The sequence below is a fragment of the Eubalaena glacialis genome, chromosome 2 (genome assembly GCF_028564815.1).
Source record: "Eubalaena glacialis isolate mEubGla1 chromosome 2, mEubGla1.1.hap2.+ XY, whole genome shotgun sequence".
NCBI classification, from domain to species: domain Eukaryota; kingdom Metazoa; phylum Chordata; class Mammalia; order Artiodactyla; family Balaenidae; genus Eubalaena; species Eubalaena glacialis.
The window spans coordinates 184,025,962-184,098,050 of NC_083717.1; the positions used below are offsets into that span (position 1 = coordinate 184,025,962).

A 72,089-nucleotide genomic window follows, 5' to 3' on the forward strand; every position below is an offset into this window, starting at 1 on the left:
ATGCTGACTCTCAGGGAGTATACATGGGAATTCTTGAAACATTGGGGTAGCCTGCCCACTGCCATTATTTTTTTCATATGGGAGATCTGGCTCTGCTTCAACTTCTTTCATCCTCATCCCTTCACTGATTAACAATATTGTTTCTGGAGTCACACTGACGTAGGTTTGAATCCCAGATGTATTACCTACTTCCTGTGTGACCTTGGGAAAGTAACTAAACCTCTCTGAATCTCAGTGTCTCCATCTGTTAAATGGGGTATGTTTTAGACTTCATTAGGTAAGGCTGAATAAGAAACAATTTCAAATCTCTAAAAGCAAAGGTTTCTTTTGCACTCATGTGACTTGTCAGGCGTGGGTTGCTTCACATCTCTTTCCCTCCAGGACCCAGGCTGAGGGAGCAGCTCCATCTGGGACAGGCCATTCTCATGAGAGAGGGAAAAGATTAAGAGCGTTGGTAGGAATACATAATGGCTCTTAACACTATGGCTCAGATGTGGTGAAAGACACTTCTATTCACATTCTATTGGCCAAAGCAAGTCACGTGATCAAGACTGACATCAGTAAGGCTGGAAAGGACACTCTTCCTACAGGATGCGTTGCAGTCACAAGGCAACAGGTGATGATGTATAATCCTTTCTGACCTGAAACAACTAGGCTGCCAGGTATTTCTCCAGCAAAGATGGGTTTATTTGGAATCAGCAGAGAATTGCAATTTGGGGTCTATAACCATGGTGAGCCACATGTAAGTCCCCACACAGCAAGGGAAGGAAAATGCTGTAATAGAAAGGGAAAGGGGTTGGAAGGGCTATAGTAAACAAAGCGTCTACAGCTTTTCATTGGCTGATTTGTTGCTAGGAGAGAAAAGGGGTCTTTCTACTTCTTGGGTGAGAGAGCTCTCCCTTCTGGTCTCCTGACTCTATTTAATTTAGGTTTCTGTTTCTTAATTTTTTACATCCTTAACAGGAGGAGTCACTTAATAGCTGGGAACAACAATGCCACCTACCACAGGATAATAACAGTACCTTCCTTATGGCTGTTTCGAGAATCAAATGAGGTGAAGCACGTCCAGTGCTTAACACAGTATACTGCACTTAATAAGTACACAATAACTATTAGAGGCTATTATTATTATTATCATTATTACTATTATTACTTCCTGGTGCTGCTGAAAGTTCTTCTGCTCACTGGACTGGTCTAAACCTGACTTGAGAGGAAAAAAGAAGGAGCTGTAATTACTCCCAATATTTAATTTGGAGACAATAAAACGTTGAGTCTAACGGCTCAAGCTTTGGAGTAATATGGACTCCTTACTAGGGCACATGATCTTAGACAAGTTACTTAACCTCTAGGGTCCTTGGGATTATGTTGTAGGCTTGTCATTAGGGCCAAATTAAGTCAACCCTGTGCACAAAGTAGGTGCTGAGTATTTGTTGAGTTATTAAATGTGGATTTTAGACTTATTTCAAATATTCAGTGAACTGTATGCATAACATAACTACAATACAGCTGTATCGAAAGCCCTTTACTGGCCTTTTCCATCATTTGGGTCTCAGCTCAAATGTCACCTCCTCAGAGAGATACCTTCCTTGTCCACATCATTTAAAGTGCTTCCCTCACCTCCAGTCACTTCTCCCCATTATCTTGTATTTACAGCTCTGGTAAAGCTCTGAAAATGTCTTGTTCATTCAGTGGTTTATATAACATGTCTCTGCCACTAGTTCTTGTTTTCTGTACTCTCATCCCCCGTTGAGGATAGGCCTCAACATCCTCATTCGTAAAACTAGGCGAGCGGAGGAAGAATGGGGAAAGGTAAACGCCGGGCGCTGCACCTGTGTCTCGTGCCTCCAATTCCTTCCGGCGGGGCACCGCCCCTGCCACCCACGTGGGCCGCCGTGGGGCACGCCCCCAGATGGGCGTGGCCTCCAATGTTGTGTCGGCCGCGTGCGGGCCGCGGTCCTAGGGAGGCGAGCTACGTCACACGCACGCCGGCCCTGCCCCCGCCCTTGCTCGCCACAGGCGGAAAAAGGGAGTGGCCAGGCGCGAGGGCCCCGCAGCCGGCGGCGCTGCCGCCTGAGCCGCCTCCAGGTGGCTGCTCTAGGCTCCTGCCCGCTCAGGCAGCTCGGAAGCCACTCTGTTTTGGGGTCCTCGCCGCTCTTCCACGTCTCCCGGAAGAGTAACTGGGCCGTGGCTGATCGAGGGCCGGGTTTGCTCAACCTGGGCCCTCTCCCGGCCGGCTGCTGAGGACGGGCGGCCTGGGAGGGTGACCAGGCCGCGGTGCAGCCGCTCCAGAGTCCTCAGGTGAGGTGGCCGCGGGGGGCCGAGGGGTCCCCTTGGGGCATTAACGGCCTTAGAGGCGGGGGCGGCATCCCCTCAGCGGAGACCCTGATCTCTCCGCCCTGCCGGGGGCTCAGGAACAGGGCAGGGGAGCCCCCTTGGGTCTCCACGGACGTGGCTTAGTGCCCTCCCCTTTCCTCCCTCCCCCACCCCAGCCTGGTTTGGCCGCTCCTCCCCCTCCGGAGGCTCAGTGCAGTGGGTAGGGAGCGAAGTGGGGGTCTGTACTCGCCCACCTGGGATTGACAGCAGAGTCCCTGGGACTGACCAGCTGATCCCCAGCCTCCCTTCCTCTGTGTTGACACTTGGCCTTCGTGCAGGCCCTGCCACCGCCATCGGCCGACCCATCCCCATCCTCATCCCTTGCGCTCTCACCCTCTCTCTCTTCAGCTCGCCGTGGGCCGTTTACTGGGCGGAATTTCTTGACGGCTCTGTACCTCGGAAGTCTGCTAGAGTTGTTCTTTTGTCCGCGGGGCAAGTGCCTAGGGCCCATCTTAACATTTAATTGGGTACTCAATCTTAAGGCACAGGCTTTTGTTTTAAAGCCCTTTAAAACTTTACAATGAGAGGCAAGATATAAGTTAATAAGTATGTTTTGATTGCTTTATTAGGAGAGATCATTTGTTCCCTACTTAGCACCAGTGTTTACTCGGGAATGATACATACTCTGTAGGGAGTTTTATATGTTATGGAGCATGTCACTTCCATTTTCATTGGATTTCACATAAGCTCTGTGAAATACACGGGCATGTAATCATACCATTTTGTAAGAAACAGGTTTAGAGGGTGAGTTTCTTCTTGAGGTTGTTCAGCTACTGGGAGGCTAGATGGGGAACGCAGGGGTTAAAAAGTGGGTTTGGCTGACTTAGATTTGCCTGTCTGAGCTGCTGTCTAAACTCTGGGATCTTTCTAAACCTTTCCCCCCATTTTTTTGTGAAAAAGGGGTATTGCTACTTACCGCACAATGTGGTTGTGAAAATTATGTGTGCTAAAGATAATATTTGCAGGGCACCTAACATAAAAATTAATTCCATTCCGCAGTATTTATGGGTGCCTACTGTGTGCTGACATAAAAATTAATTTCATTCAGCAGTATTTATGGTGCCTACTGTGTGCTGACATAAAAATTAATTCCATTCCGCAGTATTTATGGGTGCCTACTGTGTGCTGAGAATTCATTGGTGAGCAAAACAGACATGGCGTTTATCCACCCACTCCCCGCCTCCCAAGAGGGAGAGACAGGGGAAAAAAATACATATAAAACATGAAGGGATGTGAGGGAAAAGAATAGTGTGTGAACAGAGAATGATAGGACCTAATTTAGATGGGACAAAAGAGCTATTTTGGGGGCAGATGACGTTCAGGTGAAGACCAAGAACAAAAAAAAAGTGAACTGTGAAAGAGCGCTCCAGGCAAAAGGAACAATGTGCACATTCAAGAAATGGTTGTTGACTTTTTTATATGCTACTCTTCTATGTCATGGAAACTAGTTATTTCATCGTCATCATTTTGATTTATTGTGGCACTGGATAAGTACCCAAATATATGCATCAAATGAATGTTTATGCAATCGTAATTGTTTTATTCTGAACTTAGCTTAATGTGCATATAGTAGGTACTGAGAATCTAAATTATTGAAGGTATATTTTAGACGTGTATATGCACACCTAAATTATCCGTGATAGTGCTGCAGTATTTACACTTTGTTGAAATAGGAATAACAGTAGTAGTGGTAGTTGTAATTATGGTAGCAACTACTCAAAGGAGTGCCTACTGTGTGCTAGGCATTTTTCAAAGTGTTTTTTAATGTAGTATTTCATCTTAAAACCATCCTGTAAAGTAAGTACACTTATTTTCCTCATTTTCTAGGTGAAGTTTCTCAGTTTCAGTCAAGTAGTTTGCTTGAAATTACATAGTAAGAGGCAGGGTCAGGCTTTCCAACCCAGGACTATCTGACTCTAGAGCCTGGTCTTAATTGCTGTGCTCTGCTGTTAAGCCACACTGATCATTTTATATCCTTTTTACAGGTTCACCAACAGGATTATTCTGCTGCCATCATGTCCTGGTTTGCTGATCTTGCTGGAAAGGCAGAAGATCTTTTAAACAGAGTTGATCAAGGGGCTGCAACAGCTCTCAGTAGAAAAGAGAACACCAGCAGCATTGTTTATAGCAAAAATACTGACTATCCTGAACTTCACCAGCAAAATACAGATTTGACTTATCAGACAGGACCTAAAGCGACTTACATTTCCTCAGCAGCTGATAATATTAGGAATCAAAAAGCCACCGTCTTAGCTGGGACTGCAAATGTGAAACTAGGATCTAGGACATCGGTGGAGGCCTCCCATCCTGTTGAAAATGCATCTGTTCCTAGGCCTTCATCCCAGTTTGTTCGAAGAAAAAAGTCAGAGCCTGATGATGAGCTGCTGTTTGATTTTCTTAATAGTTCACAGAAGGAGCCTACTGGGAAAGTGGAAATCAAAAAGGAAAGGGGCAAAACACCTGTCTTGCAGAGTTCTCGGACAATAAGCGACAGTTCTGTGAACACCAGTGTAACCGCCATCAAAACCATTGAAGAACATCCTTCTGGGAGCGAAAGCCACGGTAGTTAATCAGTCCTCTGTTTCTTTGAGAGTTAACCAAATTGGATGTCATCATAGCCTAAAATGTTCTGGTAGCATTTGTCATGCTCTGTTTTGTTACCTGTCCGTGCTGGCCCAAGGGCAGGCTCTCTGAAGTGTGTGGTGTAAATAAGGGGGACAACATAGAACACTATTAGCCAATGTACGGTTACAGTAGGGACCTTTGAATGTTGTCTGTTGGTAACTTTACCCAGCCCAGCATCTTTTTTTAAAATTAATTAATTTATTTATTATTTATTTTTGGCTGTGTTGGGTCTTGGTTGCCGCGCATGGGCTTTCCCTAGTTGCGGTGAGCGGGGGCTACTCTTTGTTGCAGTGCGTGTGCTTCTCATTGCGGTGGCTTCTCTTGTTGCGGAGCATGGGCTCTAGGCGCGTGGCCTTCAGTAGTTGCGGCACGCAGCCTCAGTAGTTGTGGCTCGCGGGCTCTAGAGCGCAGGCTCAGTAGTTGTGGCGCATGGGCTTAGTTGCTCCGCGGCATGTGGGATCTTCCCAGACCAGGGATCGAACCTGTCTCTCCTGCATTGGCAGGCGATTCTTAACCACTGCGCCACCAGGGAAGTCCTCAGCCCGGCATCTTAAGAAATTATATCCAAAATGATTCTCTAAGATGTTTTAAGATATAAAGAAGAAAATTTTGAAATCTGAAAGGAAACATATAGTTTTGGATTTGGAACTATCTCCAATTCATTTCTTTCTGTCATTGGTATTATAAAAATAACAGGCGGCTGTACTTCACTTATATTCTGGATTGTGAGCTTTTTGGTGTGTTTTTCCCCCTGCCTACCCTGAAAGTAAAGCGTGAGAAACTGAACTTTGATCTAAGTTCGAGGGTTAAAGGCATTGACTTAGTAGTGAAGTAAGAACTTAGAATTCTGGTTTTCAGTTGTTTAATTTGCTATGAAATTACCTCAACATGTACATCTTCTCACCTGCAAAAAATGTTTACATGATAATGTGGCTAATTTGAGTACCTAGGAAGCATTTTAAAGTAACAATAAACATGATAGGTCCTTGCAGGGATTCTTTATAGAGCTGATAACTCATGGGAGCTTGTTATGTTCTTAAACCATTTAGCTTCTTCCACAGTCTTGGCTCTTAGTGAATAAAATCTTTCTTGTATTTCAAGATAAAGTGGTAAAGAGACGGGTTTTGGGCTTTCAAGACAGGTGCATGCACTAGCAGTTAATTAACTAGGTATGAACAATCCTAAATTTCTTCTCAACTATCTTTTGATTAATTATACAAACATTTATTGAGACCCTATTGGGCCAGGATACAGAAGTGAATGGGTTATAGTTTATTGGATGAGATACACATGTACACAGATAATATGCATGTAATATAGTAAATGCAGCAGTTGAGGTATGGTCAGAGTGTTGTGGAAGCATGTCTTTTTCCTTATTGATTCATAGATACTCTTTATATGTTCTAGATGGCAATTCTTTCTCATCCTCCTCCAGTTTTACCTTGTTGTTTTTTTCCTTTTTCTATAATGTCTCAATAGAAGTTCTTGATATAATGATTTATCAATTTTTTCTTTATGGTTTGTGTCTTTTGTGTCTTAGAAAATCTTTTCCTATCCTCAGGTCATAAAGGTATTTTTCTGTATTATAGGAAAGGTTTTATACTTTTGCCTTTCATATTTAGATGTTTACCTAAAGTTGTTTTTTTATGTATGGTGTGAGGTAGGCATCTAGTTCCCTTTTTTTCCCAAATGGAAATCAGTTATCCCAGCACCATTTATTGAAAATATTTCCTTTCCCTATTAATCTGCAATACCACCTCTGTCATATATCAAATATCCATCTATATGTTGGTATGTTTCTGACACTTAATTCTGTTTCATTGGTTTATTTGTCTTTGTGTCAGTGCCACATTGTCTTAATTAATGTGGTTTTATAATATGTCTTTATATCTCAAAGAGCAGATTCTACCACCTTGTCCTTCTTAGCAGATTCTACCACCTTGTCCTTCTCCAAGAATGTTTTGGCTATTCTTGGGACTTTTGTACTTCCATATGCGTCTTAGAATTTGCTTGCCAAGTTCCACAAAAATTCTGTTGGTCTTTACTGGGAGTCCATTGCTTCTACTGACATACAGATAGTTTGGTGAGAATCAGCATCTTTACAACATAGAATCTTCTAACTTATTAACATGGTATAATTATTTTTTAGATGTCTTTCATTAAGATTTTATTGTTTCTTCCATAAGTGTCTTGCATACTTTTTGTTAGATTTATTCCTGGGTAGTTTATATTTTTTAAAGCTCTTATAAATGGTATGCTTTAAAATTTTTTACTTTGTTTGTTGCTGTCTATAGGTTTTTGTAAATACACCCACCCACCCACACACATACACGGCAACCTAAGATAGCTCTTAAGCTTCATATTTTTCTATACATTCATTTAAATTTTCAACAACACAATAATATATGTAGATAATGACTGTTTTCTGCTTAACCCTTTTATCTTTTTAAAAACTCTTTTTATTGCCTTACTACATTGGCTTGTACTTGAAAACCAATTTTGTGTCTTGTTCCTTGTCTTAAAGAGAATGCTTTGAGTGTTTCAGTTTGTGTTAGGTTTTTCATAGGTACTTTTTATCGGGTTAAGGAAGTTTCCGTGTATTTCTAATTTGAGTTTTTATGTTGAATTTTAGCAGTGTTTTTTTCATATATGTATTGAGATATCATAATTTTTCTTCTTAATATTAATATGGTATACAAATCAGTTGATTGACTTAAACCTAAAACCAAACTTAACTTTCAGTAAATGTTTGCTAGAACTCACTGGTGAAACCATCAGGGTCTGGGGTGTTCATAGTGGAAGATTTAACTATTGATTCAATTGGTTTTCCATTTCTTTTTAAATCTGTTTTTGGTAAGATATTTTTTTTCTAAGAATTTGTCTATTTCATATACTTTCGGGAGGATTATATTTATTTTACTTAATTTCAGGAAAATAATGTCACAGCTGAAATTTTAACACAGACACTAATCACTTATAGTAACCCTGCAGAAATCAAAGCTTGATCACAAATACTACCTGAAGAATACCAATATCTGGCACTCTGCTAAATGCTTGTTTTTTTAAAGCAGCATTAATGAAGTATAACTGACATGCAGTAAATTACACATTTTTAAACTATACAGTTTGATGCGTTTCATCATCATGTACATTTAAAAATTTATTGACATAACGTAGTTTACAGTGTCTCCCTCAGAAGACCATTTTTGGTTATGTTGATCCTCTAGTATGTTTCTTTGCTATTTTGTTAATTTCTGATCTTTATTATTCTGCTTTCTTTGGGTTGATTTTGCTGTTTTTGTAATCCTTATGATGGGTGCATAACTCATTAATTCCTTTCATTTTTTAAAAAATATATTTTATTTATTTATTTTTGGCTGCGTTGGGTCTTCGTTGCTGCGCGCGGGCTTTCTTTAGTTGGCGCTGAGCAGAGCCTACTCTTCGTTGCGGTGCGCTGCCTTCTCATTGCAGTGCCTTCTCGTTGCGGAGCACAGGCTCTAGGCGTGCAGGCTTCAGTAGTTGCGGCACACGGGCTTAGTTGCTCCGCGGCATGTGGGATCTTCCCGGACCAGTGATCGATCCCGTGTCCCCTGCATTGGCAGGCGGATTCTCAACCACTGTGCCACCAGGGAAGCCCCCTACCTTTCTTTTTTTATTTTCTTTCATAATTGAAATTTTATTGGTTGTTTTGAGGATCAGTACACAGACATTTCAATTTGTACACAATTCTCAACATACGTACCAAAAATCTAAAAAATCATGCAGTTGTGATTCTTTTCTGAAAAGTTATTCCAGTGACTTTCCAGCTTAAAATTAGGAGGCAAATTTTCCTTCACAGGATATCAAGTACCAATATCTTCAACTATTGATATGCTGTTACATCGTAAGTCCCACTAATTCACAGTTTAATATCATGTACACTACATACTCAAATTGTCAGTCGTTCACAGCACATTAACAGTGACTGGAAGAACTGGACTACCACGACCAAAGATGTTACAGAGTGCACAAAATTCTGCCCAGGTGAGCCAAGATCAAGGGGTGAGTGGTTTGCTTTAGGAAACAATTCTACCAAAAACAACATAGGAAGAGAAGTAATTTAAAGTGTTTAAGACATTAAATGCACAACTGACTCCAAACTGCCATTTAGTATGCTTTGTATTATAGGATAGAAAAGCTACCCCCCATCTGTGGAATGTTCAGCTGACACCCAAGACAATCAAAGCCTCCCATATCCAATATCCCACTATTTTCTGGTTGTAGCAAAAAATAAACAACCAGCAAATGATTTCACCTCTTAAAAAAAACATTTACACTTAAAAAATGGGATGAGGTGGGATTCCCTCCTTTTCAAAAATGTTTCTAGAGCTACTAAAAAAACTTGCATTTACAAAATAGTTGATAAAAATATTCCTCTGGATTGTACAAGAAGGGAGACAGGGACCACTGATAGGACCAGGTGTCTGATATTAATCAGACTTGGCTTCTTTCTCTCCTGCTTCATCAGAAGCTGGGCTCTCCTCGTTTTTAGTTTCTCCGTTTTCTGCAGGTTAAGTCTTCTTTAGTCTCTTGGTTAGCCACTTCAGCTTCTTTTCCCTTTGCTCCCCTTTTCCCTTTTGTTTGCACTTTTTTGTCTAAAGATTTATCCTTTCCTGCCGCCTTTTTTGGCTTCGTTTCCACTTTTGCAGGAGCCGGTTTAGCTGACAACCTCGCCGACCTCCTCTTGGGCTCCTCCTTCGCCGCCCCCTCGGCGGAGCCGACCTTCCTTTTGGGCATCGTGGCGGCGGGGCTGGCGCGTGCCGGGTGCCTGCGGGCTGCGCCGAGAGCCTGCGAAGCTGGGCTGCCTGGCCGCTGCCCCTCCTCCCGCCGCCCGAGCTTCTTCCTTTCATTTTTAATGTAAATATTCAAGGCTGTAAATGTCTTTCTAAATACTACTTTAGATATATCTTACAGGTTTGGATATATACTTTCTTTTTAAAATCTTATAAAATAAAAAATAATTTTTTAAATTCTCTCAATTTTTATTCATTAAGAAGAAATCTTTGTTTTGGAAATTTCAAATATACCAGAGTAGAGGTTGATGGTTCCCCTCCACCGCCATATTAACTTTTATCCAGTGATGATAATCAACAGCTCATAGCCATTCTTGTTTCATTTATAACATCAAATTTTCAATCTCTTTCTTTACCTCTACCCACCACAGAATTATTTTGGAGCAAATCACAGATCTCATATCATTTCTTCTATAAATATTTTATTAACTCTAAAAAATACAAGTTTTAAAAACAAACAATCATGCCATTATCACCATAAAATTAATAATTCCTTAGTATCATCTAATATCTAGTCAGTACTCAGATTTCCCTGTTTGTCTCATCATTTTTACACATTATTGAAATGCGAAAATCTTAGTTGTACAGACAAATGGCTACACCTGTGAAACCCACACCTTTATCATGATAAAGAATGTTTCCTTTGCCCCAGAGAGTACCTCATGTCCTTTTCTAGTTAATCTCCCCACCCATCCCCCAAGCACCCATTGTTCTGATTTTTTTCACCTTAGGTTATTTTTGTCTGTTCTAAAACTTCATGTTTGCCAGCAAAAAGTGAGATCATATAGTATGAATACTTTCTTACCTGACTTTTTTTTTTTTTTTTAAACTCGGTAATACTCTTCTTCCTTGTTTTTTTTTTTTTAATTTTTATTTATTTATTTATTTGTTTTTGGCTGTGTTGGGTCTTCGTTTCTGTGCGAGGGCTTTCTCTAGTTGCGGCAATCGGGGGCCACTCTTCATCGCGGTGTGCGTGCCTCTCACTATCGCGGCCTCTCTTGTTGCGGAGCACAGGCTCCAGATGCGCAGGCTCAGTAGTTGTGGCTCACGGGCCTAGTTGCTCCGCGGCACGTGGGATCTTCCCAGACCAGGGCTCGAACCCGTGTCCCCTGCATTGGCAGGCGGACTCTCAACCACTGCGGCACCAGGGAAGCCCTACCTGACTTCTTTTATTCAGCATGTTAGTGAGATTCACTCATGTTATTGAGTATATTAATAATTCTTTTTTATTGTGTAGTATTTTACTGTAGTATACCACAATTTACCCAGTCTCTTTTATGGACATTGGGGTTTTTCCAGTTTTTGTTTTTTGTGAATAAAGGTGCTATGAACATTTTTGTACTTGTCTTTTTGTGGGAAAATGTTTTTATTTCTCTTCAATAAATACCCAGGAATGGAATTACTAGGTCAAAAGGTAGGTACATGTTTAATTTCATAAGAAATTGTGACTACTTCCCCACAGTGTTTATATCATTTGTATTGCCACCAGCAATCTGTCTATAAGAGTTGCATATCTTCACCAACATTTTGTGTTGTCTTTTTAATTTTAGCCATCTAGCGGGTGTGTTTTGGTCCTTGTTGTGGTTTTAATTTGCATTTCCTTGATCACTAAAGATGTTGAGAACCTTTTCATTTAGATATAGTTCAGTTTTTAGCACACACTTAATTTTTTTGGAGTAAGTAAAAAGTGTATTTGCATCACATTTAGTAACAAAAACAAGATGAAACTGAATTAATGAGTGTCTGAATTAATGAGTATCTCTTTGGGTAAGGCAGTTTAGACTCCAGTTTGGTATATAACAAATTGCCCTGACCTGTTATTACTCTCCTTGCCTTGAAACCCACAGCTGTTCTTTTATGCCTTTCCAATATTTTCAATGTTGAAACTTCTCCCTTTTTTTCAAAAATGGTTCATAGACAGAAGGGAGACCAAAACCCTTGTTTACCTAAACCCAACCATGTAAATTTCTCTGTTTTTTTTTCCCCTTCCCAGAACTGTATTCTTGTATCTTTTCTTTATCACCATTTGTTCAGTGTATCCACACTTTGAGGGTCCTTACAGATCTATAGGCTGTATGTATGAGAATGAAATTTCATCAGAGGGAAGTCTATTAAAAATTTAAGTTTACCTTTTACGGTGTTTTAGCTATAGCAGTCGCAGTCAACTTGAGCCAAAAGGCATTCTACCACAGTAAGCTACTAGTGCGTATATAGTGAGCATTCCAATGTAACAAAGATGTATTTGCTTTTTTTACAGAAGCCTCTAATAATTCAGATTCCGGCCATGAAGGCCAAGAGATTTCTTCAAAGGAAAATGCATCATCAAGTGCTGCCTGTGCTGATCACAAGCCAGTGCCTAAAGATGACGGGCGATCGCATGAACTATCTAATCTTCGACTGGAGAATCAACTGCTGAGGAATGAAGTTCAGTCTTTAAATCAAGAAATGGCCTCATTACTTCAAAGATCCAAGGAAACTCAAGAGGGTAGATCCTTATTTAAATTACCCAGGGTTAGGAATTTAGCATTTCAAAAATAAACTAAAAACTTGATTATATCTAAACTATTAGAAAGATTTTAGATGGGACTTGTAAAATAGTGTTTTCACAGAAATATAAGGCCCAGATTTGGAAATGGGACCAATCATCCTCCCACCCACCTGAAACAGAACACTGGCCTATTTGGTCATTCTTTAGAAACCACAAATAGGAAGATAGTTTAAGCCTTGTTAGACTGACTTTAGAAGAAGCTTCACTTTAACCCAGACTAATTTAGACATAGAAATAGTTTTTCCAGAGACCCTGTACAGTTTGCTTCAATATTTAATTTTTTTTTTTTTGGTTGGCACTCTGCACTGCATTGCTCTTCACCAATTTTCTAGGTTAAAAGAACATCTTCTTGCCACAGTAATTGAAAGAAACATTTCTTTCCAGTGTTTATCTTCAGGTTTTATTTTTGTTTCTTTTGGTCTTACTGGGGTGTACATCGTCTGCCCTTGATTTGGATGTGCATTCTTTTCTATCTGTAGCAGAACTCCAAAAATCCACTGACCATTTTAATCTTGTGAACTCTCGGCTGTCTACTGGTGTTGGCTCCCAAATGCTTTATGACATATCTCCAGAAAAAAACATTTGTAGAAGAGCAGCTAGCTTCATGCCTGTTTCCAACCAATTAACTGTAATATAGATATGAATGTTGGCCTTGGAAAATGGAGGTCCCTCTTGGAGCAAAAAATTTGAAGATACTTGTAAGCTCCTAATTTTGGCAATAAGTACTAAAGGGATTCAAAGGAGACTCTTTGTGTGCTCTGAGAAAGATGTGTTTACTTGTATGGAGAAATTTCTTTCTTTTTCTTTTTTTTTTAAAGAATTAAACAAAGCAAGAGCAAGAGTTGAAAAGTGGAATGTTGACCATTCAAAGAGTGATCGAATAACTCGAGAACTTCGAGCACAAGTAGATGACCTGACTGAAGCGGTGGCTGCAAAGGATTCCCAGCTGGCTGTACTGAAAGTGAGACTCCAAGAAGCTGACCAGCTGCTGAATACTCGCACAGAAGCACTGGAAGCCTTACAGAGTGAAAAATCACGGTAGCTAATTCTATTAATAATGAGAAAATGAGCTAGAATGTTTATCAATGCAAGTAATGATAAACATGGTAGTAAATACTGTCTTATGAAAATTTAACTTCGTAAATTTACAAGAGAGAAAATGTAGCTTTTGGTAATGCTGGAAATGTGTGTGGTTAAAAATGGATTTATTATCTGAATCTTGAGATGCATTGTTAGCAAATTCTGAATTTAAAAATATTTGAAGAGCAGTGTCGTTGATCTTTTGACATACAGTGATGTGTGGCGTGTGCTTATATTTGGATGCCTAAAAATATAGGTCACAGTCCATTAAAAGGGAAAGAGATTTCTCTAAGAATGTTTCAGTCAAACCATCTTTTTTGTGCTAATATGCCAATGCTCTAAAAATTATTCTACCTTTTCACTTGTGTACTGTGGAAATGAGTTATTTCAAGTGATGTCTTTTCTTTTAGAATAATGCAGGATCACAGCGAAGGTAGTAGCCTGCAGAATCAAGCTCTACAAACTCTTCAGGAGAGATTGCACGAAGCAGATGCCACTCTGAAGAGAGAGCAGGAGGGCTATAAACAAATGCAGGTTAGAATGGGGACAGCAGGGCTCTTTTATTATTTGGATGAGGAGGAATCGCTTTACACTGTTCATAACATATTTACTGTAGCAAAATTCTGCAGTGCATTTCAGAAAATTCTGTTTCTGTGGCAAAAACTAAGTATTTGAAAATTTAGCTTGATCCTTGCTAAATTTAATTTTCTATGTTGAAAAACAATTAAAATACTTAATATTCATTAGATATATACATCTTTTCATTTAATTTGGCTGTGTAGCCAGCATTACCATTATTTGATTAAAAGCTGATTTGAGGCATCTCATTCTTTTTATTTAAGCTTTTTCTGATTCCAATTTAATCTGATTCTGTTATTTCAAGAGAAAGTTGTACATAATGTTTATTTAGAGTTTTACACTTAAGTGAATTTTTGCATCTAGTTTAGTGATTTTCAGCTCTGTCTACACATTAGAACCTCCTGTGTGGTTTTAACACTTTCTGATGCTGAGTCTTCATTCCCAGGGAGTCAGATCCCATTGTATGAGGTAGGGCATAGGTGTTGGTGATTTGGATTTATACGATTTGCAGGTGTAGCTAATGGGTAGTCAGGGTTGAGAACCGCTGGCTCAGACTGTCTTTTCAACAGGTGAAAATAGTTCAGCCCTAAAAGTAAATAACAGGTAATATAGACTTTTAAAATTTTTTATTAATATATTTTATTTACCACAGTAAAATATCCCAAAGTGCTATCATCTCATCATGTAGTTAATGTTAAGAATTATTCATGAGATATTTTACATTCTTTTTTGCATACTGATTCTTTTAAATATGGTGTGTTTTACACTTACAGCACATCTCAATTCATTCACTAAATTTTCTTCAGAAATACTTGATCTGTATTTAGATTTCATAAAATTTATAGGTGAAAAAGTTGTTCTAAACATAGTCAGAATAACAGTTCCTGAAAAAGTTAAGCATAGGGTCACCATATGCCGCAGCAATTCTGTGCCTAGGTATATACCCAAGAAAATTGGAAATACATGTCCACACAAAAACTTGTACGTGAATGTTCATAGCAGCATTATTCATAATAGCCCCAAACTGGAAACAATACGTCCATCAGTTGCTGAATGGATAAACAAAATGTTGTATATCCGCACAAGGAGATATCATTCAGCCATAAAGAGGAATGAATTATTGACTCATGCTATAACATGCATGAACCTTTAAAACATTATCCTAAGTGAAGAAAGGCAGACACAAAAGGCCACATATTGTTGATTCCATTTGTATGAAATGTCCAGAATAGGCAAATCTATAGAGAAAGAAAGTAGATAAATGGTTGCCAGGGGCTGGGAGGGAGGGGGACGTATGGGTAGAGGATTTCTATTTGGGGTGAAAATGTTCTGAAATTAGATAATGACAAATGGTTGCACAACTCTGAGAACACTACACTGAATTGTATTCAGGAATACACTGAACTGTACACCCTAAAAGGGTGAACTCTATGGAATGTGAATTATATCTCCATAAATCTGTTATTAATTGAATTGAGCTTCAGTATTTATGTTAAATTAATTAAAATGAATAAACTTAAAAATGCAATTCTCAGTTGCAGACACATTTCACATGCTCAGTGTGCCTCACTGAGTGGTTCTCTTGCTCCTTTTCTTCCAAACAGGAGTTGAAATTGGATCAAAGGTTTGTGGGCTTTAGTTATTGGCGTGTAACTATAAAAGCTTTCTGACTTCTGTCTCACCTTCTGAGTTTTTTTGGTGATGGGAGCTTTTGAAAATAAGGGTAAAATATAAATAACTCTCAGAACTAAATTTAGGCTAAGGGACAGACCATGTGTTTTTTAGAGTGTACTTTAAAAGTTTCTTAAGCTAAAAAAATTAAAGGGAATAGTTTATTAGAAAAACTGAATAAAGGAAAAACATTAGCCATGATATTAGAAAAGATGTAGCTGTGTACTTGTGTCTTCCATGTGTTTTCTAATAGACTTTCTAGTTTTCTGTAGACCTTTATTCATTGATCAGCTAGTGTCAGACCAGACCTAGTATCCAAGTGACCAGATTCACCTGGGAAACTTCTTAAAAAACAGATTCCCAAGCCCAGTCTTGGAAATTCCAATTCAGTTAAGCCCAAGGAAGGCCCTGGGCAGCTGTATTTTTAACAGACTCCCTCACTGATTTTGATGAATTGCCATGTTTGGGAACCACAACCTTAGAGTTCCTGTTCTTCAGTTCCTAACAAATGAAGAACTTTTTTTTACCTCCCTGTTATGTTGTTGGGCTGAGCTAATAAATCCCATAAGATATCTAAATGGATGGTTGTAAAGTATACCTCAAAGCAAAATGATATAATAAGTATAATATAAACTTTGTCACAGAGCGAGTTTTCTGCACGCCTTAATAAAATGGGAGCGGAGCGCCAGAATTTGGCAGAAGCAGTTACCCTGGTGGAAAGAAAATACTCAGATGAGAAGAAGAGAGCGGATGAGCTACAGCAGCAAATCAAAATGCTTAAGTCCAACTTGGAGTCCTCTAAGCAGGAATTAATTGACTACAAGCAAAAAGCTACTAGAATACTCCAGGTAAGCGTGAGATGCACATGTGTGAATGTTAAGATAGGCCAGATGACCGAGAGACATTCTGAGACTTTTTACAGATCTGTGAGATACTTTGTTCCTGTTTGACTGGGTTGGCTTGCTTCAGGTGCCTTGCTCTTCTTAGAAATATTATAAAAAAGATGAAATGTCTCCTGTTCCTACCACTTTTTTCCTTTTAAGAAAAAAATTCATTCTGCCACTACCTAGTTCAGGTCTTCAACCTGTCACCTTAATCACCGTGATAAATAATTTCAGTGTTTGTTTTTAACAGTTGTTATGTTCTTCCTTGTTGATCCTCTTTTGAATTTTTCAGAGTGACTGGTCTAGGCCTCCTCCAGCTCTCAGATCTCCTCTCCCAGCTTTTTCCCCCTCCCTTAGATCTAAGGCTGTAGTCATCTAATGTAGTTTTCAACTTCTGTTTCCTTTGCCTTTCATATCAGAGTGAAGACGTGTCCTTTCATTTTTTTTTTTCCTGGGATAATTCTTCCACCTGTGCATTGATTCCATCTCCTTTCACCTCATTTAAGCCCTTTCTCCATAAGTCTGTCCTCTTTCTTGCATCATTGATGTGCATTGATTCCATCTCCTTTCACCTCATTTAAGCCCTTTCTCCATAAGTCTGTCCTCTTTCTTGCATCATTGATGTGCATTGACTCCATCTCCTTTCACCTCATTTAAGCCCTTTCTCCATAAGTCTGTCCTCTTTCTTGCATCATTGATGTGCATTGATTCCATCTCCTTTCACCTCATTTAAGCCCTTTCTCCATAAGTCTGTCCTCTTTCTTGCATCATTGATGTGCATTGACTCCATCTCCTTTCACCTCATTTAAGCCCTTTCTCCATAAGTCTGTCCTCTTTCTTGCATCATTGATGTGCATTGATTCCATCTCCTTTCACCTCATTTAAGCCCTTTCTCCATAAGTCTGTCCTCTTTCTTGCATCATTGATGTGCATTGATTCCATCTCCTTTCACCTCATTTAAGCCCTTTCTCCATAAGTCTGTCCTCTTTCTTGCATCATTGATGTGCATTGACTCCATCTCCTTTCACCTCATTTAAGCCCTTTCTCCATAAGTCTGTCCTCTTTCTTGCATCATTGATGTGCATTGACTCCATCTCCTTTCACCTCATTTAAGCCCTTTCTCCATAAGTCTGTCCTCTTTCTTGCATCATTGATGTGCATTGATTCCATCTCCTTTCACCTCATTTAAGCCCTTTCTCCATAAGTCTGTCCTCTTTCTTGCATCATTGATGTGCATTGACTCCATCTCCTTTCACCTCATTTAAGCCCTTTCTCCATAAGTCTGTCCTCTTTCTTGCATCATTGATGTGCATTGATTCCATCTCCTTTCACCTCATTTAAGCCCTTTCTCCATAAGTCTGTCCTCTTTCTTGCATCATTGATGTGCATTGACTCCATCTCCTTTCACCTCATTTAAGCCCTTTCTCCATAAGTCTGTCCTCTTTCTTGCATCATTGATGTGCATTGACTCCATCTCCTTTCACCTCATTTAAGCCCTTTCTCCATAAGTCTGTCCTCTTTCTTGCATCATTGATGTGCATTGACTCCATCTCCTTTCACCTCATTTAAGCCCTTTCTCCATAAGTCTGTCCTCTTTCTTGCATCATTGATGTGCATTGACTCCATCTCCTTTCACCTCATTTAAGCCCTTTCTCCATAAGTCTGTCCTCTTTCTTGCATCATTGATGTGCATTGACTCCATCTCCTTTCACCTCATTTAAGCCCTTTCTCCATAAGTCTGTCCTCTTTCTTGCATCATTGATGTGCATTGACTCCATCTCCTTTCACCTCATTTAAGCCCTTTCTCCGTAAGTCAGTCCTCCTTCTTCCTCTGTGTCTTTCTCTCTGCTGCCTCCTTCTGGCTCAGCTTGCTCAACAGCACATGGTTACTTAGTGGAAGAACAAAGACCAGATCTTGAAACGCCTAACTGAGGAAAAAACATTGCTTTTGGCTCTTTTGACCACTTTGATCCATTTCCCTGTCCTTCTCCTTTCTTTTAGTGCCAGACGTGCGACATCTGCCAGACGTGTGATATCTGCTGTCTTCATTTTAGAACTGTTAACTTTAACTCTTTTATGTAATTTCAGTCCCCACTGCATTTCTGAAATTGTCTTCTCAAAAGTCTTTAGTGACCTAAATGCTTTCTGTCCTCTGACTAGTTTCCATCCACTTTGATTTTGGTAGAGCTTTTTGACCCTGTGAACCCTCCTACCTTCTTGAAAGTTGCCTTCTAATGTTGCTTGTACTGCCTTAGCTCTCTGTCTTCTCTTTACTGCTCTTTCTGTTGGGTCCTCTTCTTCTGTCCTTTTTTGTTATTCTTTTTTATTTTGCTTTGTCATATACTCTGCTTCTGTCACTTGATGTGACTTCAGCATGGCTCCAACTTCCCACCTGGTTTCTGAATGCCTGCCATGCTTCTCTATGTGGGATGTCCCAACCCCCAAATCAGCTTCCTCTCCATTCTCCTGTTTTCGTAAGTGATATTGCCACCTTCCTAGGCAGTGAAGCTTGAAACTGCAGTGTCATTTTGACTCCACCTTTTTCCTTTAGCACCTGCCTCCTATTGGCTATGAACACCTTTTTTATTCTACCTCCGTGAAATATCATATCCATCTCCTCTAAACTCTTCTTTCTAATTATTTGTGTTGTATCAGTGTAATTTGTTAATTCATCTAAGAGGTACTTAATTGAGCACCTAACTATTCACTAGGCACTTTGATAGGTGCTGAGGATACTGAGCTCAAAAGATGTGTCCTGTTTCTTAAGGGAGCATTCAGTTTAGTGGGACAACACTAAACTGAAGTGAGGCAATTGATAAAATGAAATTATTGACGCAGTACTATGGGAGCTTGAAAGAAGAAGTCCTTAAAACCTGCCTGGAGATGTCAGGGATCACTGGAGATGCTGTATGAAGAGGAACTTGAAGGATGAGTAGGAAGACTCATGATAGGGAGGAGATTTCAGATAGAACAGCCTGTGCCAGAGCAAAGCGGGCCTGAGGGAACATGGTGTATTTAGGAGACTGCAGCTAGTTCTCTGTTGCTAGAGCATCAAGTATTAGAGATTAAGAGATGAGAGAGAAAACTCAATGACAGCAGATGCCAGATTGTGGAAGGCCTTGCATACCATGCAGAGGAGTTTTGATTTTATCCTATAGGTGATGGTAGGGGGTGGGGAGGTTTCAGAGGATTTGAGCAGCATGATCAGATTTGGGTGTAAGAGCTGTGGCAGCCATGAAGAGGTCAGGGGAGTGTTGGATGTCTGTCTTGTTTATCGTTGAATCCCCAGCACAGTGCCTGGCCCTTAGTAGGTACTCAGTAAATTGTTGAATACATCAAAGGGATGAGGAGTGGGATGGTGAGATGTAGATGATAAAGAGGCTTTTATCAAAAATAATGGTAAGAAATTACGAGGACCTGATCTAAGTTTGTGGCAGTGAGGATGACAAACCAGGGACTGCTAGGAGAAATGTAGGAGGTAGAATATATGAGACTTGGAGATTTAGTTGGAAGAAGAGAGAAAAAGGTAAATGGAATCTAGGATGATTCCAGGTTTCTGGTTTGAGTGTACGAATGATGTTCCCGTGTACTACTGCAAAAGGGAAAAAAGGAAAGACAGCAGGTTAGGATTGAAGGAGATTATGATAAATTATGCTGAGTTTGCAAAATTGATGTGACATCGAGGTGAAAGTATCAGGAAGGCCATCAGAAATGTAGGCCTGAAGCTCAGTAGAGAGGTCTGCTCTTTAACCACATGGAGGTATGGATATATAAATATAGATGTAGATCTAATCATGTTTATTATAGAAAATTTGAAAAATACGTAAAAGCTTGAAGACATCATCCATAATTCTACCACATAAAAAGGAGAAACTATTTTTGATGGAAGAGAGTGACTTTCAAATATTTATGGTGAAGGAACCAATGGTCCTTTTTATTACTGGCCTAGGATTACAGCACTTTTTAAACTAGTCTTCCCATGTCAAATCTCTTCTTCCGACTTATCCTTTATACTAGGTGTCAGCAGACTTTTTCTGTAAGGGGCCAAATAATACCTGTTGTAGACTTTGAGGGCTGTATGTGATCTCCATCACATATTCTTTGTCTTTACTTTTTTTTTTTTTTTTTTTTTTTTTTGCGAGGACTTTCTCTAGTTGTGGCAAGTGGGGGCCACTCTTCATCACGGTGCGCGGGCCTCTCACCATCGCGGCCTCTCCCGTTGCGGAGCACAGGCTCCAGACGTGCAGGCTCAGTAGTTGTGGCTCACGGGCCTAGCCGCTCCGCGGCACGTGGGATCCTCCCAGACCAGGGCTCGAACCCGTGTCCCCTGCACCGGCAGGCAGACTCTCAACCACTGCGCCACCAGGGAAGCCCCTACTTCTTTATAATCCTTTGAAAATGTAAAAAACCATTCTTAGCTTAGTGAGCTATACAAACAAAGGCCAGAGGCCAGACCTGGCCCATCGACCATAGTTTGTGAGCTACCGCTTTAAACGTCTGCCAGAGTTACCCTCCTCAAACGCACCTCTGGTCATATCACTTCCTTATCCACTTCCTGGTAACTGGCTCTGGACTGCCCAGTACAATTCACACATTTTAGCCTGGTATCCGAAGCCCTCACACACTGGTCCTGACATTCTGTCTGAATGCATCCCAGGATACTCTTGGGCCCTTGTGCTTTTTCATTTTATGCTTTGTCCTCTGTTTTCTCTCCACCTTTTAAAATCTTAGCCATTTTCCAGGACCAGTATAAGAGCTATCCTTCAAGTAAAGCCTTCTGCTCCCCAGAAGTGTTTTTTTTTCTACTCAGAACTCTGCAGGTAATCTTACTATATAGCCTTCTCTCAGCTTGTGTTTATTGCCTTGTATCGGATATTTGTCACTTCCCTTTTAGTTTATAAGGCAGAGGGTACTATCTGGAGTGACATTGTCTTTATTACATAGGACGCTTAGAATAGTGCCAAACCCATTGTAGGTTCTCCATAAATATTTGTTGAGTGGAATGTGATCGTGGGGGGGGGTGGCGAAGTATAAGAAAGGATGAGAATAAAGTATGAGAAGAATCTTGTTAATAACAAGTTTTCAACAATAACATGGTCCTGGGGACTACAGTCCAAGAACACTGTACAGCAAAGCTCTGTTGCATTTTTATCCCTATGGATTTAACATTCTGTGGACTTTCTCTGGTGGAGAATATAATTGGAATATTCCCATAACAGTTTAATTGGTATATGGTAGATGATATTCAGTGTACAAGCTAATCTCTGCTTTGCTATTCTTTTTTTTATGATAGTCTAAAGAAAAATTGATTAACAGCTTAAAGGAAGGATCTGGTTTTGAAGGCCTAGATAGCAGTACTGCAAATAGCGTGGAACTAGAAGAACTTCGGCATGAGAAGGAGATGCAAAGGGAGGAAATACAGAAACTGATGGGTCAGGTACATCAGCTGAGATCTGAATTACAGGTAAGATACATTACCGTTCAGCTTCACAGACAGCCATTTACCCTCAGATATTAGTAGCTTGAGACATGATGGGTTCTGTATTTTGGGGGAAGGGTATTGGTGAAATAATGTGTGAAACTTTGGGAATATTAGTTACCATATAGAAGTGAATCTAAAGCAATAGGTTTCTTGTCCATTGATTGACTTAAAGTTACAGGAATAAGAAAGATAGGTAACCAGATTCATTCATTCAGCAGATACTTACCAGGTATTTGCCATGTGCCAGGCATCTTCTAGGCTTAGAGCTATAACAGAGAACCAGACAATCTTCATATTTATGGACCTAACATTCTAATTGTTAAAAACGAATTAGATTTGGGCTTGTTTCTAAAACTAGAGTGTTGTCGAATATTAGAATGGGCTTAGGGATGATCTTTTATAGTTTCATGCGTAATCTTATAATTTATAGTTTGTGTAATTAATATATTTAATCTAAAGGTAAAATTGGGCCACTTATTTATCTTAAACATGGGGTCTTTGACATAGGAGGGGTCTCTGAGGATGGGAAAGATAAAAGTGTGGGGTAATGAGCCTTCTGTTCTTAAAAAAGAAAAACAAAAACAAACCAACTTTCTGCCAAGAGTACTTATCCATGCATTGACTTAGGAAATTATTGATTTGTAAGATGTACATGAACAACAGTGGCAAGTGTGGAAGTTATGAGAATGGGCTGGCTTGTCTGGGGCATGGGTTTGACTGTCAGATCTAGATGCAGATCCTGTATCCTGGCTTTGGCACTTAGTAGATGTGTTACCTTACACCAGGTACCACATCTCACTGAGCCTTAGTTTTCTCATCTGTAGGTTGCAGATGAGAACAAGGTTCTCTTGAGAATAAGGTATACTATGTATAAAGGGCCTAGCATTGTTCCTGACACATAATAGTCTCAGTAAATAGTAGCTGCTATTATTTCTGGGGTTTTTTCTTACTGTCCGTTAAAGTGTAGGATCTTTTTTCTCTAAATAATTTTGAATTCCAAAGACTTCAGTCCCATGAATTTGAAATTGAATAAATGCTAAACTTTTTCATACCTATTCCATGTCTTTTGGGTGAGATTATGAAAAATATGATTTGTTTTACTTTAATATCTCATCCCTACCCCAGCATCATTGATGACATTGACACATTTTCCTATCCTTTCTCAAGAAGTTTATGAAATTGATAATAAGGACTGTAGGATTAGGGCTGGCAAAATGGAAGAATTGTTAATTATAGCAGCTGTCATTTGCTGAGCACTTCATGTGCCAAGCGCTGCACAAAGCCCTCGACATATGTCCTTTCATTTATTCCTTACCAGAACCCCGTGAGGGAGATGATGCATTCTCATTTTACAGTTTGAAGAAATTTAGGTGCAGAGAAGGAAAGTAACTTGCCATGACTCGTAAAGTAGCAGAGCCAGGATTAGAACCCAGTCTGTCTGATTCCAGGACATGTATCCTTAACCACTGCGCTTACTGCCTATCTCTTGAGAATTCATCGGATTTAGTCAAATTGATAACAAAGATTAGTCTACTTTCTACGCACCCTGAAAATGGTAGGGAAAAATAATTTAACTTATTGCTGTTTTCCACTAAGTCCACAAAGTCGTGTGAATTTAGGGTATTTTAATGTGATTATCTGGGAGTATCATTAATCTATCAGTTCTTTCAAACAATATGCGAAGTGCCAGAATTTGTGGAGATGAGTATATAACACAATGTACCAAAAGATAAAAAGCAAAGTTAAGATGCCAGTTTTTGTTTCATGTAGTACTGTATGAATGGACTTGTGCTTATTAACCCATAGAGGGAAAATATAGAAACCTAGAGCAATGTTCTTTGCCACTAGTGGATTTCACAGATATCTAGAAGCTGGTTTTTGAGTTTGAAGAAGTGAGAATAGTGACACCAAGTGAAGAAGTTAGAGTGAGAAATATGGGAAGATGTGAAAACAGATAATAGTAATAGAGCTAAAAAAGAAATATACTAACCTCAGGTGATAAGAGAGAAAAGTTATTTTTACTGTATGTTACTGTACGTTGATACCCACACATGTACAAAAACTAATTATAACCTGCAATTTCAGGGGACTAAGGCAGTGAAATCCTTTTTGATGTTACATTTCTATTCTTGAAATTGTTGCTTTTGAATAGAGAGATACGTCTCCCAGTGAGCCGCTGTCTGCTCGTCCGCATTAAACCAAATGGTTTCTGCTGCAGCATCCTGTTCATTTCTCTCACCATTTGCCGTGTTACGTAATGAAGTGCCAGTTTTTGTGCTCCTTTTAGTCTGCGTCTGTGTCTCATTCATCTTTATCCCTCCAGTGCCTGCTGAGCCCTGTTCACAGCACATGATGATCACTCAGTAAATATTGAACTGAACAGTTGATTATTGCTTTCACATGTACAGTTCATCTTTTTAGGATATGGAGGCTCAGCAGGTTAGTGAAGCGGAATCAGCAAGAGAACAATTACAGGATCTGCAAGACCAAATAGCTGCACAAAAAGCAGCTAAACAGGAACTAGAGGCCGAATTGGACCGACAGAAGCAGGTAAGGATTTTAGATTGATGATTACCTAGGAAGACTGTCCCCTAGCGGTCATATGAGGAGACTTCTAGTAAAGCAGCGTACTGAAATTCTTAGAGGATGAGCTCAGAGGTCCCTCCTACCTTATTACTAACCCACCCTCCTCGTTGTTTGTTTGTTTTAACAGGTGAAAAATCGCGACACAAAATGATTTTGAGACTTGCTTAATATCACATGGCTAATTAGAGAATAGAATAGAATCCAGGATTCCTGTCCCAGAGCCCAGAATTCTTTCTACTGCTCTGTCTGTATTTTGTTGTATCTCCTTGTCAGAGTATGTATGTTAGAACACTTGAAAACATCAGTTGATTTTTGTATTTTATCAGATTTTTACCTTCTAGAAACAGTAGTAACTTTTATTTAATAGAAATATAAATACAACATTAGTGCCATAATAGACTGCTTTTTCTGTTTTGAGAAAAAGTGCTTATAACAGACTTTACTTACAAATCATGTTTAAAATTATATTTCATTATTCAATTAGCAGTTGTCTGCTCTCCAAGCCAAATTATTTTACTTTAATGTACTTATATGATAGTTTCAGTACTAACGCAGTTAAATATGTTTACAGTCACATTTTCACAATAGGAATCTATATTTAATATTCGTAACATCTATAATTTACTGAGTAACAAGATTGTTATAGGTACTTCGCATACATTATCTTATTTCATCTTCACAATAAAATCACTATTCTCTTCATTTTACAAAAGGGAAAGAAAGCTTTGTATATTTCTCAGTGCATCACTTATAACGTTTCCAGCTTTGCATATTTATATTCTTTAAAGATTTTTTTCATTAGGATTTATCATTTCTGAAACTGGTTCTGTTTTCAGGGAAGTGTTTGTTTTTATTATGACAGTGATTTCCTGAGTAGTAAGAGAAAAATTCACCGAGTAACAACCTGTAGGGTACATCATAGGCTATCTTAGATAATTTGGTTGTAAGATTAGCTCTCCTTTCAGAAATTGCATTTTAATTTATTTAAGGAGCTAGTATATATTAAAAGGCAAGAATTTGATGTTCTTGATGTTTAGTGAGATAACTTTCATTTTATTATGGCTGATGGTTTTACACATCCACTTGCAGTGCCCTTTTCTAAAATGAGGGAGTTAAGTAGAGGAAAGTGGAGCTGAATGTAGCTCTAGGCTATTTATTTAGTAATCAGATGTTCTGGATGGGAAGTACTTAATCTTGGGATTAAATAGTCCTTTAAGTAATATAAGTAAATTTCAGCCTTAAATTTTATGCTAGCCTAGAGCTTAAAAGAAACTGGGCAGGGGCTTCCCTGGTGGCGCAGTGGCTGAGAATCTGCCTGCCAGTGCAGGGGACACGGGTTCGAGCCCTGGTCTGGGAGGATCCCACATGCCGCGGAGCAACTAGGCCCGTGAGCCACAATTACTGAGCCTGCGCATCTGGAGCCTGTGCTCCGCAACAGGAGAGGCCGCGATAATGAGAGGCCCGCGCACCGCGATGCAAAGTGGCCCCCGCTTGCCACAACTAGAGAAAGCCCTCGCACAGAAACGAAGACCCAACACAGCCGTAAATAAATAAATTAATTAAATAAATAAACCCAAAGTTTAAAAAAAAAAAAAAAGTAAGCTGAAATATTTAGTTTAAAAAAAAAAAAAAAGAAACTGGGCAAACCTTCTTGTAAATTATGATTCCCCTACCTAACCTAATTACCTTCCTCATTTTCTCTTTTCTCACTTACCTCAGTTTTTTTAGTCTGTGAAGTGAGCAGGTTGAGCTAAATGTCTAAAGTAGTCTCTAGCAGTTTGATTCCATATCACGTTACTTCTTCATACAGCTCCCTTTACTTTGCACCGTTAAGCATAATGCTTTTGAAGGTACTTAGTTAATGATTTACTCTTTCTTCCCTGGCATTGCTTTACTCTTTAATTCTGACCTGACTCTTACTGATCCTGTCCATTGTACAAACTAGTTAGGTGCAGTTGTTAGTGAATTTGGAGGTATTTCTTTTTTTCCTCTCTCTGTGTTTTATCAGTGATGGAGCAAAACAGGTGCAAGATATAGCCTGATAAAAATAAGCCCGTGAAAAGCTGCCCATAATCATCAGGGAAATGCAAATTGAAACCACAGTGAGATATCACTACATGCCCACTATAATAGCCACACTTACAGAGACTGACAGTACCAAATGTTGGAAAGGATGTGGAAGAACTGGAACTCGCTCATATTCCTGTAGGAATGCAAAATGGTACAGGTATTTTGAAAACCATTCAGAAAACAGTTTGGCAGGTTTTCTTCCTTTATGCTAGGCATACACTTATCATATGATCCAGCAGTTCTGTTCCTACATTTTTCTACCCAAGAAAAATGAAAACATATGACCAGTAAAGACTTGTGCTTTGGGACTTCCCTGGTGGCACAATGGTTAAGAATCCACCTGCCAGTGCAGGGGACTCGGGTTCAAGCCCTGGTCCGGGAAGATCCCACATGCTGCAGAGCAGCTAAGCCTGTGCGCCACAACTACTGAGCCTGAGCTCTAGAGCCCGTGAGCCACAACTACTGAAGCCCACGCACCTAGAACCCGTGCTCTGCAACAAGAAAAGCCACTGCAATGAGAAGCCCACACACCGCAACGAAGAGTAGCCCCCCTCGCCGCCACTAGAGAAAAGCCCGCACGCAGCAATGAAGACCCAATGCAGCCAAAAAATAAATAGATAAATAAATAAATTTATTTTAAAAAAAAAAGACTTGTGCTTAGATAGTCATCATATACAAATTGATACATCATGCTGAAGTATTAACTTTTCATCAGATCCCTTGAAGTCTGTTCATTTACTCATTCAGTATATACGCAGCACATATTGATCAAGTGCCTACCTTGTGTCAGGCATTGTTTCAGGTACTGGAGATGACATAGGGAGCACTAACTTAACTTTTGTTTATTTGTGCCTCACTTTGTAGGAATTCCACTACATGGAAGAAGATCTGTATCGAACAAAGAACACATTGCAAAGCAGAATTAAAGATCGAGAAGATGAAATTCAAAAACTTAGGAATCAGGTATGAAGCAGCATTCGCAACTTGGGCAAAGATACCATTGTAAAACTACATTTTTTTTAGAGATACAGTAAGACTTTCTTTTCCCATATTTTCACCTGAATCCTATTGTTGGAGTAGTGAGGTAAGTTATTTTCAATGTGATATAGAATTTTCATCAAATGCCATTTGAGTCTGCATTTGCTGTATTCTAGGGCTTGCTTCTTATACAGGTATCTTGTAACCAGTCACCCAAGGAGATGTGAGTTACTCCAGAATTTCATACCATCTAACTTCAGTGGTAGTTTTGCTGATTGCCAGTTTTATAATTGTGTTTTCCTAAGAAAAATCCAACGATACATTTTCTTATTAATAGATCTTTCATTAGAGTCACTAAGACCTTTTTATAACTGAAAATTTGAAACAGAGAAAATAACATGTGCCTACCACTCAGATCTGCCAGTCTTTATCATTAACTGACAAAATCGTGCATTCACTTACCCTGTCATTATACACTGTCCTTTCCTCTCTTATATTCACATGATTGACTTAATAAATAATGAACTTATTGATCATTTAAATAATTTGCATAAAGATTGACTAGTTCGTTTTTCAGTTAGGTGATGACTTTGAACATGAAAAGTCAAATAATTTAATTTTTTTAAGTTCTTAGACTTCTTAGTAGTCCATAATTTAAAATGTTTAAAAACTTTAAATCTTTATAAGAGTTGGGGACAGCTAACTGATTTTGAGTGTTCCCTTCTCCTTCCCTTTCCTACATTTGTGAAATGATTACAAATGGTAAGATGACTTGCTAACAGAAAATTAAAGAACAGAAAGGAGCATAAACCACCAATCAGTTTAATGCTTAGGTAAACATTCCAATATTTTAAAAATATTTATTGAGTACGTACTATGTCTAAGATATTGTGGTATTTTTGTTAATCAAGAATTAACCATAGGAGGTTATCTCTTAAAGATTTTTCATCTAAGTAAGAAGGAAGTTGTACTATTTAAAAAGATATCAACCCCTTAATACACTGCAAACAAAACAAAACAAAACCCCACTCAATCAGTGAGTTAAGATATATACTGAATGAACAATAAAAAATGCTGTTTCTGCTTATCTTATTACCTTTGGGCCTCCTTGGAGAAAAATTTCTTGGTTAAAAAATTACATTGCATGGGAGTTCCCTGGTGGTCCAGTGGTTAGGAGTCTGCCTTCCAGTGCAGGGGATGTGGGTTCGATCCCTGGCCGGGGAACTAGGATCCCACTTGCTGCGGGGCAACTGGTCCCGTGTGCTGCAACTGGTGAGCCTGCGTGCTCTAGAGTCTGCACACCACAAACTAGAGAGAAGCCTGTGCACCACAACGAAGAGCCCGCTTGCCACAACGAAAGATCCCACGTGCCACAAAGACACAACACAGCCAAATAAATTAAAAAAAAAAAAATTACATTGCAGTTTGACTATTTTTTCATTCTTTAAAAACTATTTTATGGGACTAGATAAAAACTTGTGGAAAAAAATGAACCTTGATCTTTATCCCCTAATTAGACTTGTAAAATTAACAAAAATTGATTTGGAATGAAGCTAGGCGTAAGCTACAAAGCTCCCACAAGAAAGTATAGGGAAATCTTTTGCAATTTGAGAGAAGACAGATTTCTTAGGACACAAAAAGCACTAACCATAGACGGAAAAAGTGATAAAATTGGACTTCATCAAAATTAAAAATTTTTGCTCGTCAAAAGACTCCATTACAAAAATGAAAAGAGGTCAGCAACAGACTGGGAGGAGCTATTTACAATAAATATAGCTGACAGAGGATTTGTAACCAGGATAAGAACTCTTACTAAAAATAGAGATGCACAACTAATTTTTTTTTTTAATGGACAAAAGACTTGGGTAGACAGTTCACAAAAGAAGATTATGAATAGCCAAATAAGCACATGAATAGGTGCTCAAAATCATTAGTCATCAGGGAAATGCAAATTAAAACCTCAGGGAGATACAGCACTCCACACCCACTAGACTGGCAGAAAGTGAAAAGATTGGCAATACCACGTGTTGAGGATGTGGTGCAGTTGGAACTGTCATACTCTGCTGGTGGAAGGGTACAGTAGTACAGCCACTTTGGAAAACTGGTTTCTGATAAGGTTAACAACATACATCTAACCTATAACCTCAGATATTTACTCAGTATAAGTGAAGCCATATGTCCACAAAAAGACTTGTACAGGAATATTTGTAGTGGCTTTGTTCATAAATAGCCCAAACTGGAAACAACTGAAATGTCTGTCAACAAGGACGTGGGGGCTTCCCTGGTGGCGCACTGGTTAAGAATCCACCTGCCAATGCAGGGGACATGGGTTCGAGCCCTGGCCCGGGAGGATCCCACATGCCGCAGAGCAGCTAAGCCCGTGTGCCACAACTACTGAGCCTGCATGCCACAACTACTGAAGCCCGCGTGCCTAGAGCCCATGCTCCGCAATAAGAGAAGCCACCGCAATGAGAAACCCACGCACAACAAAGAGTAGCCCCCGCTTGCCACAACTAGAGAAAGCCCGTGCAGCAACAAAGACCCAACGCAGCCAAAAATTAATTAATTTTTTTAAAAAAGTACATGGATAAACACATTGCATACTACTCAGCGATAAAAAGAAACAAACTACTGATACAACAACATGGATAAATCTTTTTATTTTTTATTTTTTTAGTTTTTTAAAAAATAAATTTATTTTATTTTTGGCTGCGTTGGGTCTTTGTTGCTGCATGTGGGCTTTTCTCTAGCTGCGGCGAGCGGGGGCTACTCTTCGTTGCAGTGCGCGGGCTTCTCTTTGCGGTGGCTTCTCTTGTTGTGGAGCATGGGCTCTAGGCGCGCGGGCTTCAGTAGTTGTGGTGCGCAGGGTCAGTAGTTGCGGCTCGCAGGCTCTAGAGCGCAGGCTCAGTAGTTGTGGTGCTCGGGCTTAGTTGCTCCGCGGCATGTGGGATCTTCCTGGGCTCGAACCCATGTCTCCTGCATTGGCAGGCGGATTCTTAACCACTGCGCCACCAGAGAAGCCCCGGATAAATCTTTTTAAAAAGCCACACACAAAACTGATCATACCGTATGATTCCATTTATAGGAAATTCAAGAAAAGGCAAAACTGAATTCTGGTTATAGAAAGCAGAGCAGTGTTGTCTGGGAGTGATGGAAATATTCTATGTTTTGATCTGGGTGTTGGTTGCACAGTTAATACGTTTGTCGAAACTCATTTTATACTTAAGATCTGGGTATTTCACTGAATGTAAATTTTACCTCAACTAAAAAATATTGAAGTGTGGAGTAAGTAGATTGGGGATCACAGTACAATCTTAAAATTGAGCATTCCTTTTTAATAGTAAGTAAATCTTAGTTTATACTCAGTATAATTCCATTTCGTAGTTACTTGTTGTAGACCTAGCCCTGCAATTAATTTGTGGGAGTGCTGTAAGCGGTTTAGAAGGAAGGAAGCTTGATGGATGGTAACTAGACTTATTGTGTTGATCATTTCACAGTGTATACAAATTTCAAATCATTAAGTTGTATACCTGAAACTAAAAGTCAGCTATACCTCAGTGTAGTTTGTAGTTTGCCTAGGCTGTAGCTAAGAAGTGGCAGAGCTGGGGTTTTCAACTTAGATCAGTCTCTCAGCCTCTTTTCCAGACTGTGTTGATGCAGACAGTGATTCTTGCCCTCACAGAGCTGACTGGCAGTTTCATTGAGGAGGCAAAATTGTTACCATAGTGAAGATAAATGCCAAGAGAGTCAGCGGGAGTCTAAAAGAAGGCTGAGATCAGCTCGGGCTGGAGTAGTTGGAAAGGGCTTCAAGGAAGAGGCTTTGAAGGGAGGCAAAGCCTGGAGAAGAGAAGGGGACTGGGTTTGCCCAAAAGGGAAAATTTGAACAGCAGAGCAGAGGCCAAATGGGAGCAGAGGAAGATGATACAGATGAGAGCAAATAGAAGATGGAATGAAGTTATTAAGGAGCAACTGTCAGCCAGACCCTACTAGGAAAATTCTCCTTTCATATCCCAAAGTACCATGTGCAAAAGGCACTGTTATCCTCACAGATGAGGAAACAGATTCGGGGAAGTGTAGCAACTTGTCCAAGGTCAGGTAGCTAGGAAATTGCAGCACAGAGATTGTGGTTTTTGCACTGCACCACAATTGTTGACTTATGGAGGGTTTTGAATCCAGGTTGAGAAGCTTGAACTGTGTCCCATGTACCAGTGCTTTCAAATGTTTTTGACTGTGATGACATAGCAAGAAATAAAATTTAAATCACATCTCTATACTCACACACACTTACACGTATAAAACCAAAACAGAAGTTTCACAAAAGAATACTCTCACACACTATATGCTGTGCCCTCTATGTACTATTCTGTTCTGTTTTTTTAAATGGCAACTGTGACCCACCAAATTGATTTCATGGCCCACTAATAGAGTTTGAAAATCGCTTCTGTAGATGGTGAAAGAACCGTAGAGTTTTGAGAAATCACTTAATGCCACGGTTTACCTGTGGGAATGTAGTAACGTGGTTTCTGTGTTGTATGCCTTTCGTTTTATGTAGTAATCTTATGAATACTTTGCCTTTCAGCTTACGAATAAAACTTTAAGCAATAGCAGTCAGTCTGAGTTAGAAAATCGACTCCATCAGCTGACAGAGACTCTCATCCAGAAGCAGACCATGCTGGAGAGTCTCAGCACAGAGAAGAACTCTCTGGTCTTCCAGCTGGAGCGCCTTGAGCAGCAAATGAACTCCGCCGCTGGAAGCAGTAGTAATGGGTCTTCTATTAACATGTCTGGAGTTGACAGTGGCGAAGGTAAAAAAAAAAAAAAGGAATCTCAGAAGAATATTTCATTGCCTTAATTTTCAATGTTGCTAATTCAAACATGATTTGAAAAGTTACAGAAAGACCATTTTTGTTTAAAAAGAAGCTTTATCTAACAAAGCACCCACTTTTCTCAAGGCCTGGGCTATGCACTGTTTGATATGATCATTAATGAACTGGACAATGGGCTGATTACTATCTCTCACTGATTCCGAACCTGGAGGAGAAGGCCCAGGACACTTAACAGGGTGGTGAGGACAAATAATTCAGCTGAGAGGGGCTTTCAGGAATCTTAAAGTAAGACTTGCTTTAATAACCATAATTATGAATATTAAAGTTAATACATAGTCACGTGAGTATATCCGTACTCTATAATTTTAATGGAGAAATGTATAGATTCTCAAAATACATGATCAAGAAGAATGTTGAAGATTTTAGCATAAGTTTCAACAGATCAGGTTTTTAGTCTTAGAACTTCATAACTACTTTGACTACGAAGTAGTCATTCAACAAATCTTAGTTCTTTGGCTTTAAATTTTTAAAACTTTTTTTCAAATAACATGTTATTTTATATATATTTTTTAATAAGACAGGCTCACTATAAAAAGAAATGCCAAAAAAAGGAAATTAAAATCACCTGATAATCTATTGCCCTCAGATAACATTTTGGAACATCTTTGTCCAGACTTTTTTCCTACATATGTTTGCAGTACTTGCTTTATTGATTTTAAATTTTTTTCATATAAATATATTTTAGTAATATATTTCATACAATAATGTATATATTGCTTTATAGAAATTTATCACATGAAAATACTGTAATTTGTTTAATCAGTTCCTTATTGTTGGAGATTGATACATGATCAGAAATGGAATTGTTGGGTCAATAAGTACACACATTTAAAGGCTTTTGATTCTTGTTCCCGAAATCAGCAAATAATTATTAAGTGTCCACTCAGTATCAGGTGCTGTTGCAGAGATACAGTGGTCAACAAAAGAGGCCAGACTCTCTGCCCCATAGATCTCACATTCTGGTGTCGTGGGGGAATACAGGGGAGGAGACAGGCAGTAAACAAGTGGTATGAGCTGGAGATATGTGCTACAGAGGGAAATGGAGCAGAGAAAGACGTGCAGGGTGCCACATGTGGGGAGGGGATAGTAATTTAAACAGGGTAGTCAAGGAAGACCTCGTTGAAAAGGTGGCATTTTATTAACGTCCCAAAGGAAGTCAGGTAGTAGACTATGAAGAGATCTACAGAAAAAGTGTTCCAAGCAGAGAGAAGTGCAAAGGCCCTGAGGCAGGAGTATAGCTGGCATATTGCAGGAGACCAGTGCAGCTGGAGTAGACTGAATGAGGGGCCAGAACTTGGAGGAGGCTGTTTAGGTCTGTATAAGGACTTTTACTCTGAATGAAGTCGGAAGCCATAGAAGGGTCTTGAGAGGGGTGACTGAGCTGACCTGTATATTTTAACAAGATGCCTCTGGCTGCTGTGTCAAGAGTAGACTGCAGAGAGCTAAGCACTGAGGCAGGGAGACCAGGGAGGGGCATGGTATTAACCCATGTAAGACATGCTGGTGACTCAGACCAGAGTGGGGATGGAGGGGGTGGGTTCAGGATTTATTTTAAAGGAAAGCAGATGGAATTTGCGGGCAGATCAGATGTGGAGTTTGAGAGAAAGGAGTTAAAGGTTTTGGAAAAGTGGAGTCGTGTATTGAGATGGGGAAAACTGCAGGAAGAGAAGGTGGGCAGCAAGGGCAGGCAATCAGGATAACAGTGTGCGGCGTGCTAAGTTGAGATGTCTACTAGACACCCAGATGGAAATGAAAGGGTGATCGGCCGAGCCTGGAGTTGGAGGCGGACTGGGCTGGAGATGCGAATTCGGGAGTTACCAGCTTTGTAGAAAGGGTGTGCGGCCTCACTCCTGCTGGCCCAGGAAGAAAGTGCCCATTAATGCTGCCTCTCACCAATACTTGGTAAACTCTGATTTTTGCTAATTTCATGGGAAAATAATTTTCTTAATTTTTAAATTTTGATTTTTGCGGGTATGGAAGTTTACATATTTAAACTGTCTTTTTTAAATGTTTTCACCTTTGGTTATTGCTTAAAAGTTGACCTTGAGAATTTCTTCCATATGTAACAAGGTATATTCAACTATAATTTTGTTAGAAAGTTGACTTTGGTGTCTGTACGTTAATTACTTATTTTCTTGTTTAAACAGGCACACGTCTGCGAAACGTTCCTGTTCTTTTTAATGACACAGAAACTAATCTGGCAGGAATGTATGGAAAAGTCCGCAAAGCTGCTAGTTCAATTGACCAGTTTAGGTAAGCAGTGCCAGCACCAATGAGTGATGGACCATATTTTTGTAACATTCTCCAGTGATTTCAGTCATAGTGAGTCCTGTCCAGCGGAGCTGATATTGATTGATTGATTGACTGCGCCATGCGGCTTGCGGGATTAGTTTCCTCACTAGGGATTGAACTGGGCCCCTTGCAGTAGAAGCGCGGAGTCCTAACCACTGGGCCACCAGGGAATTCCCAAGCTGATTTTTTTTAAAAATACTTATTTATTGGGCTTCCCTGGTGGCTCAGTGGTTGAGAATCTGCCTGCCAATGCAGGGGACACGGGTTCGAGCCCTGGTCTGGGAAGATCCCACATGCCGCGGAGCACCTGGGCCCGTGAGCCACAACTACTGAGCCTGCGCATCTGGAGCCTGTGCTCCGCAACAAGAGAGGCCGCGACAGTGAGGCCCGCGCACCGCGATGAAGAGTGGCCCCCGCTCGCCGCAACTAGAGAAAGCCCTCACACAGAAACGAAGACCCAACACAGCCAAAAATAAATAAATTTAAAAAAACAAACAAACCAAAAAAAACTTATTTATTTATTTGGCTGCACCAGGTCTTAGTTGTGGCACGCGGGATCTTCGTTGCAGCATACGGGATGTTTAGTTGCAGCACGTGGGATCTTTTTTAGTTGTGGCATGCAGGATCTAGTTCCCTGACCAGGGATTAAACCCGGGCCCTCTGCCTTGGGAGCACGGAGTCTTAACCACTGGCCCGCCAGGGAAGTCCCCCGAGCTGATATTTCGGTGTCATGAAATTGCTTTAAGAGGTCTGCCAGTGCCTGTATTTTGTTGAAGGTGTTTAACTCTGATCATTTCTCTTCTTTCTATAATAAACTCTGTTTGAAAACTCATTAAATTTCATTGAGAAAGCCTCTATTATTAAATGCATCCATTTGAATGTCTTATCTCCTTACTTCATCATATGATTAGAATAAAAGATGCCACTATATATAAATGAATAGTACTTATTTTCATATATATTTTATATATATGTTATATATATTTATAAATAAAACTTTTTATACTAGTAGTCATCCACCTTATAAAGAAAATGTTTTACCAGTATATGTATATAGCCTTGATAAAGTTCATATCTAAATAACCTACTAAACTCTCTTGCCTTTTAGTTTTTATAATTAAACATAGTTTAGATGAATTGTTGCCTAACAGAGCAATCTTTTCTTACCTTTTTGTGTCAGAATAGAGCTATGGTATTAAAAATGAGGATGATTTACTAATTTGGATTCCTGAAGCCATGAGCCTTGGATGCCATAGTCACTATCTCCACATTATTGAGCACATCTATTTCAACTATTAATTTATTCAATATACATATTAATATTTAGAGAGCATATATGCAAGGCAAGGCATTGTGCTAGGGATAATGAAAGAAGCAGAAGGGCATAGAAGAAAGGTGTATCTGTACATGTATCCGTCTTAGGGAAAAAATGTTGCAGAAAGGCATAGTAATAGGTCTGGACATCGTAATGCTTCCCACTCTTACTTAAAGTGTTTACTTGAGTTTCTGTAGTTGGGAGCCTTTTAGAAGTATGTGTCCATGCTAAAGCTCCCAGATTAGCTATTTACAGGTTCATTCCAACTAGACTCTTTTTTCCTATTCATGTGTTCACACTTGCCTTTGGTTCCTAAAAGAAAAATGATTGCTAGAGGGACCAAGTTTGCCTTCTACAGTTGTAGCTGAAGAATTAAGAGGAATAGCTTGTGCTAAAAGCTTAACAGTCAATCCCCAAATAATGATAAAATTATTTGTTCACTGCTGTGATATTTTATATGGTTATTTCAAGTAATCATTTTACAATCTACTATAAAACAGAAATAATCTGTCTTTTGTGGTAGCCACATAAATAGTTTAAATGAGTGAAGTCTTAAAAAACATGATGAGATATTACCACAGGAACATGTTTTGAGTGTAACTCTCTCCTCTCTCTCCACCCCTACCACTTGCACAGTATCCGTCTGGGAATTTTTCTCCGAAGATACCCCATAGCACGAGTTTTTGTAATTATATATATGGTAAGTAAACTTGTTTGCAAAAACAGTGCTGCATTTGATTTTTAACTAGTTTTTTTCAGCGGCTGATCTTTTTGACTAAACTTTTAGCAATCAATTTTTAAAGAGAATAGAACTCATTTTTGGTAATTAAGATTTTTTTTCTTAAAGTATGCAAGTAATGTTGATCATTCATTATGTCTAAAAAATAAGTTGCTTGAAGGCTTTTCCGACAATAAAACTAACTGTAGTGCAGTTTAATGATTACCTTTATTTCTAAGCCCCTCCAGTGATACAATACAAAACAATTGATTTTATTGTTATCTTGAAGTAAAGTTTAATTATTTCCATGTGTTTTGCTTTATTTCCTAAAGGGATCTCAAAGTTGATGTATTTTCTTTCTTAGATTTCTTAGCTCTAATAAAATGGTTACCATAGTTTGGGATGCCGTGTCATATCTTCTGTGAGCCTAAAAAGCCCACTGACTGTTCTGAGTGGGGATGTCTAAAAGTAGTTGAACTGAATTAAGACGGGCAGTTTTCTTGAGAAGAAATAAAAGCATACTTAGAAATTTCCTTGTGAGCCACTAGAGGGAAGAGTTACTCCTTTAAACAAAAAGGTTTTAAGATGAGGGGGATGGGGAGAGCGAAAGAAAAAAAATTGAATGGCATCGGAAAGGATTCAGAACATGCCCACATCTGGGTGGGGAGATTATGCGGAGCACAGGCACCCTCTGTGAGCATGAGATGCGATGTTGCACTTCTCGTGTGCAAGGCACTTCGTGATGGAACCTCATCATGTCAGCACCACCATGCGGGAGTTAGTGGAAATGTATCACTGCAGGTCCTTGCTCTGGACCCTAAGTCGATCTCTGAAACCTGACACATTATTCCTGTCAAGAATGTCTTCCCATCTCCTCTTCACCAAATCATGGCTAAACCCTCTTTCAAAACACCAACCACAACTCTGTTCTAACAAGCCTTTCCAGCCAACTTCATGTATACCTAGCAGTTTTAATCAGGCCATCTACTCTGCATTGTAATCCCCTGATGGGTAAGTTATGTGTACGTGTGCATGTTTTGAATGTGTTCAAGACTTTGCTCCTCTCAACTGAGAATGTTGTAGGTATTGTAGCTCTTTATTACCTTCCATTGCACTTTTTAGCTCATTTGACTATACAGTTGTTTCTTCCTTGTTTATCCAGTAAACCCGTACTGCGCGCCTGCACTGTTGCAGACACACTAGCCACAGGAATACAGAGACAAACGGGACGTAGCTCCTGCCCTCAGTGCACTGCACAGTGGGCCTTTAGGGAGGATTGATTTATTGGCTAATCCATAAATTGTTTTTTCTTTCTTCAGGCTTTGCTTCACCTCTGGGTCATGATTGTTCTGTTGACTTACACACCAGAAATGCACCATGACCAACCACATGGCAAATGAACTGAGCCTGGTTGTTTTGGTGATTGGTCGTCTCTCTCCAGTTTTGGGGTCTGCAGAAGGGTCACTTGCCTGAAATTCCTGAGAAGGGTACACAAGATTATTTTATCACTACAAGCTTTTAACTTTTTAAGTTATTATACAAGTACTCTGCTACCGAAATCTTCCTCTGATTTCCTTCAAATGGTAAGAGTTTCTAAAAACAAAAATAATCTAACGAGCTCAGCTCTTGCTTTTTCTGAGGTCAGGGGCTCAGTGTATATATGCATACACACGGAGATGCTGGGGGTGTCTGCCTCTGTACAGACCATCCTGTATTTTAGGTGACACTCATTATGGGTTATAATCAGGGAAACTAATTGTATTTAGTGATATAAATAAAATGTTTTCTTTTTGATAATTCAGTCTGCTTTGTATTTTCATATATTTAACTTTGCAAATGTAGATTTACTTTTTACATTGTTAAACGCTTGATTGGTATAAATCTTTCTGTAAGTATGTAAGTAATATTTACTGTGCATTTTTCTTTTAAAAATAATAATTTTTCACTCCCATTTAAACAAGACCTTTCCAGATCGGCATTCACGAGCAGAGCCAGAAATCAGAGCTGATGCCACTTGTAATTGCATTAGTGGTGTGTGCGCTTCTTTTCCTCCCCCTCCCCACCCCATGTGCTGTCTTCCTTTGATTCTTATTTGTTCATCCATTGTCTTCCTTCACCTCTTTTCCTTTTCTCTAGCCTATACCTTGGGTGGGCTCAGGACATCCATAGCCCCTCTGGTAGCATTTAGGAATCAAATTTGGTTTAACACCCTTTGTGTTTTTAAAATACTCCAAGGCAGAGACGATACAGAGTTATTCTTTGAAAAGGGACATTTTCTTTGCCTTAAGTCCAGTATAATGTCTGTTTTAGCTTTCCTTGTCATCTACATGTCTGAATTCTCATTTTGTCTGTGCCGGGCACTGGCAGTCTCTCTTCATATATAATTAGCATATGTAGATGGTGGGCTGGGCGAAGGGTATAGTCCTTCCTGTCAGGAATGCCTTTGCAGTAGCCTGCTGGTGCCTAACAGAAAAGCTGACCAGTTTCTATTCTTAATGATATTTATACTCTGACTTTAATTGTCCTATAAATTCTTCAAAAGTTTTGGTATCCTAGATGTATATGTTTCTTATTTTTCATCAGAGAATGAAGTTTTAAAGGTCATCTTAGGTGTGTTTGGGCTTTTTTCCAATTTAACATGAATGAAAAGGGTAGAGAGTTCTATACCATCTAAAAGTGGATATGAGATTTTGGAGGGTAGGGTAGAGACATGTTATTAAATCTACATGTCATAGTTGTTTTTTTAAATTAATTAATTAATTAATTTTGGCTGCGTTGGGTCTGTTGCTGCGCGCAGGCTTTCTTTAGTTGCGGCGAGCGGGGGCTACTCGTCGTTGTGGTACACAGGCTTCTCATTGCGGTGGCTTCTCTTGTTGTGGAGCATGGTCTCTAGGCGTGCAGGCTTCAGTAGTTGTGGCCTGCGGGCTCTAGAGCGCAGGCTCAATAGTTGCGGCGCACGGGCTTAGTTGCTCCGCGGCATGTGGGATCTTCCTGGACCAGGGCTTGAACCCGTGTCCCCTGCATTGGCAGGCGGATTCTTAACCACTGCGCCACCAGGGAAGTCCCTATATGTCATAGTTCTTATTCAGGTGTGATAGCCTATTAGAGTTTGAGCTGTGAAGTCAAGTCTTATCTCAAACAGTGAAGAGTTTAGACTTGTTAATATCTTTTAAAGGTTTTTTTTTTTTCTCTTCTAATTTGGAACCATTTCTGGAAAATGGTTAAAACCAGATTACATACTTAAAATGGAAAATGGCACCTGCTTCATCATCGTGTATTGCCAGACTTCCCGTCTCTGCATGTCCTCCTGGTTTTTGTTGGGATGGCTCTAAATCTTTTGTTCAGTTTTTACGCATTCTTGGCTTTGGAAATAGTTTGACAAAGTGTTTCTGAGATTATTTTTCTGAAGTTACTTAAATCTTTAATTGACTTTCAGTTTCTGTATTCTTGACCACTAACACACTAGGGGATTTTTAAAAGTCTCCCATTCACTTATCCTCAGATAACACGAAACCTTCTTGACTTAACTTAAAAGGATTGTGTGAGAGCTGAATTTTTTTCTTCTCAGTGTACTGCTTTGTATTTATAGCTGTCAGTTGGAAAATAAGATTATTTTATTATCTTAAGATTTCCCTTTCTCTAGACTTTGTGCTTTCTAAAACCTACCATTTCTATTGCTGCAGAACAGAAACTTCAAAGGAAAAGCATGGGTTGTTAAAACGTGGAACTAGGTCTACCCTGGTTAGTTTTTTCGATAAGGGAATAATGTCTGGGGCTGGACATTCTAGCCTTCATTTAGGAAGACTTATATACAACTCACCCTGTAGGGGGAAAAAACCCAACCTACTCAAATATGCCTCGCTGGGCTCCAGCTCCCTACTTTAGGAGGTCAGCTGTATTGGAAAAGGCTAGTATGGGCATCTTGGTCTAGATGGAAGTAGAAGGACAGAACTGGCAAAGCCAAAGGGACTAATAGCCTAAAGCTCTTCAGGCTGTGATTGGTCAGAAGAAAGAAATGACAGAAAAATGTCTTAGTGGTTATTCTGAACATGTTGAGGCTAGTATTCTTAGGAACTCTTTCCTGAGTGAGAAGGCTGTGGATTGAATGTTTCTGAACTTCTGCAGTTCTAACATGTGGTCTGCTCTTCAGACACAGATTCCAACACAAACACCTCCAAGTAAAGGAAACTTTTTTTTTGTACGAACAGTTGAGTCATCAAGTGTGTTACACACAGAAACCTCATTTACAGAAGATGTCTTGAAGAAAAAAAGTGGTGGTAAAATAATCTTAAGCCATCACAGGGCTATAAGATAGTTCAAATTACATACCCTTGTGCTGGCCCCTTCTAGGAACTGGGAATAGAGTGGCGAACAAAAGTCCCTGCCCTCTTGGAGCTTACCTTTGAGTGGGGAAGGCAGACTACAAACATATGCATAATGTGTCACTAAGAGTTAAATGCTGTGAATAAAAATAAAACGAGGCAAAGGTGTAGAGAGACGTGGGGGAGGAGAGAGAGAAGTCCTCCCTGCAGAGGTGACGCTGGTGCAGAGCCTGAATAAGGTGACAGGCCATGCAAAGTGGAGTGGCAGTGGGTTAAAGTGCAAAGCCCCTGAAAGGTGCTAAATTTGCTGAGGTGAGGACAGGCTGAACCCAAGGAGGTGATTTTCCTATGTAGTTGCAAGGAATAAATACCAGGTCAATGAATTGGTACTTTCCCCCGTAACTTCTTTGTCTCCGCATTCATACTTAATGCCTCATCTTTGTTCAAGTCAAGGACAAAGAGAAAAATGAAATCCAAGAGCAGAGCCCTTCATATCTGAAGGCAAATGTCTCTCATCCTTTTTGATCAACCAGCCTAAGCACGGCTCACTGTCTGGCACCACCGCTCCTGTGCTATCAGAGCTCGTAAACTCAAAATGACATTTCTGATCCCGTGAGGACAAAGATACTACCTTTTTTATCCACTATTATATCCTTAACGCCTAGAACACTGCCTGACACATAATCGGCCTTCAGTTGTTGTTCATTGAACTTCATTGACTGAATCAGGCAAAACACTAAATTCACGCATGACTCCTCGAGAGCTCCTCGGACCTTCACTCAGCATCTGTCCCGTCCACGCAGCACCTCTGGTTTCCAAAACCAGAGCAAAGAACTGTAACTGGCCAGGCACATTGCCAGTAGCGAGGACTTAGATTGGGCAGCTTGTCAGGGTTTTCCCAAAGAGGGAAAAGCCATAATGATTTAAAATGTAAAAGCAAAAGGTGACCTGAGGATTTCGCTGGTCCTAGATGTTCATAGTGAAGATCTTTAATCATCAGGGAAAGTTCAGTCTTGCTTAATGACTCTCCCAAAAGACAGGCAAGACTGCCTTACAGTGGAGAAGGCTTCTGAAAGCAATAAGATATTTAGATTCACTTTTTGAAAGTTCTGCAAAGCAACATGTAGGTACAATCAGGTTCTTTTCTAATGTCAAATTAAGTTTCCTCTCTACTCCACTGGACCTCTCCTCTTTAGCCGATTAGCTTCTTGTGGTGCTAGTTAAACTGAGCTTACACAAAGTATATAATAAGGTTTATGCGTGTAAACTTATCAACTACTAACAATTTGCTTTAACTCACAAATGTGGCTTAAGTCAGCTGAACTCAAGAATTAATTAAAACAAATGTAACTGGGGCTAGAACATGCGTTCTCAACGTGGGCTGATACCACCTTCAAGGGGGTGAAAATTGATTTTTAGATGGGGAAAAGTATCTTACTGTTTTTATATATAAAGCCCAAATATACATGCAGTACATAACAGTATATCTGTGACATTAAGATTTTATTGGGGTAGGGAGTAATAATGAAAAAAAAAAAGGTTGAGAAATACTGGGCTAGAAAGATAAAGCAACCTAGATCCCTTGTGGAGCCTACATTCTTTTTTTTTTCTTTTTTTTAATTTTATTTTTTTATACAGCAGGTTCTTATTAGTTATCCATTTTATACATATTAGTGTATACATGTCAATCCCAATCTCCCAATTCATCCCACCAGCACCACTACCACCCTCCCCGCCGCTTTCCCCCCTTGGTGTCCATACGTTTGTTCTCTACATCTGTGTCTCCATTTCTGCCTTGCAAACCGGTTCATCTGTACCATTTTTCTAGATTCCACATATATGTGTCAATATACAATATTTGTTTTTCTCTTTCTGACTTACTTCACTCTGTATGACAGTCTCTAGGTCCATCCACATCTCTACAAATGACCCAATTTCATTCCTTTTTATGGCTGACTAATATTCCATTGTATATATGTACCACATAATCTTTATCCATTCGTTTGTCGATGGGTATTTAGGTTGCTTCCATGACCTGGCTATTGTAAATAGTGCTGCAGTGAACATTGGGGTGCATGTGTCTTTTTGAATTATGGCTTTCTCTGGGTATATGCCCAGTAGTGGGATTGCTGGGTTATATGGTAATTCTATTTTTAGTTTTTCAAGGAATCTCCATACTGTTTTCCATAGTGGCTGTATCAATTTACATTCCCACCAAAAGTGCAAGAGGGTTCCCTGTTCTCCACACCCTCTCCAGCATTTGTTGTTTGTAGATTTTCTGATAATGCACATTCTGACCCATGTAAGCTGATACCTCATTGTAGTTTTGATTTGCATTTCTCTAATAATTAGTGATGTTGAGCAGCTTTTCATGTGCCTCTTGCCCATCTGTATGTCTTCTTTGGAGAAATGTCTATTTAGGTCTTCTGCCCATTTTTTGATTGGGTTGTTTGTTTTTTTAATATTGAGCTGCATGAGCTGTTTTTATATTTTGGAAATTAATCCTTTGTCCGTTGACTCGTTTGCAAATATTTTCTCCCATTCTGAGGGTTGTCTTTTCGTCTTGTTTATAGTTTCCTTTGCTGTGCAAAAGCTTTTAAGTTTCATTAGGTCCCATTTGTTTATTTTTGTTTTTATTTCCATTACTCTAGGAGGTGGGTCAAAAAAGATCTTGCTGTGATTTATATCAAAGAGTGTTTTTCCTGTGTCTTCCTCTAAGAGTTTTTTTTTTTCTTTTATAAATTTATTTTTTATTTTTATTTTTGGCTGTGTTGGGTCTTTGTTGTTGTGTGCGGACTAACTCTGGTTGCAGCGAACGGGGGCTACTCTTTGTTGCAGTGCGCGGGCTTCTCATTGCAGCGGCTTCTCTTGTTGCGGAGCATGGGCTCTAGGTGCGCGGGCTTCAGTAGTTGTGGCACGCAAGCTCTAGAGCGCAGGCTCAGTAGTTGTGGTGCACGGGCTTAGTTGCTCCGCGGCATGTGGGATCTTCCTGGGCCAGGGCTCGAACCCATGTCCCCTGCATTGGCAGGCGGATTCTTATGCACTGCGCCACCAGGGAAGCCCCTCCTCTAAGAGTTTTAATAGTGTCCGGTCTTACATTTCGGTCTTTAATCCATTTTGAGTTTATTTTTGTGTATGGTGTTAGGGAGTGTTCTAATTTCATACTTTTATGTGTAGCTGTCCAGTTTTCCCGGCACTACTTATTGAAGAGACTGTCTTTTCTCCATTGTATATCCTTGCCTCCTTTGTCATAGATTAGTTGACCATAGGTGCGTGGGTTTATCTCTGTGGAGCCTACATTCTAAGGAAACTGGTTTTTAAAGTCATGCATGATCTGCCCTCACTGCCTCATGAGCTTCAAGCCACCCCCACATCTACTACCCTCCAGCCTCTTGTACTGTCCTAGTCTATTGCTGTTCCAACTCTTCACTGCCTATTCTTATGGGAAGATTTTACTTCCTGTCCCGCTGATGTCAGCCTTGGCCATATGACCTGACTTGCTTTGGCTGATGAAATGTGAGTGGAAGGGACATGAGCCATTCCCAAGCAGAAGTTTTAAGCATCATCTTATGGTTTTGCCTCCTAACTTGTTCCTCCACCATGAGCCCAACATGTTGTAGACAGGGGCTGCTCCTGGAATGAAGAGGACGTAGAGCAGAGCCAAAACATGGCGCATGTCAACAATGGACATGTAGCTTGAACAAAAAGTAAAACTTGGCTTTTGTGAGCCCCTGAGGTTTGGGAGTTTGGTTGTTACTGCATCACGACCCAGCGATAGATGACTAATGGACCCACCAATGCCCCCTGCTTTCTCTCCACCTCCAGACCTCCCCTCTGCTTAAAAACACTTCCCTTCTTTGTTCCTGGCCCCTCCTGCTGTCAGCTTAGATGCTTCTTTCTCTGTTAAGTCAGAATTCCTCCCTTCCCCTCCCCACCAAAAAAAATACCAGGCTAGGTGTCTCTAGTAGGCAGAATAATGTCCACACCCCCCCAAATGTGTCCATGTCCTAATCCCTGAAACATATAAATATGTTATGTCAGAACATTGCAGATGTGATTAAGGATTGTAACAAAAGGAGATTATCCTAAATTAACCAGCTGTGCGCGATGTAATCATAAGGGTCCTTAAAAGATGGAAGAAGAAAGCAGCAGAGTCAGAGATGTCATGACAGCAGAAGTCAGAATGATTGAATTGCTGGCTTTGAAGATGGAGGAGGGGCCATGAGCCAAGGAATGCAGGCAGCCTCTAGAAGCTGGAAAAGGCCAGGAAGCAGATTGTCCCCTAGAGCCTCCACAGAGGAATACAGCCCTGCCAAGACTTTGATTTGAACCCGGTGAGACCCACTTCAGACTTCTGACCTCCACGACTGTAAGAGAGTAAATTTGTGTTGTTTTTAGGCACTTAGTTTGTGGTAATTTGTTACAGCAGCAATAGACTCTGATACGGTGTCCTTCCCTGGTTATGAACCCCAATCACACAGTGGTTCCCTAAACGTAATACTGACGCTGAATTGAATTGCCTCTTCACTTTCCATCGCGCCAGCATTCTGGAATGAACCAACAACTTTCTAAACCAGGACTAATGAGGAACAGTGGCGGGTGACAAAGTAGCATAAACCTGAGGCTGGATGCCACCACTTTCTGGCTTGCTTAAGCCAGCTGTGGCGCTGGGCAAGTCACTAACATGTCTCTGACCCTCGATTTCCTGATCTTTAAGAATGGAGAAGCTGGAAGGAAGCACAAAGGATTTCCCCAGGTAAAAAGAGCATTTTCTAAGTTGAAAGTGTATCCGAGTGTTAGTTTTTTATCGGGTGCTATGTTTATTTTAAAGCTGGATGGGAGTGAGGAAGTAGAAAACGGCCCTACGGACAAACAGTCAGCCATGTTCCCAGCTGAACATGAACAATACTCAGAACAAGACATTGAAAAGGCCACTCTTGTGAGCCCCCAAATTACTAAACACCCCCCCACTCTGACAAGCATTCCTCCTTTCTGAGCAATTGCTGCTGTTTCACCAATAACAACTCAAGCCCCATTTTAACTCTCCTTCTAGGTGACAATCACTGAAGTACTCAATCACCCAGTTGCCCCTGCTTCTTGACAGCATCTAACCCAGAACAGGCCCCTGGTTCTTTAATGCCCCCCACAATCATCCAACACAAACACAAACCCTAGAAGAAGCCCCTCTCGTCTCCCCTGCTGGGATGCTCCTGAGGATACCTTCTCCTTGGCTGCAGCAAGCTTGGTAAACCTAACTTTGAAAGTTTGTGTTTTGTTTATTTGTTTTGACTACAAGTGTGGTCTTTGGTCCTCATATTTAATTCTAAATTCACAGACACGCAAACACGTTTGGAGACCCATCAAGGTCCTCTAATTAGCTATAAAAATGAGATCAAACATGTCTTTTGTTTGTTTTCATATAGCCATGGGCTTGGACTATTTGGTTACTGAACATGTCAGCTTACCAGGTCTGTCTGGCACCAGGTCTTCTGTTTACCATCTTGGCAAGAACTTTCCAGTAGCTTTTAGTCACTGGAGAAAACCTGCCATATTTTTTCAAATAATGCTTCGTCCTGCGGCAAAGCCAGATGCATTCTGATGAGAGTTTATCAGTGTGAGAGGAAGCAGGTGTGTGTTCCCTGCTGCCATCTGATTTCTTTCTTTGAGCTCTAGAAGCAGACACTCCATCAGCCACCCAAGCAGGAAATTGCCTTTCTACAGAAGGTAAACAAGAGGGTTTGCTTTATTTTCAGCCATAATATTGGACCTAAAAAACATTTCAAATCACTTTTTTAAAAAAATCTGATTATTAGAGTAATATTCCTATTGTGAAAAATACAGAAAAGTGTAAAGAAGAAAGTATCATTCATCCATAGACCCATCACTCTAATAAGTCTTCACATCTGGGCCTGTTTCCTTCCAGTCTCTTCTCCCGTTGTGTATGTGTATATACATAGGAAGGTCCAGAAGTGGAGAAAAAACAGCTTATAGTGGAAGTCACACTGTATATTCAATTTTCTATTTTAATTGTATTTCTAAATTACATACTACATGCTCATTATAAAAATTCTAAGCAATACCATATGCCATACCGTACCAAAGTTCTAGTGCCCTTTTAGTGCCTCCCCATCCAGCCACTTCCCAGTGATAACTCCTCTTAAATTAGGAAGAAACGAGCTTTAGTGCTCAATTGTAAATACTCAGTAAATAAGAATTTAGTGGTGGGTAGGGGTAGGTGTGGCAGTTGTAGAGTGGATTCTTCCCATCCCTTTTGTGGCAGACAGACCCTAAGTTGACCCCCAAGGGTCTCCTGTCCATGCCTTTGTGTAATTCCCTCCTCATGAGTGCAGATGGGATCCGTGACTTGCATCTAACCTATAGAATACGGCAAATGTAATAGGATATCAGTGTCTTGATTTGGTTACATTATAAGGCAAAGGTGGTAGGATATCAGCTTCCTGATTACATTACATTATGTAAGATTCCATCTTAGCAGACTGGATTCTCCTTGTTGGCTTGATGAAATGAGTGGCTGTGTTGAGGAAGCCCATGTGTCAAGGGATGGTGTGTAACGTTTAGGACCTGATGGCAGCCTCCAGCTGACAGCCAGCAAAAAGCTAGGCCCTCAGTAATACAACTGCCAGGAAATGAATTCTGCTGACAACTTGCACAAACTTGGAAGGAGATTCTTCCCCAGTCAAGCCTCCAGATGAGACCTGGCCAACATCTTGATTATAGCTTTGTAAGACCCAGAACAGAGAACCCAGCTAAACTGTGTCCAGACTCCTGACCCACAGAAGTTTCAAGATAATAAATGGGTATTGTTTGAAGGTGCTAGAATTGTAGTAATTTGTTACACAGTGATAGGAAACTAATACACCTTTTCTATGCATTTCCATGCTGTAGGGCTAGGACTCCTTGGGTGCAAGCAACAGGTACCGGCTCAAACTGGTATAAGCAAAAAGGAAATCTACAGGTTCACCTAACTTCAGCCACGTTTAAATCCAGGTGCTCCAACCGTGTCAACTGGTGTCTTTCTCTTTCCTTCTTAGTTCTCCTGTGTCAGCTTGACTCACAGGTAGCTACTCCGCAAACAAAGGTGACCACACTGCTTCAATTCACATCCTCTCAACCTGACAGCCTCAGTGAAAAAGAGTACCACCTCTTCCCCACGCGTCCAGCAAGAGCCCTGGGGTTGATGTCTGTTGGCTCTGGTTGGACTAACTGAAGACATATGCCCACCAAACCCTGGAGACAGATGGATGTAGATGGCCCCCACATCCAAACCCCATGAACCAAAAGAGGGAGGGTAGGTGCCAAAAGAAAATAAGGGTGCTGCTAGTTGTGCATGTTATAATCAGTGCAAATGGAATGATTACAAACAACAGCTGTCTACCATAGGTACACGCATATTTGTACATCCAGATGTATATACAACTTCATATCCTACTTTGATGACGTAATAGTATCTGACAGTATTGTAGTAAATACCGCCCATATTATTTTTTGCCAATGTTTTTAAAAATAAACATGAAAAACTTTATACTCACAGAAAAGTTGAAAAGACAACACAGTGAATATCCATAGGCCCTTCACCTAGATTCCCCCGTTGTTAACATTTTGCACCATCTGTTCTCTCTTTTTTTTTTTTCTCTCTGAATGACCTAAAAATAAATTGCAGACCTCATGGCACTTCATCCCAGGATAGATCCCAGCTTGGATCTGAGAAGAGAGTCAGTCTCCTATATAACAAGAGTACCACTGACACAGCCAATAAATTTAACATTGTGCAAGGATATTACCTAATATCCAGTCCATATACACATTTTTCTAATAGTCCAAAAAATGTTCTTTGTGAGCTGTTTAAAATTGTTTTCTGGTCCAGGATCCAATCCAAGATTACACTGGATTATCCCATCCCCCCCCCGGTCCCTTTCATCTAGAACAGCCCTTTCTCCCCATGCCCCTTTTTTAGTCCTTCTTGCTTTGATATTTTAAAAAAATTTTTTTTACTGGAGTAGAGTTGATTTACAATGTTGTGTTAGTTTCAGGTGTACAGCAAAGTGAATCCGTTATACGTATACACATATCCACTCTCTTTTTTAGATTCTTTTCCATGTAGGTCATTACAGAGTATTGAGTAGAGTTCCCTGTGCTGTACAGTAGGTCCTTATTTGTTATCTATTTTATACATAGTAGTGTGTATGTGTCAATCCCGATCTCCCCACCTCAATATTTTGAAGAGTGTGGGCCAGTTATCCTGTAGAAAGACACACAACATGGATGTCTGTTTCCTCACAATTCGATTCAGGTCTCACATTTTGGGGAGGAATTCCTGTACAAGTGATGTCAGGTCAGCACATCAATCCTGGAGCCACAGAAGGTCAGTGATGCTAAGTTTGACCACTTAGTTAAAATGGCTCCTGCCCGGTCTCTCCATCATAAAAGCATATTTTTCCTTTTTTTTTTTTTTTTTGGTAATAAGTATTTTGTGGAGTGATACCATGAGACCATGCAAATACCCTTTTCCCCAACAAATTTTCAGTGGTTTTAGAATGCACTGGCAAAAAGAAAAAACAAAACAAAAAAGAATGCACTGGTGATCCTTGCCTGAATTATTATATTGGTGGTTACAAAATGATGATTTATAAATATATCATTTTTTTCTACCGTTGTTAGCTGGCCTTTTTCTTTCCCACCACTCTTTTTTTTTTTTTTTAATACTATCACTGTGTACTTATGAATTCTTTTTTAAAAAATTATTTGTGTTGAAATCCAATGTGGTCATTATTCTTGTTGATAATTAAACTGTCCCAGGTTTGGCCAGGGGGAGCCCCTTCAAGCCAGCTCTGGCGTCCTTTCCACCTGTCCCCCTTCATTTTGGAGCACATCTTTGCTTTCCAGCATACCAAGATGTTCCAGTCTAATCTGGAACATACCCTGCCCTGGACCTGGAATCAGCCATTTCTGCAAAAAAGGTTCCTTTTCATGGAGAAAGATAGAAAGCAAGATCTCGACATTAGGACCTTCCAGACAATTTTTCAAGTTGCTAACCACATAATATTTCCAGTAACTGGTTGGACCACCACTTATCTATTCCATTAATACTGGGTACTTCGGAGGGAAAGAATCTTTCACTATTCAAAATAACACTGTGATGAAATGCCTTGTGCATAAATATATTTTTTGAACTGAGTGCCTTAGGACACATTCCAGAGGAGAGTCACTGGGTTAAAAGTAGAGGCACTTTTCCGACGCGCTTTGCAAGTCACCCAGTTGCCCTCCAGAGAGACAGTAGCCAGCTTGCCGCCCACCAGGAGTAGACCAGTTTCTTAGTGCCTTCTCACCTGCAGCAAGTATTAGAATAAAAACGAGAGAGCAGTTCTTAAAATCCAATGGAGAGCACGGTATCTCATTGGTTTAATATTCATTTGACTACTGGTTAGGTTGAATATAATCAGGTAGAACATTTTTCATGTTTATTATTTGAATATGTTTTATAAAATCAGGTCATTTTAATGGGAAGACTCAGTAAAAGAGGAACTGCGTGAGTACCATCTAGGTTCTCGTAATTTCTAGATAGTGTATGTGTTTGGTATGATCGCCAAGTGGGAGGGGGACAGACTCTGCTGGGGTCACCAGCAAATGAGGCTCAAAGACCCGAGGCCCCCAGCCTCTGTTCAGTACCTGCTGCAGCACACAGGGGACCCCCAGTTGACCAGTGCAGCACCCTTCCCTGCGTGCAAAGCCAAGTGGGGAATCACAGCCACAAAGGTGCCCTTAGTTCCTGCCAAACAGCTCTATAAGCCCCAAGGGGTGGCCTTCACCCCAAGGATTTTGTTCTTAGAGGTCAGGGCGGTATCAGGAGGAAGCAGCATGCCACCCGGGGTTTGACTCACTTCCTTCGATGTACTGATCAACAGTCACGATAGGGAATGCTGGAAAGCAAAGGCGAGAGCTTGTCACCAACATGAGAGCATGCAATGCCACCATTTGTGGCTGAACGATTAAGTACATAGTCAGCCAGCAATAGGCCATCTGCTTCCAACCAAGCATCTATAGACAGAAGAGCTTTGATCCCATGCCAGCTAGTCATAGGTTTAATACCACCATTGTTTCAAAGTAGTGAATGAGTGTAAACAATAATTCAAGATATCTTCAGCAACTGTAATGTGATATCAAAATATCTGTGACTTCCACTGGAAACATATTCACAGGTATAAAATTATGGTTTGTTGTCTATATTCATAATAAAAGGAAAATGCTAAATTTTAGTTCAAGAATAAAGAAAATAATGATATAACTTTCCCCATTTAAGTTCATGGGTCCCCTGAATTCTATCCATAGACCTCTCAAGGGTCCAACAGTGGTTAACAACCCCTGCATAGATGGAAGGACCCTGGGTCCCTGAGCCCCTGCTGAGAAGGCCACCTGATGACCACCTACTTGCTCTGAGTGAACACTAAATGAACTCTTTTTCTACTAGGCCACTGAGATTTGGAAGTTGTTTGTTACAGCAGCTAGCATTACTTGTTCTAACCAACACAGAAATCAAGCCTTAGATTCAAGAAGTCCAACGAACCCCAGAAAGATGTGCCAGGATGAGAACCTGGCAGTCTGACCGCAGGGCCAGTCTTTTCCCCTATCCCCACACCCACCCCACTGTCTTCCTGGGTGTGTGACTGGGTGTACGTCACAATCTCTCTGGGCTTCAGGTACTTCAGCCTTTTGTTTTCTTAGTGAACAAATATGAGACAAAGACAAAACAAGACCTGGGAATGCTTTGGAGAAAGAAAAAACACAAGTTCAAGGTCAGAGTGAAAAACAATACCTTTAAGATACCATTCCTCAGCAACAGGTAGTAGGAATTAGGCACCTGCAGCTCAGACAGACCTGGCTCTGCCAATTGCTTGGAGAGTCACTAGGCCTCTCTGAGCCTCTGTTTCCTTATCTGTAAAATGGAGACCTAGCCCCTGCAGTGATTGCAAAGATTAGATGAGATAGGGCATGCAACCGTGTCTGATTCTGCCTGGCATACATCAGGCGCCGGATAAATGCAGGCTCCCTTCTCCGGTGTCTCCTGTTCACTGGGAAAACCCCGGGGGCTTGGAAGGAAGACTTGGAGCAGTTTTGCCAGACCACCTGATGAAAAGAGGGTATCTTTGCAAGCTCCGTTTCCTTGCCCAGCCCACGTGGATTGCTATTTCCTGCCAAGGCTTAATTAAATCCTGGAGCAGTGAGCACAGATAATTAACGGTGAGGCTCATTAGGCGTGACTTTGGTTAATGTCTATGACTGTGGAAGATCCTAGTCACGGGCAATTAGTATTTATCATGTAATTAGGATGCTCAGTTGGCAGGAAGCGGGTGAGCAGCTTGGCTGTGTGGGGCGGCAGGTGGAAGGCTGGGCCTCGCCTGGGCATAGCAGGCTGGATGCGAGCCGGACAGGGACACACGTCCTGGGAGGGGTTGTGGCCGAGCTTCCCTCTGTGCATGGAGGCCACACGGACAGCTTGAACCCTGAGCAGCTCTGCCTTCAGCCAGACGCTTTCAGCTCAGGGATTCAACAAGCAGAAGCCCAGCGGGGGCGTATGTGAAATTTGAGTTACAATAAAATGGGAAAAGAAACTATTGAAAATTTTACATTGTATTTATTTATATTCTGAATAGGTAATATATGCACATAACATCAAAATGTATACAAAGACAAACCGTGGAAACCTTCTTCCCGCCCTGACCCCCATCTGCCCAGTTCCCACCCATCCGCACCCTAGGGTGAGACTGATAACTGCTGACCCTGGGTTTCTGTGGATCCTTTCGGATGTGGTGCTTTGCATGTACAAGCAAATCCAAATATGTACCCTCTCCCCACTTGAAAAAAAAGTATTAGCATAGAAATATACTGTTTTGATTCTTGCTTTTTTTTCTTTTTAACAATAAAGCTTTTCTTTAGGGCAGTGAAACGGCTCTGTATGATACTATAACGGTGGATACATGTCGTTATAAACACGTCCAAACCATGGACAAGAGTGAACCCCAGTGTGAACTATGGAGTTTGGGTGATGGTGATGTGTCAGTGTGAGTTCATCAACTGTAGTAAATGCACCTCTCCGTGTGGGTGTTGGAGGATGCTCTGCTTGCCGGGGCGTGTGGTGTATGGGAAATATCTGTCCCTTTGGCTCAATTTTGCTATGAATCTAAAACTGCTCGAAAAAATAGTCTATTAAATTTTTTAACTTCATTTTTTAAAGAACTGCAGGGAATTCCACTGGACAGATGTGTCTCAGTTTTTTTAACTGTTGCCTCCTAGTGGACATTTAGGCCGTTTCCAGTCTTCTGCTCTGACAAACAGCACCCCAGTGAATAACGTTGAAGGGGCGATGACTACCGTGATCTTCACGTGGGGGCGTGTCCCTGCAGGCCAAATGCTGTGGCAAAGAGACCTTGGCTGGCAGGAAAGGGTGGTCTGCCATCCCCTGGGCCACTGTCCTGTGCTCTGTTTGCAGGAAGGAGAGAGAGAAACCCCAGGTAAACGAGCCCTTTAAACAGTTGTGTGGATCACTTCTATCCCCATGCCACTGGTGAGGACACAGTGGCACGGCCGCAGCTGGCTGCTGGGAAGTGTGTCCAGCTGGAAGCATGCCTGGAAGAAGGGGGCACAGAACTGACAGCACAGATAGCCAGCAATCAGTCCCAAGGGAAATGCCCAGACCTGCACATACTGGACCAATGGATAGAGACTGGAAGATAACGAGTTCTTGGTAAAATGTGTTTGACAGACAAACATCTCTTGAACCGTGAGCTCAAAAGAAAGACATGAAATTTGGGAACCACTGACCAGATGATCCCTTCCGGCTCTTTAAAAGAAATCTCAAAAAAAAAAACACAAAACAAAACCTAAAATCCAGAAAACAGCAAGTGTTGGCAAGGATGTAGAGAAATTAGAACCCTTTGTGCACTGCTGGTAGGATTGTAAAATAGTCTTACAGTTACGGAAAAACATATGGAGGTTCCTCAAAAAATTAAAAATAGATGACCATATGATCTATCAATCCCACTTCTAGATATGTATCTGAAAGAACTAAAAGCAGTGACTCAAACAAATATTGTTTGTATGTTTATTGCTATATGTTCATAGCATTATTCACGATAACTAAGAGGTGGAAGCAACCCAGATGTCCATCAACACATGAATGGATAAACAAAATATGGTATAAAAATACAAAGGAATATTATTCAGCCTCAAAAAAGAAAGTCGGACACGTGCCACAACTTGGATGAATCTTGAGGACATTACGCTGAGTGTAATAAGCCAGTCATGAAAAGATAAATACTGTATGATTCCACTTATATGTGGTATCTTAAATAATCAAATTCTTCGAAAAAAGTAGAATGGTGGTTGCCAGGGGCTGGGGTAGGGGCAGGGGGAACGAGAGAGGAACGGTGAGCTGATGATCAACAGATACAGACTTTGACTTGCAAGATGTAAAAGTTCTGGAGCTCTATTTCATAACAATGTAAATATACTTAACACTGCTCAACTGTACACTTAAAAACGGTTAAGACGGTAAAATTTATGTGTTTTATGCCACAATAAAAAATCTATGAATGTACAACTGAAACTAATACAACATTGTAAATCAACTATACTTCAAGAAAAAGTTGTTTGTTTTGAAAAAAATTTTGTTAATGCATTAAAAGAGAAAGAAAGAAATCTCTGGGATATCTTTAAAATGTTCATGCTCTGTGACTCAGCTACTCCACTTCTTAGCAAGTAGGGGGAAAACCTATACAATTATTTAAGCGTCAACAGTTCAAGGTGAATTTATTTATATTTATATTAGCATAAAATTGAAAACAATCCCAATGTCTAGAAATGGAAGCGTAGTTGAAGAACTATGGCATCCCCAGTCATAGAAAAATACTGAAGACATTTTTTAAATGCACAAGAAAAAATGCTTACAGAGAATTTATGAACACGGAGAAAGCAAACTTGTAATTAATGAAAAAAGAGGAATCAAAATGTTAGGTACCATGCTACGTCAAACCAAAAAAGATCTTCGTACACACACACGGAGGAAATGACAGCAAAGTGCTCACAGCATAATCTTCAGGCATAAGATTACAGGGGATTGTTTTTCTTCCTTTCCTCTTGGTTTCTCTCAGTTTCCAAAAGTTAGCATACAATTTTTTATCATGAAAAATCCCCCACTTGTGGGTAAACAAACTATGGTGCCTCCAGACAGTGGAATATTATTCAGCTCTACCCATTATGCCCTCAAATGACAGGGAGGATTCTGAAAAGCGTATGCTGAGTGAAAGAACCCTGTCTGAAAAGGCCACACTTTTTTAGTTGTATGATTCCAACTACAGGACATTCTGGAAAAGGCAAAAAAATGATGGAGACAGTAAAATGATGATCAGTTGCCAGAGGTTAGGAGGGAAGGGAAGAATGAATAGGTGGGATGTCTAGGGCAGTGAAACTACTCTGTATGACCCTGTGATGGAGGCTACATGTCAATGCATTTGTCCAAACCCACAGAGTGTGCAGCACCTGTGAGCTCTATGGGAAGTCGCTGTTTAACGGGACAGAGTTTCTGTTTGAGAGATGGATAGTGGTGATGGTTGCAGAAGAGCGTGAAAGCACTTTATGTCACTGAGCTGTACACTTGAAAATGGTTAGAATAGTGAATTCTGTGTATTTTACCACAACTAAAAAAAATCGTGAACCCTGTAAACTCTGGGCTTTAGGAATAATAATTCACTGATTGTAACAAACATGCCACACGAATGCAAGGGGTTTGTAGGGGAAACTGAGGGGTGGGGAGGCAGGGGCTCTAGGGGAACTCTCTGTACTTTATGCTAAATTTTTCTGTAAACTTAAAATTGCTCTAAAAAAAATAAAGTCTATTCATTAAAAAAAAATCCTCACTTTGCTTTTCATTAAAACCACAGCCTGGATTTTGTCAACAGCCGTCTTGCAGGCTGTATGTCTTCCCAGTGGATCTGGACGGGCTCTTGTGCCGGGAGAGAGGGGTCAGCTATGAATCACTCCTTGGATTGGAGAGGTGACCAGTCTCAGCCTGGCCTTGAGAGCAGCCATTTGCCATCCTGGTGGGACACTGCTCTCTCCAGGGACGCTCACGGGACGGGGGACACTTGTGAGTGTCGCCTCCCCTGGGGAGGTCAGTTCTCAGGCAGTGTCAGAGCGTGGTGGGGGGGGGTGTGAGGGTGAGCGGATGCTCCTGGCCATCAGGTGCAGGGGTGGAGGGACAGAGACCATGAAGCCACCCCTCCCCCTGCACTGGGGTTCCAACTCCAGCCTCCGGACCTCAGTCACCTCGTCTGCAAATGGGACAATAAACTTCCTTTGCTCCCCACTCCTGCCAAACCTCCTGGGTCTCTGGGGCACCTAGAGGGGTGCAGCCCTGTGCTGGATGCTACATACATCCTTGCCCCAATCCACAGGGGAGAAGGCAGAGGCCACGGAGAGGGCCAGTGATCTGCTTCATGGCACAGCCTCCATCCGCTTTGGTGGGACTGGGCTTTGGGCGTACCGATGTACTCTGACGATTGCCTGGAGTGATTTATTGGGGCTTAAGGTAACCTTGAACCTTTTTCCAGAAAGATCCTGTACCCAAGGGCCCTGAGATAAAGGCTGCTCTTTTCCTGCTTTGTATTTATTGTTTTTAAGTAATTGCATTTGTTGTAAATAATTTACCAGAAAACGAATCAATGTTCTGTGTGGAACATTTAGACCATACAGATAGAAAGAAGAAAATTAAGATTGCCTCTATTCACACCACCCAGAAATACGGCTCTGGACATTGTGAAGGACACTCTTTTGGTCCCTTTTCCTAGGGCTCTTTACTCATTCATTATGCAAACTCTTATTACCACTTCTTGGTTGTCAGGCACTGTCCTAGGCTCTGGGAACACAGTATGACAAATAAGATTTGGTTTCTGACCTCAAGGAGATTTAAATGGAGACACACACACGTGCAACACACACACACACACACACACTCTCTCTCTCTCTCTCTCTATCAGTTGGTTTGGCTTTGGTACTCAACATAATGATCATCAGGAACAGGATGTCTTGGGACCATTTTTCCCCACTTAATGTATTATGAACACTTTCCCAAGTGATTAAATATGGTTCCACAGAATCATCTAAATGGCTACATAGTGTTCCATTCTGTGGATGTGCCATCGTTTATTTAACCAGTCTATTGTTGAACATTGAATGCTTCAGTGAAAAGCTTTTATAGCTGCATCTTTGTGCACAGCAATGGTTCTTTCTTTAGGCTAACTACCTAGAAGAGGAATTGCTGGGTCAAGTCATGTTGCTATTTATTGCCTAACTCTCCTCCAGAACACGGAACTGGCTTTCTCTCCCTTTGGCAGGACAAGAGTTCTCATGTCCTCCTGCCAGCACTGAGCATTGTCAAGCCTTCTAAGCTTTTTTTTTCACTTTTTGATATAATTTCAGGTTTACAGAAAGATTGTAAGAATAGTGCAAAGAACTTCCCCCTTACCCAGATTTACCAAGTGCTAACATTTCCCCCATTTGCTCGTCTTCTCCCTTTTTTCTGAACAATTTGAGACTACGTTGCAGGTATCATGACTCTTTACCCCAAGTATTTCACTGTGTTTCCTAACAACCTCTTACGTAACCACTGGACAATGATTAAAAAATCAGTAATTTAGCCTTGATACAATACTACTATTTTCTAATCCATAATCCATATTCAAAATTTACCAATTATTCGAATAATGTCCCTCCTGTCCAGGATCCAAATGCAGGATTGATTATACACTGGGTTTAGTTGTCACTTCTCTATGGTCACCTATAACCTGGAGCATTATACATTTTGAACACCTTTGCCAACATGACAGGTCCAAATAGTATCCTGTTGTAATGTTCATGTCCTTGATTTCTGGTGAATTGTTCATTTGTCTATCTCCTTTTACGCACTGCCTGCTGGTGTCTCTGTGTCCCCCCGGAGGGGGGGATGTCCTCTTTCTCTCATGGATTTATACCAGTACTTTAGGAATCAGACATGGTTCCTGGAAAAAGGGCTGACCAGTCACCGCCCCCCCCGGATCCTCCCGGTGTCCTGTCTCCAGGTCAGCCTTTGGCCAGGGTTTTGAAAGAGCACAGTTGTCTGATCGGAGCAAGGACACCCATCCTTCCTTCTAAACTCTGGGAGGATGAATGTGATTCCTGTTGGGTTTGACATTTCCTGTGGGATCTGACCCTCTGCCAAGCTGGGCTCTGTTTCTGAGAGGCCACCTGCTGAGTGTCAGCGGCCCCCAAGGTTGCTACTGATCAATGACTCCTGGCAACCAAGGCCGGTCTGTGTCCTGGGAGGAGGGATTGTGCGCAATGGAAAGCCCCCCAGGGCGCACCGCAGGGCTGCACCTGGGCCAGCACGGGCCTGCACCTGCCTAAGATGGACAAGCCCTTAACCCTTCTGAGCCCTTTCGTCTTCCAGGAAGACGGAAAATGCCAAGGTTCACAGACTCTGAGACACCAGCCGGGATGCAACTGTCAATGCCGGCACCACTCTGCATTATCTTATCACTTATAAGTGTTATTTTGTATATAGATTTTATTAAATCAGTTATCACTCTTTTGTGCAGTCATAAAAAGCAAACTATAAAAAAAAGAAACTTCAGTAGTCACAATCTGACTCTTCTGAATCACATTTTTTTTCCTTCTCTCATGTCTTAATTTTTTCTAATAAGGGAAAATTTAAATACACAAAAGTTAGTGGAAATAGGGTAATGAATTCCCAGGTAATTATCATCTCTGGTCTCATCCACACCTCCCCTCCCGGATTAGTATACAGTAGACTTCAAGACAACATATAATTTCCCCTGTGAACAGTTCAGGTTTTGTGTGCAAAATATAAGGTCCTTTTGTTTTCAACATCATCCTAGTATCACATCACACCTAAAAAATAACGTGGGCTTCCTTGGTGGCGCAGTGGTTAAGAATCCGCCTGCCAATGCAGGGAACACGGGTTCGAGCCCTGATCTGGGAAGATCCCACATGCTGCGGAGCAACTAAGCCCGTGTGCCACAACTACTGAGCCACTGAGCCTGTGCTCTAGAGCCCGTGAGCCACAACTACTGAGCCCATGTGCCACAACTACTGAGCCTGCGCTCTAGAGCCCGTGCTCCGTAACAAGAGAAGCCACCACAATGAGAAGCCTGCACACCACAACGAAGAGTTGCCCCTGCTGGCCACAACTAGAGAAAGCCCACGTGCAGCAACGTAGACCCAACCCAGAAAGAGAGAAAGGAAGAAAGAAAGAAAAAGGTAGATGTTAAAAAAAAGAAATCACGTTATTTTTTTTTTTTAATTTATTTTATTTATTTATTTTTGGCTGTGTTGGGTCTCTGTTGCCGTGCATGGGCTTTTTCTAGTTGCGGTGAGCGGGGGCTACTCTTCGTTACGGTGCGCGGGCTTCTCTTTGCTGTGGCTTCTCTTGTTGCGGAGCATGGGATCTAGGCGCGCAGGCTTCAGTAGCTGTAGCACGTGGGCTCAGTAGTTGTGGCTCATGGGCTCTAGAGCACAGGCTCAGTAATTGTGGCGCACAGGCTTAGTTGCTCCATGGCTTGTGGGATCTTCCCGGACCAGGGCTCGAACCCGTGTTCCCTGCATTGGCAGGTGGATTCTTAACCACTGCGCCACCAGGGAAGTCCCCATAATGTGATCTCTTAATACCATGAAAATATCAAGTCCATGTTAAATGTTCTTATTTTTCTATAGTTGGTTTGTAATGGCCTTCATGTAAGTCTCTATTTTGTTGATACACCTCTTAAGTCTCTGTTATCCCTCCCTCATTTTTCTCCCCTTACAATTTGTTTGTGGAAGAAACTGGGTCATTTGTTCTGCAGAGATTTTCCATTTTGGATTTTTCTGATTGCATTTTACAGTGTCATTTAGCATTCCTCTGTCCCCTGTATTTCCTGCAAACTGGCAGTTAGAGGGTTTTTTAGACAATCAAGAGGAGAAAGTATCCCAGGTGCCTCTCTTGGTCAATGTGAATTTCCCTTAAAGGGGGTTTGGAAAAGCGTTAGAAATGACTGAAGATGTTGGGACGGTGGGATTGGGACCCGCTGGGTAAGCAGTTTAGGGTGGGACATGTCCCCCTCTGGGTCTCCTCTCAGCCGAGGAGCTGAGCATTGCCTCACTGCCCCTCCCTGGTGCTGACTTTCTGGAATCATTTGGGTAAGAAGGCCTCCGGGGTGCATCACTGATTGGCAACAATGAGCTTGGCCCCGGCTTCTCCAGCCTGAGAACTGAAGGCAGCTGATTCACCTGGTACCAGGCGACCTCAGCTTCCTGTGCAGGCACCGTCAGACCCTTGAACGTGGTGCCCAGGAGTGGGGGCTGGGAAGCCAGCCTGCTTGCAGACGTCCCAGTGGTGTCTAGAGCCGCGCTCCTCCTGGTCACATTTATTGGAACATTTACTTCCAAGGTCCCCTGAGTGCTGCTCCTTCCTTAAATAACCCAGAGGGGGCGCCAGTGGGTCTCCTCGCGCACAAGTCACAGATCCTAGAAACAGTTCCAAAGGTTTCTTCCCTTCCGTTTTCTTTTCTTTTTTTTTTTTCCTTTTCTTCCTTCCTTCTCTCCCGCTACCTCCTTCCTACTCTCTCTGGTTTTTTTCCCCTCCTCTTTTTTTTTTTTATTAATTGTTATTGGACTATAGTTGATTTACAATGTTGTGTTAGTTTCTGCTGTACAGCAAAGTGAATCAGTTATACACGTATACACATTCTTTTTTAGATTCTATTCCCATATAGTCCATTACAGAGTACTGAGTAGAGTTCCCTGTGCTATACAGTAGGTTCTTATTAGTTATCTATTTTATATACAGCTGTGTGTACATGTCAATCCCAACCTCCCAATTTATCCCTCCCCCGACATTTCCCCCTCTTTAATGACCAACTCAGTCATTTTTCAGTGCACTAAGGGGAGCTGCTATTTAACAAAACCTGCAGCAGGTGGGGGACTGCATGAAGCTGAGTTGCATGAAGCAGGGCCGGCCCCCTGGAATTGGCCTTAGTACCCACACAACACAGATGAGGGGTTGGGAGGTCCGGGTTCAAGTCCTGCTTATGCCGTCAGCTGTGGAAGACCTCCCTTCCTTCCTCCTCCAATGGTCCTACATCCCGACCCTGCCACTTAGCTGCTGTGTGAACTTGGGCAAGTTGCCTGACCTCTCTGAGCTTTCCTCACAAGTAATATAAGGCAGGTAGTGGATCCCTACATCACGGGATTAAATAAGGTGACGGTCTGAACACAGAGCCTGGTGCACAGTAAGCACTCCATAGCATTATTACTTATAAAGACAAGGTCGGGCTCAGGAACTGCTTTCCCTCTCGGGTCTGAGAAATGCTAGTCTATTAATGATTACAACCTGTGAGCCTACATGGTTGGGGGATGTTGTTTCATTGTGGGTTGAAGTTTTACTTTCCCCCATAAAGTGGCTTCCTCCTCCCCAGGTGATGCAGACCCAACTGGCCCCTGCGAGGTGGCTCTGATCTTCTGCTAGGGCAGGATTATCCCAGGGCCTGCTCCCCACGTGGCTCCATGGGCCACACTGGGTCCCTGGCTGGTCCTTTCAGCAGTGGGGGGAGGCAGTGAGCAGACTAAGTGATGGCCTTTAAGTCGAGGTCCGACCCCAAGTGTCTGATGGAAACAGGGTCTGGTTTCCAGGCAGGCTCGGAGTGCCTGGATGTAGGGGTCCCTGTGGGCTCCTGTGGGTGGGGCCCTAGGCCACAAGTTTGGGGGAACAGCAGTGACAGCAAACAGGCCTGAGTGCCCGGCCCTAACTTGAGTAAACCAAGAGGAACCGGTCTGTGTGGCAGGGCCTGTGCTTCCCTCGGCATCACGCCAATGGGTTCTGATGTTTCCATCTGCGTAGGAAGAATGGGGCTCAGGTGGCCTTTGTCACGCCTCCAGAGGAACATTTTGCCTCAGTCTCCCTTGGGGCTGGGACCTTCTGAGTCCACCCCATAGGCCAGGTTTGAGGCAGCTTGGAAGAAGAGGTCTCATCTCCTGCTTCTGGAGTCTTCCCCTGAACCCAGAGCAGGATCCGGGCTTCTCAGGAGCTGCTGGCATATCAGGGCTGGGCTTGGAGACCTCACCCTGCCTGAGGGGAGTGACTGGGGAAGGCAGTTTGTGGGCAGGGAGGATGCTCATCTTCATACAATGGGAATATCTTCTCCATCAGGAAAAGACAATGATGGGGGAGACGTAATAGTGGAAGAAATAACAGCTGAGAATTTTCCATCATACATGAAAGCTATAAATCCTTAAGTTGAAGAAGCACAAGGAGTCTTGAGCAGGGTTAAAATAAATAACTCCACAAATGGACACACTGCAGATAAACTTCAGGACCCTAAAGTAGAAGAAAAGATCTTAGAAGCTCAGAGAGAAAAGACAAACTGCTTACAAAGGAACAACAGACTGTTAACCACAGCAATGGAATCTGGAAGATAATGACATGCTATTTTAATAATAGTTTGAAGTGCTGAGGGAAATATAAGCATCAATTTAAGAATGAGGGAGATACAGAGACTGAGAGAGTTATCACTACCGTGTGTTGAAGGCTCCTAAAGAAAGAATAAAACCCAGTCCCAGAGGAAGAATGCATTATAAGAAGGAATCTTGATCAAATCCATGAAACATTCACTGTAGGAAACAACAATCATGAAAATGACTAATTTGAGGAAGCTAAAATATAGAAATACTGATCAATAAAGACATGTAAGACAACATGTAGGGAAGAATTAGAGAAAAATACTTGAAGGTTTTTTTATTATTTGGGATAAAAGAGAGATCCTGACAAACCTTAGACTTTATTATATCAAGTGGGTTAAAAATTTAAGAGTAACCTCTAAAGGAAGGAAAATAGAATGTATGACTTTATACCAGTAGAAGAGCAAAGGGGATAAAGAAAATTTCATCAATCCAATGAAAAACACCAAAGAAGGAAAAAAGATGAAATAGACAGGTAAATAGAAAACTGGAAATAAAGGGTTATATATAAGTCTAAACCATCACTATTCACAATAAATGTAAATGAACTAAATTGCAATTTAAAAGGTAAGGATTTTCAGACTGTGTTTCAGAGAAATCCACTGCCTGCTGGCAATAAGAACTCAGACTCTTCTTAATTTCACAGACTCAGACCCCGACTCCAAGATATTTGTCATTTGTTATGAGCACTTTTTTCTTTTCCAACATTTAAAATGCTTTTGTCATCTTCCAACAATCAGATATGATTATACCATTTATACAGATGAGGAAATCAAGGCTGTGATAAATTTCATAACATCCCAGTTTCCTCAGCTAGTGTGTTGTAGGATTTCAACCCAGGTCAAGAGAACTCCAAGTTTAATGCCCTTTAAAGTCCTAAATCTGCACTTCCTTCTTCTTCCCCTGTTCAAGTGTCTCCCTTGGGTCCCTTATAGCTACAGATCATCCATTAGAGTCACTTCAGTAACATCTGTTCAGGCCATTGATCTGTTTACTCCCTTGCACTGGTACAACATTGTCTTAATTCTTGTCCTTTTATATTTTCATACTAGGTAAGGCTCATTTCTCTTTCAACTTTTTTAAACTGTATTTTTACATTCATTTTCCTATGTTAACTTTAAAATAATTATGCCAAAATTTAAAGACACAGAACTTTACTGGTATTCCATTCAATTTGTTCAATATTCACATTTTCTTGTATTTCCCTCATTCATCAATCTTAAATGACATTTATTCTCCAGAGGTTCTGCAATAATTTTCTAAGGAGGTCCCACCCTCACAGAGATTCACTGAACTTGGGTTTTCTAAGTAATTAAATTATACCTTCTTCAGATAATGTTACTGTGTTTATTCCTTTCTGGGAGTTATAACTCTTATTCCTGTTTTCTGTCTTTTTGCATTGGTCAGAACCTCCAAAGCACTATCAAATAATAATGGTGACTGTGGCAGACCTTGTGAATTGTCTACCCCAACCTCCATCCTCTCTTTCCTATTTAATTACAGAATCCTGATTTTTAGCTGCGTACATTGCTACTCAGCATTCTTTGCAGCTACATGGGGCTACATGTCTAAATTCTGATCAATGAGATGTAAGTGTTAGTGTTACGTGGGACTTCTTCAAAGTTCCTGTCCTCTGCTCCCTTCTACCTCCTGCTGGCTGGAAAAGTTGATATGATGGCTGGGACTTTAGCTGCCATCTTGGATCACTTGTTAGACAGAATATTGACCCTCAAAGATGTCCATGTCCTAATCCTTAGAACTTGTGAATTTGTTAGTTACTTGGCAAAAAGAATTTTGCTTGTGTGATTAATTTAAAGATCTTGAGATGGGAAGATTATCCTGGTTTATCAAGATGGACTCAATCGTAATCACCAGGGTGCTTATAAAGAAAAAAGGAAGGGCACTTCCTTGGCGGTCCAGTGGTTAAGACTCCGCACTTCCACTGCAGCGGGCTCCGGTTCAATCACTGGTCAGGGGACTAAGATCCCACATGCTGCGTGGCGTGGCCAAAAAAGAAAAAAAAGAAAAAGAAAAGAGGAAAGCAGGAGAGTCAGATGAAAGAAAGCAATGTGGAAAAGGCAAGGAAATGGATTCTCCCCTAAAGCCTCCAGAGAGAACACAGCTCTGCCGACACATTGATTTGTGCCCAGTGAGACTCTTTAGGACTTCTGACCTCCAGAACCACAAGATCATAAATTTGTGTTGATTTAAGCCTCTGAGTTTGTGGCAATTTGTTAAAGCAGCAATAAGAGACTCATACAGACCTAAAGGTGGAAGGCAAGCACTAGGATGGTGGGAGAATATAGCAGAAATTTTGTTCCACAATGACAAGGGAGTTGCCCTGGATTTCCTACCTCCAGATTTCTTTTGCCTGATGGAAAATTTTTTTTCTTGTATAAGACATTATTTTTCAGGTCTTTGTTAATTCATAAGATTAATATTTGATACAGGGATAGAGACCACCTCATTTTAATCTTGATTTTAATGAGAATTAGTCTAGTCTTCCATCATAAAATGTGATACAAACACGTAAGTTGAGATACTTATTCTTTATTGTGTTAAGACAATCTCCTTATACTTCTAATTTTTAGTTTCTAAAATAAAGATGAATTTTTATTGAATGCTTTTGGAGAATCTACTGAGATAATTGTATGCTTTTTCTTGTATGAATTTAATACTTATACACTTTATTTGTAGCTTTCCATTCTTGAAATAAATCCTACTTGATTATGTCATAGTATTCTTTTAATATATAATTGAATCCTAACTACTGAGAAATGTAGACATTTATTCCAGACATCAATGTGATCAACTAGAAATCTGTTATTAAGAGGGGAGGAAAAATGAATATAGTTTTCTCTGTATTCATGACCAGTCTATAGGGTTTGCTCTGTCTACTTCAGATATCATCTAGGGTTATGTTAGCTTTGTAAAATAAATTGTGTAGCTCTCTCTATTTTTCTATGTCTCCAACAAGTGTAAATATTTCTTGGGATTATTTGTTCCTTGAAAGTTTGAAAGAATTCATCCATAAAAACATCTGAGTTGAAAGCATTTTTAAAAAATAATAACTTGGCCAGTTTCTCTCATGGCCATTACTCCACTCAAATTCTCTATTTCTTGAGTGGAAAGTGTTGAGCTTGGAGTCCTGAATTTGGGTACGGACTTTACCACTTACTGGCTGTCTCTGTTCATTCATTCATTCATTCCATTACTGCCTTTTAACACTAATGCCAAGAGCTGTGCTGAGCACTGGAGATAACAGTGGTAGACAAAATAGTTAGGGTCTCTGCCCTCAAGGCCCTCAAGGTCCTCAGGGGGAGAGAGACCACAAATAGGCAAAGAAAAAAGAAAATAAAATGCAAGTGGTTATTGAAAGAAAGAAAGAAAGAAAGAAAGAAAGAAAGAAAGAAAGAGAGAGAGAGAGAGAGAGAGAGAGAAAGAAAGAAAGAAAGAAAGGGAGAAAGAAAGGGAGAGAGAGAAGGAGGGAGGGAGGAAGGTAGGAAAAAAAGGGGTTGAGACTATGAATAAGGGGAAAGCCTCTGAGTGGCTGGGTGGTTGAAGATGACCTCTTGGGCAGACACTGTGTCCAGATGCCCTCAGATCCCATCAGCTGGTTCTGTGGCCCATCCCCCTGCATCAGCTCTGCTTCTCAGGGCTCACACCTGCTGCCTTTAGGGAACTGCTCTTGGGTTATTGGAGTGGGAAGTGCCTGAGGTCTAGGTTCCTCCCCCCGGGGACCGGTAGCCACAACTGACCAATGCAGGAGTACAAAGCCCAGGCAGGCCCCTTGCCTGGATTCAAGGAAAACTCCAAGCAATAAATTACTCTCCAGGGCTCCCCGTGGGGTCAGGCCTGAGATCACACACTTGCTCAGTGTCTCCCCTTTGCCTGTCCTGCATCCCAGCTCCCTTCAGTCTCCCTTCCCCACTCCAGCATTGCTTAGTTAATCACTCACTCATGCCTCCCTGTCTCAGGGTTTGCTTTATGTGAACCTGACCTATGACAGCCTCTGTGAGGAGATGATCCTAAAGCTGAGATGTAAAGTATGAGAAGTAGCCAGTTAGGGGAAGAGCCAGAGAGGGTCAGGGCGAGAGAAGCTGGACTTGGTGGAAAAGAGAATAACATGTGCAAAGACCCTGAGGTAGGAAGAGGCTTGCTAAATTTGAGGCTTGAAAGTGAGTGTTTTGTTTTGGAAAAAAAGTGAGTGTTTTGGAAATGGTGAGTAGGTGGGAGGGAAGACAGGGCAGCGTCCTGCACCAACATCCTTAGATTTTATCCTGCAGATAGTGGGGGCCAAAGAAAAATTCTGAGCCAGGGAGAGGCAGGACGAGGGCTATGTGCTACGCTGTGAACCTGGGAGCTGAGTAATGCAGCAGAAACGTAGAGGACATCAAGACTTGGGACAGAGAGATCATAGGGGCGGGTGGGGGTTGGCAATGATTTTGGCACAAAGTTATGTGGGCCTGAACTTGGTGGCTGGGGGCGGGGGGAGGGGAGCAAATTGTGGAGAGAGATTAGGAGATAAAATGGAAGAAACTCAGTAGGCTGAGTAGTATAATGGAAAAAATTTCAATTACAAAAGTAATACGTGAAGATATAGTTATTAAGAAATGATTCCAATAAATAGGAAGCGAAGGCTTGGGAATAAATCATTCTTGGATTTGAACTCAAGTGAGGAAGTTCACCTCTCTGGGCGGCAGTTTCAGCATCTGGGAGATGAAGGTGTGCCTAGGCCCCAAGGATTGTTGGGAGGAATAGATGAGAAACATAGAATTCATCACTTTCCCCCTCTCTCATCCCTTCAAAACGAAAGGGCTGAACCAGAAAGACATTCCCGGAGCTGCCTTTCAGCTCTGACATTCTGTAGTTTTTAACATCCTACAAAACAGGAGCTGAGAGTACAAAAGCCCTGCGTTTGAAGAAGTGTGCTTTCCAAGTAAGCAGAGCACGATTGCAGTCAAAGGCATTAAGTGGTTTCTGAACGGCTTCAGTGTGATTAAATTCACCACTTAACCAAATTGCTTTCTATTGCCTTGATGGATGCAATTGCAAGGAGGTGAAGGGGCTTAATGTGCAAAGCTCGGCTTGCCTGCCTGACTAATGAATTAACTGTTCCCTCCCCCTGCAGCCTCCTGCCTCCTGGCACCCAGCTTGCTTGCCTGCCCCTAGCCGTTCCCCTGGGCAGAAGTCTCTGGTGTCATAGATCACCACGAAGATGGCCAGCATGGTGTCCTCATTGTGTGAAGTCCTGGCCCTGGCATTCCCCCCCATTAGCATTTTCTCCCCAGAGCTGACAATGGTCACAGTAGTCTTTCAGAAACGAGACAGCATGGTAGGGTAAGAAGACTACTTACTCAAAGTTAGGCTCTGGGACCTGCTCCCCTACTTACTAGTGTGGGACCTCCAGCAAGTTACCTAATCATAGAGAGAGCTCCAGGTCCTAAGCACTTACATACAACAAGAGCCTTGCTGGATGCTTTCCCACACTATCCCTTTACACTTCCCCTTCCTCAAGGGTATCAGCAGCTCCAAGGGTGGATGTTCTGTTGATCTCTGCATCCCCAGCTCCAAGTCCAGGGTCTGGTGTACAGCAGAGTCTCACAAAATGATCTGTGTAAAGTGATGAATGTAAGAAAGAATGAATAATTGGGGAAATGATTGGATGAATGAAGGGATGGAGGATCAATGAGTGGAAAGATGGATGGATTGACAGATGGAAAGAAGGAAGGATAAATGGATAGAGAGTGAAAAGATGGATGGATAATGGATAGGAGGATGCATGATGGTTGGGTGGAAGGAGGGATGGATGGAAGGAAGAATGAAAGGATGGATGAATGGAGGGAAGAATCAAAGGGTGGGTGGAAGGATGACAGGTTTGAAAGATGGTTGGATGCCTGCAGACTGTTCCTCAGAGGGAAGTACCAATCTGAGAGGTCAGCCCCCAATTTTATTGTCCAAAGCCATTCAACATGTGCCTAGAAGTGACCAGGAGTCTTGAACTTAAGTATCTCTCATCCCCACCTATAAAATAATGGGTTAGACTAGTTGATCTCTAAGGTATTCATTTTAATTCCTGCCCTTGGGAACTTAATTCTTAAGAGAAGAGGGAAAATGATAATATTCAACATTTACAGTATGAAAGAACTTTCACTCACAAACATCATTTCGTGATGATGCCTCAAACAACCTGTGAGAACGGCAGGGCGGCTATATTATAATATTATCTTCCCCATTTGACAGACGGAGACGCTGAGGTTCAGAATAGTAGCACCTGGTATTTAGAACACATACTCTGGAGTCAGACAGCCTAGATTCAAATCTAGGACCGGAGTGACCAGGGACGACTTAATTAACCTCTCTGTGCTTCTGCTTTCTCATCCAAAAAATAATGGGGAGGGCATGGCAAGGATTAATAAAATCATTCATTCATTCATACACACTTATAAGGACACATGTGCTGTGTCCTGTTCTAGGCACTGAAGATGCAGCAGGGAACAAAAGTTCCCAACCTCTACCCTTATGGAGTTAATATGCTAACGGAGGGAGAAAACAACAAATAAACATGTGAGTAAGTTATAAAGTGAGGCAGCTGCAGTAAGTGATGTGGAGAACAGTGGCGCAGGGAAGGGGGAGCGAGTGTTGTCAGTGGGGCCGGGGCTGCAGTTTTAAATTGGGTGACCAGGGAAGGCCTCACTAAGAAGGTGACATTTGGGTGCAGACATAAGGAGGTGAAGGAATGAGCCAGGTGGTACCTAGGAGCCCTGCATTCCAGGCAGAAGGAGCCATACACGCAAATCCTGTGATCGGGAGCGGACCTGGCATGTTTGAGGAGTAGCATGGAGGCAACAAGGGAGGACTAGTTGGGATGAGGTCAGAGAAGTAAGCGGGGAAGGTGCACAGATCCCACAGGGCCTTGAGGCCATTGTGGAGACCTCAACCCTCAGAAGCCCCTGGGAGTTTCTGCACAGAGAAGTGACATGATCTGAATTAAGTTTTCAACGGATCTCTCTGGCTGCTGGATCAAGAGTAGACAGAAGGGGATTAAGGGCGATAGTGGGAGGAATTGTTAGAGGGCAAGGGCTGGGAAGGGGGGACTCGAGTCAGAGGGGTAGCTGTGGAGGAGGTGAGAAGTGGCTGGATGCTGAACATGTGTTGAAGGCAGAGCCAGCAAGGTATTGACAAGCTGGGTGTGGGTGAAAAAGGAGTCGCGGGGATGGACCTAGAGAAGATTCTGCTTAGTGAAATAAGTCAGAGAGACAAATGCTGTATGACATCACATATGTGGAATCTAAAAAATAATACAAATGAGTGTATATGCAAAACAGAAACAGACTCACAGATATTGTGGTTACCAAAGGGGAGGGGGACAAATTAGGGGTATGGGATTAAGAGATACAAACTACTATGTATACAATAGATAAGCAACAAGGAAATACGTATAGCGGAGAGAATTATAGCCATTATCTGGTAATAACCCATAATGGAGTATAATCTGCAAAAACACTGAAACGTTGCTGTTTCAGCTGTACAACTGTGCAGCTGAAACTAACACAACATTGAAAATCAGCTATACTTCAATTAAAAAAAAAGATCTTTGGCCTGAGCACCTGGAAGGAGGTCATTGCCGTTTCTTCAGATGGGGAGGTTGCAAAAGGATCACATGTGGTCAGGGAATTTGCCACGAAAATAATGAGATCATCAAGGGAGTTATACTAGATGGAGGGAGTCCAAGGCCTAAGGTTGGGGAGATAGAGGAGCCAGCAGTGGAGACTGGGAAGGAGAAGTCAGTGGAGTAAGAGGAAAACCAGGAGAGTAAGGTCCCCGGAAGCCAAGAGAAGAACGTGTTTAAAAGAAAGAAGGTGTGTCGAATGTTGTGAAAGGTCAATAAGCTGATGACTGGGAACTGACTGCTGGATTTAACAATGTGGAGGTCATCGGCGACTGTGTCCAACAATAGAGCAGTGAAAGCCTGACTGAGTGGGTGCATGAGAGCATAAGAGGTGAAGAAATGGAGGCTGGTGTGGTGGACAAGTCTAAAGGAACTTTGATATAAAAGGAAGGAGGGGTGTGGGATTGAGGGAGCTTTTTGTTCTGTTCTTAAGAGGGAGAAATTACATGTTCATATATTGAAAGGAACAATCCTTCATCCATCATCCACCCCCCCATCCATCCATCCACCCACTCATCCATCCATCCATCCATCCATCCATCCATCCATCCATCCATCCATCCACTCATCCATCCATCCATCCATCCATCCATCCATCCATCCATCCATCCACCCACTCATCCATCCATCCATCCATCCATCCATCCATCCATCCATCCACCCACTCATCCATCCATCCATCCATCCATCCATCCATCCATCCACTCATCCATCCATCCATCTCCCACCAACCCATCCATCCCACCAGCACTTCCTGAGTGCCTCCATGTGCTGGCCCTGAGCTGGGAGCTGGGATACATAAGCCATCTGCCCTCAAGAGCTCACAAGCTGAGAACGGGGGACACAGTCAAAATTGGTAACTGTGGAGTGTAACAAATGCTGTGAACAGGAATATAAAAAAGATTATGGGAGCAAAAAACTATGGAATGCCTGGAGTATTTAGAAGGCTTCACAGTGGAGATTGATCTTTGGGCTGGATCTTAAAGGAAACATAGGCGTTTGTCGTGTAGACAAAGGAAGGGTAGCTTTGTAGACACACACAGAGAGAGGAACCCCGTGCAAGGAAGTGGGGAGGGCTTGGGTTGGAGCCAGGTTTGAAGGGCTTTGCATCTTCTTTGCAGACACAAGGGAGCCCGTGAAAGATCTTGGGCGAGGGAGTGACATGTTGAAGCATAGCTATTAGGAAGGGGGGGCAGCCTGGAGGGTGGGCTCGGGTGTGGAGAGGACGGCAAGGTCCGTGTCCAGGAGGGGGTCGAAGGTACGGGTGTGAATGAGACCACCAAGAGGGGCGTAGAGTGCAAGGCTAAGAGGGCCCTGAGGCGATGCCAGCCTGGAGAGGGGATGAGGGAGAGGAGTGGTTAAAGGAGGCTGGACCCTCTGCTGCCCTCGACCCTGGTCCAGCTGGTCTCAGTTTGATGTCCACACCCTGCCTGTCCCAAGTGAATTGCTTCTATCTCCCCACTTCCTGGAACCCAGGAGGTATCTGGCTCACCCTCCATCACTGCAGGGACCCCCCCGCCTCCAGCATCCAGCTTCAGCCTGGACCATCTCCCCCGACCCCCAAACCCCGCCGGGAGACCAGAAAGGGGAACTGACTACCTGGGAGGGTCTCATTGCC

At 41.5% G+C, this 72,089-nt stretch overlaps 1 protein-coding gene across 1 annotated transcript; it reads left to right on the forward strand.

The window, feature by feature from the left end:
• The first annotated feature begins 2,073 nt into the window (after nucleotides 1-2,073).
• On the forward strand, nucleotides 2,074-38,720 carry GOLGA5 (golgin A5). Its single transcript, XM_061182822.1, has 13 exons — nucleotides 2,074-2,298; nucleotides 4,359-4,935; nucleotides 12,088-12,315; nucleotides 13,197-13,416; nucleotides 13,869-13,992; nucleotides 16,353-16,556; nucleotides 21,886-22,056; nucleotides 24,496-24,624; nucleotides 27,595-27,693; nucleotides 32,288-32,513; nucleotides 34,742-34,847; nucleotides 36,838-36,901; nucleotides 38,239-38,720. The coding sequence occupies exons 2-13, from the start codon at nucleotides 4,389-4,391 to the stop codon at nucleotides 38,317-38,319; spliced, it is 2,199 nt and encodes a 732-aa protein (XP_061038805.1). The 5' UTR covers nucleotides 2,074-2,298; nucleotides 4,359-4,388; the 3' UTR covers nucleotides 38,320-38,720.
• The last annotated feature ends 33,369 nt before the right edge of the window (nucleotides 38,721-72,089 follow it).

Bases quoted from the DNA above. Each gene is read 5' to 3' on its own strand.
- GOLGA5 (XM_061182822.1), top strand. From the start codon at position 4,389: ATGTCCTGGTTTGCTGATCTTGCTGGAAAGGCAGAAGATCTTTTAAAC. The intron at 22,057-24,495 runs GTAAGATACATT...TCATCTTTTTAG, and splicing joins AGCTGAGATCTGAATTACAG to GATATGGAGGCTCAGCAGGT. The intron at 24,625-27,594 runs GTAAGGATTTTA...CTCACTTTGTAG, and splicing joins AATTGGACCGACAGAAGCAG to GAATTCCACTACATGGAAGA.